At 32.7% G+C, this 72,089-nt stretch overlaps 1 protein-coding gene and 2 pseudogenes across 1 annotated transcript; 2 read left to right on the top strand and 1 right to left on the bottom strand.

The window, feature by feature from the left end:
* Positions 1-4,776, top strand: part of LOC133178612 (uncharacterized) — a 5,760-nt pseudogene extending 984 nt beyond the window's left edge.
* Positions 4,777-6,489: 1,713 nt separating this feature from the next.
* LOC133178611 (G2/M phase-specific E3 ubiquitin-protein ligase-like) lies at positions 6,490-23,100 on the bottom strand (annotated as a pseudogene).
* A 35,445-nt stretch (positions 23,101-58,545) lies between these two features.
* LOC133178716 (uncharacterized) lies at positions 58,546-59,820 on the top strand. The gene is made up of 2 exons (XM_061313428.1): positions 58,546-58,863; positions 59,101-59,820. Exons 1-2 carry the CDS (start codon positions 58,546-58,548, stop codon positions 59,752-59,754), a joined length of 972 nt encoding a protein of 323 aa, XP_061169412.1. The 3' UTR covers positions 59,755-59,820.
* The last annotated feature ends 12,269 nt before the right edge of the window (positions 59,821-72,089 follow it).

The following is a 72,089-nucleotide window of genomic DNA, read 5'->3' as shown; positions in this document are numbered from 1 at the left end:
AATATTTCATTACCTAATTTTTGAAAGAATAAATCTGATGATTTTTTAAATGAAAAATTCAATTTCCAGAGTAAATATAATGTACATGTAGTAAAAAGTGTAATTTAAAGTAATCCTATGGTAGTAATTGTAAAATGTTTTGAAATGTAATTGTGATATGCATGCATATATACATAGTAATATCCACACAAGTGACATTACTACTTCTCTCTAAGTATAATTATGATGAAATGAAAAAGAAGTATTCAAAAATAGAATTCTTTTAGGAAGAACTGCAGGGAAGTGGTTCTTCTCTTGGATGTCGTGCATTACAGCGTCGTCTTTTATCACATCATGGACTTGTGGTTTCAAGGTTACTTTTTGTACGCCATGCTAAATAATAAGGGTGGAGGGCAAAGAAGAAAATGATGAAACACTGTAAGTAAGTTATGCAACTTATAAGCATTCACGAATACATTGATTAATTTGCTTAGTGTGAACTCAGAATTTTTTGTTTTTGTTTAATTGTGCCCATCATTATTTTGAATAAAGAGAACAAGTTTTAGCCATTCAAAAGGAATTGGACCCTATTGGTGTTTTGGAAAGAAAACAGAGGCGCCTAAAGAGAAGAGTATATCGTAACAAAGGACCTAATTATCTGTTAGATGTAGATGGGTATGATAAGCTTAAGAGGTTTGGATTTGCTATTCATGGATGTGTTTGTGGGTATGTGTTATAAATTTCTGTGTCATGTATCACATGTTTCAATATTACCAGTATTAAAATATATGTAATAAAAGAAATAGTTTCATGCCCAGAATGCTTTCGCCACAACTGAAAAACTTGCTGTCAATGCATTAATACAATTCCTAGGTTGATATGTAAAAGTGCTCATTGTCAAGACCAAAGAGCACGTTTGCAATCATATACATGTATTAGTTTGATGATATATGATATTGTATGTTTCATAAAGAAAAATTTACACTGTTCTGTTCTATTAAATATTTCCTCACATGCCTTTTTCAAAGATTTTCAAGGCGTGTGCTGTGGCTAAAAATAGGCAGATCAAACAATGATCCCAGGGTGATCGCTTCATATTTTTGGGATTTTTTAAAAGAAATTAAAGGTAAGATCTTTCATAATTTTATGACCAGTTTGAAATACTTGAAACATTTTCTAAAGAAAAAAACATTAATGTAGATGTTAATTGTGTTTGAAAAATCTGTTATCTTTCAATTAAGTAAAAACTTAATCCACAAGAAATAATGGATCAGCTTTAATTGAATTTAGTGCATTAAGCAAAGTAACTATAGGTGAACATAAATATGATTTTTATGATCTCATGGAGTATGTACACTTTATAATGTTGGGTCCATTAAACAATTATTATGATGAAGTTTCAATGAATCTTCTTCACTTCCTCAAAGCATCTAGTATGAGATTCTTATCATAGAGAACAATGTGTATAACAGTAAATAAACTTTATATACAGCAAGTTTAATTGATTATAATATATGATTTAAAATATATGCCTTAACTGCAACAATTTTAATCATATATTAATAATTGCTGTGAAATTTAGAGGTTATAAACTTGGATACAGTAATATGAATTTTTGCATATATAGAATTGATTTAGACCCATGCACTTAGCTCTTATCATGTGAACATGCATATATTTATTCTCGTGTTAAAGTGGGATTCTAAAATAATAAACATATTACCAGTTACCGGTATATCAGTGCTTTTATGGTCAATTTAATATGACTGATTGTTTTAACCACCCTCCTCTCTATCAATATGTATTGAATTAAAGGAGTTCCTAGGTGTATCAGATCAGATGAAGGAACAGAAAACTGAATCATAGCTGATATTCAGCGGGCCTTTCGGTGGTACCATGATGATGATATGGCTGGGGAGAGAAGTTTTCTAACAGGATCATCACCTTCAAATCAAGTATTATAAACATTGATATGTCTAAATTAATTTTACATAATTTGTAATTAAACAGTATAATATGAATTAAAAATGAAACAACTAATCCCAGTAAATGTTCTTGTTTGCTCCGCTTCAGAGAATAGAACGATGGTGGTTGTCAAACAAACAAGGTGGTGGACAATTCTGGATTGAGTTTTATTTTAGCAATTTAGAGCACATAGGAAAGTTTTCCACCTCAAACCATGTTCAACTGTAAGTTCTTTCACCAAAAAAAAAAAAAAAAAAAAAAAAATGGATACAGTACACTTTTATACTAGGATCTACAGATCTCATTAATTGCATTTTAAATACTAGACATAAAATTTCAATTTTGGATTAATCCAGACTGATTATGTGGACTCCTATTAAATTCTTTGTGATGAAGAGGTATAGTGATGGAGGCCATGTAAATTTCATGTCTCTCTATATATATGCATGCTTGCATTGCTTTTGTCCAAAAGATTGCATGGAATAAGAATTTAGATTGATTTGGGTTTACAGATTTCCTCCAAGATAGGTTAATTTAATTGTCAACAGTGTGGCCTATATTTACATGTAACACTCTTTGCTTTTCATTTAGACCCTTTCTTTTACAGAAGTCATAATTTGGTACAGCAAAATCAAAAGAATGCACATTTTCTTCCTATGATATTAAAACTGAGTCAATATGCTCCTTGAAATATTGAATATCGGTAAAAAACCTTCATTGGAAACCTAAAATCACCAATAAAAAATCCAAAGATGAAGGATTTTTATATAAATGAATAAGTACAGAAATTATTTTTTTACTTTTACGATTTAATAAAAAATTGTCATAAAAGATGTAAGACTAATTGTTATGCTTAAATTAAAATTTAAAAAAATGACGCCTCTAGAGGACTAAATCAGTTCTTATATGATTATCCAGAAATTCAAAATATATACGAGTTCATTATAACTCTAAATTTTACAGGAATTATGAAGAATTTTCCCAGGGAAGCCACAAAGTTTCCTGATTTCACTATATACATGTGCATTTGTATTAAACAAGTTGTATTTATTTTGTTTCCAATTATAGCCTTTTCATGTCTAAATATAGGTCTTATCTTGAGTACTCTACAAGCCCTAGGGTCTGATCCACAGGCGTTTGACGTTTTTAACCTTTCTTTCCATAAATAAAAAATCCCCCATACTATAATAATAGTATGGGGGATTTTTTATTTATGGAAAGAAAGGTTAAAAACGTCAAGCGCCTGTGGTCTGATCAGTTAATGAATCATTTTTAGCTCACCTGAGCTGAAAGCTCAAGTGAGCTTTTCTGATCACCTTTTGTCCGGCGTCCATCTGTCCGTACGTTTGTTTGTAAACTTTTCACATTTTTTACTTCTTCTCCAGAACCTAAATAACAGGCCAATTTTTAGAAAACTTGGCACAGAGCATCCTTAGATAAAGGGATTCAAGTTTGTTAAAATGAATAGCCACACCCTCTTTCAAGTAATTGAAAATCTGTAGGCCTTTTAAAAAAATCTTATCCAAATTAAAGCATTTGGCCAGAAAAGCTTTAACTTGTTGTAATAATGTAATGACAATGGTGTCAGGACTTTCAATATTGAACCTATTACTGTGTGGACGCATCCTTAGGTAGTGTAGATTCAAGCTTGCTCAAATCGTTCCCCAGGGTAATGTTGGGCCACAATGGAGGGGAGGAGGATTGAATTTTCACATAGAAATGAATAGAGAAAAATCTCCTTTTAAGGTGGTTTGGGACACCTGCTGATATTAATGTGGATAATAGTACATTATAATCAAAATACTCTCACCGTTTTAAAATTTTACAATATTTTATGAAAAAAATTTTTTTGGAAAGGTAAAAATTACACAAGGCCCAACTGGATTCAAACTCATGACTTACAAATTGACAGTTAACGCTTTAACCCGTTGCGCTACGTTGTTAGATAACAATTTTGGGAAAGACAATTTGTATATAATTATACTCGATTTTATTGTTTAATTTGATAGGAAGTACAGTACGTCACAATATGGAGGTGTCCATACCATCTTTAAAAAACTGAAATGACAAAAGAGCTCAATGTTTATGTGGAGAAAAAATTGAAGATCTTTTTAAACAAGATCTACTTGCAGAGGACTAAATTGGCAAGATATTTTGTAATCGATACCATAAAGCTGAATCGATCAGAGTTATAATATGGCTTTACATGGTGGTTCAGATGAGCAATGTGGCCGCTCAGGGCCTCTTGTTATTAATTGGTTGACTGTGTGGTTTGAGCTGTGATCTTATAGTACATTACTGTAGCCTCAATTTAGAGATCTTGGGTGGAAGGCCTGGCATGTACTACGTCTGAAAGTACCATGTATAGGTCATGACGTTTGACTTTGGGAGTTATTCATATATAATAGGGAATCTATTCCTGAGTTATTATATCTTTCATAATTGTGACACGATCACCAATTATTAGCTTATAGATACATACATGCATTGCATCAATTGCATCATATGCAACATTCAGTTTCAACTGTGTTATGCATGCAAGAGTCTGCATGTATATATATACATCTAAACTGAGGGGGTAGGGGTCTCTTTTATTTTGAGCATCCCAAACAGAGAAACAATTGCATAAAATTAGTTTTCTGCTGAAAAAGAACACTGCATCTTAATTACAGGGAATGTCTGCGATTCTGTTTCACAAAACTTGTTCAAGATGATCTAAATAAATGTGCTCAAGATTGGAATCAACACAGAATTCGACACACAAAGTCTGCAGGACTGCCTGGTGGAAAACCAGATTTGATGTATTATCTTCCAGAGTTATATGGTAAGTAAAGAAATTTATGTCTTATTTCTCCTAATTTTAATTTGCATGCATCAAGATCAAAGCAAATGTAACTCAGATCTCAAATGGGCTTGATCGAGTGTGAAGTTTAAAGGTAAATTGTATATAGCTATATAATGTTAGCTTAGTCAAAGTTGGTTGGCATCGATAATTACAGTTAGTAAGTCTGGTGTTTTTATTTTTTTCTGATATCGATAATTGCATGTACCAGTACTTCACAAATGGAGTATTTTGAGCAAATTAACTACCGGTAAGCTAGGTCCAATATGTCAAAGAATTACAAATTAAGGTATAAAATTTAAAAATTCCACGTCTCCTGGAGTATGCCTTTAATTTTCGATCGATCTCTATTGGTCCAATGTAACTTAGTGCATTAGAGAATAAAGATTAAATGCTTTGAGTTTCAAGGTCAAATAAATAGATTATTGATAATCTTTGTAAATAATTTTTCTCCTCTTAACCCAAGGTCCATTTCTCAGGAATTACACTAAAATGTTCTTCGAAGTAAAACACTTGACCCCATTTCATTACAAGGCTCACACCTTTCATATTAACATTATGTCTAGCATAAAGTATATGTATCATATGTATCTGGTTCATGGATTTGTCAAGGTGGGGATCCCAAAATGTGCCAGACATTATAACTTAGTATAATAGAAATAATGCTTGAAACATTTTACAACCAACTAAATATAAGCATATAAACATTCAGTGCATACAGCCCTTGCCGCCTTGGATATTTACTGCACCCAAAGGTGAGAATTTAGGGTGTGAAATCTACATGTTCTGAGGATTCAAGTTTGCTCAAAGAGGGACACTAGGGTTAGGTTGGGGTTAAAACTGGGGATTAATTTTACATAATAATAGTAATATATATAATAATATAATATTAATGCATGTATTATAATACTTATTATTTATATAATAATAATAATATAATAATAAAATCGTTGAACATTTTCCTTAAGAATAGCAAGGCCACGTTAGTCATACTGATATTCAGAATCTTCATGTAATGATCGAAGACTAAAGTTTGATTATGTCATGAGACTTGGACCCACAATCTTTCACGGAAATGTAGAAGGAAGATTTTTCAAAAACAACCTTTTGAAGTGCAGCAATAGCAAAATGACGCAGTCGAGCATTGTGACCTTTATGCTTCTTGTCATAATTTTAAGAAGAAAATATAAAATATTTTTCCTACCTACCTACCCATCATTAAAAATCTGGGTCAGAAAAGGGCAAACAAACATTTTTTTTTTTTTTATTTTGACCTCAACTGACCCATCTTATTATCTTTTGGGTCCCTGTATTGGTTTGGAGGTCATGGTTTTAACAAATAAGAATCTTCACTATATAAACATGTACAAGCTTTGGTATAAATTACTGGCATTTCTGGTGCAGTGGTTCTCGCGAAAAAGTTTTTTAAAGACACACACATTCTTTTCACTGTTTTGTGATTATATATCTTCATTTTGAAACGGTTTCACTCTTTATTTTAACAATTTAGAATTCCCGTCCCATAAGCATGCTTTGTACCAAGTTTGGTTATATACATTTAGCCCAGTGGTTCTTGTAAGAGAAGAAGTCAAAAATGTGAAAAGTTTACAGACAGACGGACGGACAGATGGACAACAGGTGATCAGAAAAGCTACCTTGAACCTTCAGTTTAGGTGAGCTAAAAAGTCTGGATCCTATTCCTATCATTTACAATAAATACCTTCTATTTCAACTAAATAATCTCTCCAGTAAGTCTGTATTCTTAATTCATTTATATATTTGTTACTGACTTCTTCAGAGAACTCAACAAGGAACATGTTGTCCATTTCCACTGCATCAAGAAGAAGGTCGCTTTTATGGACAAAGAGTCCTCTCATGGCATCAGGATAATTTCTAATCCTGTCAAGTACACCAAGGCATTGTAGACCTATGGTGAATTGCAAAACAAGATAATTAGGATTTTGAGATAAAAATTCTTAATTCATCCTGTAACAAGTCAATTAACCCCTATTTTATCTCGCTGACTTTACCCCAGGAAAAAGCAATTACCATACACAATAAACTATAACTTTTTTTTTTAATTATAATCAATTAATTTGCCAAACCTTTTAATAAAATCATATATTCCAAACCATATATTTTAAGTCATTTAAATAACCATCAATAAAGGTTCATTACTTAATGAGAGAATCCTTGCATGCAAGTCTATTTCTGACATTTTATATACAGGTGAGGTAAAAAGCACACACAGTTACGTAAACTCACTGTTTAAGTGACTTCTCAATCCTTGTGACAGCTATATGCCTACATAAAGCATGGACAAGCTCATTTTTTGGCACAGCTAATGGAAGAGCACCAATATAATCCAAAAGTGGCCTCATTGGATCAACAGCATCAAAAAAAGATGAAATATCTGTTGACATTTCAATCTGAAACAAAGATTTTTCTTTTGGAAACATATCTGCAACCAATTTAGCAATACAGGAACTGAGCAGACAGGTAATGGGTAATATAGATAACAATCATTCAGTGTAATATCAACAAACGGTTTCAAAGAATTGTGGTCCCCCGCTTTTGGTGTCTTTGTGGGTGAGATGTCATTATTTATGGCATATTGTGTCAAATATGAATGCCCTATCATATGTCATTCAAAAGTTATCACCAAAGTTGAATTTCTTGAAAATTAGGTCAAACATGATGGTCAAGGTCAAGGAGTCAGAAATCATAGCATGCTTGGAAATATCTTGTCACAGGTAATACACATGTTTAATATGAAACCCCTATCAAAAGTTATGGCCAATTTAAAGTGATATGTAATTTTTTTAAAAGTAGGTCAAACTTCAAGGTCATGGGGTCAAAAATCATAGTGTATTTAGAAAGGTCTTGTCACAGGTGATACACATGTGTAATATGAAAGTCCTATCTCTTCTCATTCAAAAGATATGACCAAGGTTAAAGTTTTTGTGACAGACGGACAGACTTACAGACTGACGGATGGACAGACGAATGAGATTTAATGTCCCCTCGCTTTCGTGAAAACGGGGGACAAAAATTTAAAACATGGGAGATATCCTTGATTAATGAGGGTAAATATCTGATAGATATGAATATGCAGGATTTAGTTCAGGTCATTCATTAATATAGTTTGTGCAATTAATTTGATAGAAATTGAAAGTGTTACTGCATTTAAAAACCAGAAGTCTCTGATGACACTTTAGCTCTACTGGTCTGTACGTATAAAAAAGGAAAAGTAGCACTTGGATTTGAAACTTTGCAACATGCAACAATAAATAGAATTATGTATCTTAATGTAGTCTACTTCAGTGCCATGATATATTGAAATCAAACGAAAACTATAGGAGGAGTAGCGTTTTGAAAAATTGTTTACAGACAGACGGACAGACAGACAGACAGAAGGACGGACGATGGACACCCTACTATCGCACAAGCTCTTCTGGTCTTTGACCAGTAGAGCTAAAAACAATTATAATTATATACAGAAAATTTACTCATTATAGCTATAGATGCTTACACAAAACTTAAAGTAATATTTTGATTAAAAATAATTGTCATGCAAAAAAGGATTAATTTAATTTATAAATCAAAAATACCAGTTGAACTTGTTTCTTGTATTCATCACCAACAATGTCATCTGTGGTTGGTCTGCTGAATCCGGCCCATAGGCCAAAAGCCCAAACATGAACTCTGACATAAATCTTGGTGCTGGTCCACCATGCACCAAGCTATAAGCTATTATCATCCCTTAGGTCTCATAATCACCCTTATCTTCAGCTAAAATAAGAAGTATTAAGGAAAAAAGTGAACTAGCTCACAATTTCAACACTCCAGCATAGAAAGACAATGTTGCACATAACTTAATTAAACTAGAAGAGCTTCATGGGTCTAATTTTATGTAAATTAATATAAATTGAATAGGATTATATATATATATATATATATATATATATATATATATATATATATATATATATATATATATATATATATAGATATGTTTGTGTATTTAAAAAAAAAATCATGAAACAGAGAGTTCTGGAGGGGGTGTTATGATGCTGCCAAGCAAGGAGGCATCTAAATGTCTAAGGCATAGTTATAAATAGCCGGGTAGTCATAATGTGATGGAAATACTGTATAATAAATACCTAGAAGTGGACCGAGAAACGGATTTTTAAAGAATGAATGTAAATTTACTATATGATTAATGGTCTGAGTCCACCACAACACCAGAATTACATGTATAACCCCTAATTTTTGGATCACAAATTCCACAAATTTAGAGATCGTGGCTGCCTTTCCTGAACACCGTAACGAAGCACTTACTTTTCTGATGCCAAGGAATATAGAGAGCAAAAAAGACAAAGCATCTCATTTTTTTAACAGTTTACCGGTAGCCCCAAATTTATGGGCCCTGGGGATGAGGATAATAAATCTTACAATTTTTTTTTTATCCATTACCCTATACTGTTATTAGAATTAATTAATATCAAAACTATAGATACCTAACAGGTTTTGCAACAGCATCTTCCTTCTGGACTCCCTTTCAAATATTGCAGACTCTGACATTGCTTTTATAATCATTCTCATGAATTCCCTTGATGGACCACCCTCATCAATTCCTTTTTCTCCCGAAAATCTTACAAATAATGGCTGGTCAGCCATGAATTTTTCTCTTCTGAATGAATCTTTAGTGGCCAACACATTGTTCCTGTCCACATTAATAATATTTTTTTACCATCAACTTTTATATTATTTCTTAGTTGTTTAAGAATTTCTTCAGCTGTCATATTCCTGCAGGAGAAACCAGGAAAAGATATTAATTTTTCAATGGCACACATACTTTTGCAAATGTGAATATGTACATATCGGTTTATACATTACATGTATCCATAAAGATGCTGATTAAAAATGTAGAAGTGAATAGCTATAGATAATGAAAGAATTTTTAAAATCTTATTCATGGAATATTAAGACTTTCTCAGTTCTTTCTGCAATTCTGCATATCTTTATATGCTTCCTAAAATTGAACTAAAAATGCAAATTTTTTTGATTTTATCTATAGATTTGGTCGTCACATATTTCTGCTGACCTCAGAATGACATGAAATACGTTATTCATGACATGAAGGTTCGAGACCATTACACATGTAAAAATTCTGACCATGTTATTTTCACCTAATGGGTGAATTAAAAAAAATGACCACCAAACTGAATTTTTTTGGAAAAATTCAACTACTTAAAACATATTTTTCACTTATGTCATCGTATTGCACATACATTCTAGCTTAAAATCCTGAAGTGGCAATAGAATAGACAATCAGATTAAAAAGTTTCAGAATTTTTATTAGTAAAATTTCTTTTGAAAAAAGAAAATATTATTACACCTTAAAAGACTTTCTAAAATACATAATCACAAGAAATTATAGTTTTTTAGGCTTCAGAATGGTAAAAGGGGTATAAATGATTAAATCTAGACCTTGATTGAGTCTCTTGTATATATGACAAAAAACTGGCTTTTTGATTGTTATTTTACATTTTTTTTTCAATTCTGGTTTGAAAAGTTTTAATATGAAAAAAAATTTGAAGAATAAAATTCCCCAAAATTCACTTTTTTGTCCGTTCAAGTCAATTCTTTAAATCTAAGCCAAAAAAGAATTTTTATATATGAGTTCTCTTACAAAAAATACTAGATTTTGAAGTGACCCTCCCTAACAAAAAAATACTATAGTAAACTATAGTTAACTATAGTTTACTATAGTTAACTATAGTAAATCAAAGTTCCAAAGTTTTCACTATAGTAAATCAAAGTTCCAAAGTTTTTCTATAGTAAATCAAAGTTCCAAAGTTTTCACTATAGTAAATCAAAGTTCCAAAGTTTTTACTATAGATAATTAAAGTTTCAAAGTTTTCCCTATGCTTAATCAAAGTTTCAAAGTTTTTTCATTAGTTTAAGAACTTATGTATTTTTATTATTTTTTTTTTATTATCTAGCCGTTTTAGGGGAGGGGTGGATATGAGGTTGGTTGGGGATGGTTTTTGTTGTACATCTTTATATAAATATACAAAGTAGTTAATTCAAATGCAATATTTACATTTATAAATTTAAAAAAAAATACATGTTGACTGAAGTTGATGAAGCAGATATTTTGATTCTAAATGACACAATAATATATTATTTTTTCTCCATAAATAAGACTTACGTTACATCTGCATAACATTAAAATTAAATGCATTGAAATAAATATTGCTTATTTATCGGCGCAAGCGACAACCTTTACATTAAAATTCATATCTTGTACATTATTCTTTTAGGGGAGGGGTCGGGTTTTAAAAATGTTCTCTAAAGCGTTTATGAATCTTAAACTTGAAATATCATAAAATGTAAAGAATGGGAATCAAAAACACAATTCCACAGGATTTAACGTACTTAATCAAAGTTTCAAAGTTTTTACTATAGTAAATCAAAGTTCCTAAGTTTTTACTATAGTAAATCAAAGTTCCAAAGTTTTCACTGAAGTGAATCAAAGTTCCAAAGTTTTCACTACAGTAGATCAAAGTTCCAAAGTTTTCACTATAGTAAATCAAAGTTCCAAAGTTTTTACTATAGTAAATCAAAGTTCCAAAGTTTTCACTATAGTAAATCAAAGTTCCAAAGTTTTCACTATAGTAAATCAAAGTTCCAAAGTTTTTACTATAGTAAATCAAAGTTCCAAAGTTTTTACTTTGGTACTATAGTTAACTATAGTTTACTATAGTATTTTTTTGTTAGGGCTATGTTACATTATTGTGTTGCACTCCTGACATCTGATATGTATTTTATTTAACATTGTTTTAAAAACTATAACACACGATAACCCATTCTTACTTTGTAAATCAATTTGTCTTTTTGATATTTTTCATCGTTTACGGCAGGTTTTTCATACTTTGAAGAACTTAAAACATGATTATTTGCGAAGTGTAATATGTGTAAATTGTATTAAAAAATACATGTGAAATGATGAAAACTATTCCCTGAATTGACTGTAAAATTTCTGTGATTTGTTGATAGATATAGTGTTTTGAACATCAAATAGTATCAAACATTTTTTTCAACTTATTTTTTTTACTAAAGATAGTTAAAAAGCATTGGTAATTATAAAGCAGTTTTGTTGCACTCCTGACTGCAGTAAAATTTAAAATTAAAACCATAGAACACAAAAATTAAAAAAGTGTTGGCAACTTCAAGTGGTAATGAAATTGTGCAATATTTATAGTCCAATACTTCATAATTAAAACAGATGAAAGTATTATAAATTCGCATTTTATCTGGAATTATTTCCTATATATGCCCAAAAAACTAGCTAAAATATATATTTAGAGGATAAAATATATTTTATAGCATATTTTCCTTTAAAGGACAAACACAGTAATCCATCAGAAAAATTCTACTCATCATGTTTTCTTTATTTTTATTCTTGTTGGATGATTTATAATTTTAACATATTTGTTGCACTCCTGACCAAAAGCACTGGGGCCTTAAAAGTAGAATTGTGAAGTGAAAATTACATAGGAAATTGTTCTGTTGTTTCAGTGAAGTTGAGGAGGAATTACTTGAATTTTATGACATTTTTTAGTGTGTTTATTTTTAATGTTCATTAAAAAAAATCACAAAAAAGATGAAAACAGATCTGAACTGATAAAATTGAAAAAGAAAGGATTTTAATAATAAAACCGTCAATAATTTAGTATTAAATTATACGAAAAAGATCATTATTAATTAATGAATACTTCTAAGCATGAATAGAAGTGTTTTCCTCACACAACTTGAATCTTCAAAAAAAATGTGTTGCACTCCTGACCATAGAAATATAGATCTGAAGCACAGACAGATCCTGTAATTGATAAATCTATATGGTAAAAATGTTCTTTGTGTCTTTATTATCCAAAATAAAAATCAGAAAATCATATAATGATAATAGTTTTTTCATGCTTGCGGGCAAAACATCAAATGTTGCACTCCTGACATTATTGGGTATGCACCTATACTTGACTCTCATTAATGTTGTTTGTCATTTATCTAACATTTTTAAGTTTTAAAATGTATATCAGTTATTGTTTTACGCTTTGAAAATTCTTTTTTGTCTAAATTTTCTTTCAGAATTTTACAATTGATGTTTTTTGGCAACACTGCATTTTTTCTGTTGCACTCCTGACATGGTATAACATTTTTTTAAACATCAGCCATGACAACAAACTGATTAAACAAAAGTTACTACAGTTCACATTTAAAGCTCAATACTTTGAATATTATCAGGAAAGTCTTTATTTTCAACAGAAAGCATTATTATTTATTTCACAGATCTCCAAAAAATATTGAAATTTCAAAATGTCACAAAAAGGTGTTGCACTCCTGACAATTTTAGCATCATTTTTGGGCATAACTTTTTTGTTAATTGAGATATCAATAAGATATTTGGCAGGTATTTAGACATTATCAAAAGACATATGCTGAGACATAGAAATCTATTTTCATTGCCTGTATTTTTAGTGTGGATTGATAAATATGCGTTTGGTCATTTTTTTTTTTTTGAATTCACCCTAATCAGAGTTAAAAAAAAAAAAAGATTTTACACAAATCTAAATCCAAATAACACCTTTGCAACCTTAAAGAACAGAAATTAGTGTCTATTAAAGGATGAGATCTTATAATATATGTCAGCAGCCCATTTTTAGTAATAATCAATCGTGATTTTTATAATTGATCCAATTAAGAGTGCATATAATTGACATATCCTGATTAGTATCTATAGATCAGATATTTTCTTATTGTAATGACTGATGCATTTAGTAATCAATATTATTTTTAGACCCAGTAAAAGTGAATTCCATTCTGTTTTGTGACCCCGTCTTTTTAATCAATAAAAATGAAAAAAATGGGCGGGCCCTTGTACAATACAGGATAATTATGTATATGAAGAAATTAAGCAGATTGGACAAGACTCGCTTACATACCATGTGACATTGTTATTGCCAAAATTTCAAAAGATGTGAAAACTTAGCTTTGAAAATTAACATCCGTTGAAATTACAACTAGCAAAATTAATGATATATAATTACATTAATGTGCAACAAAGGCAAATACAGTCATGTCAAACATGCATATCCAATTTTACATGTATGTCCAATCAGGTAGACGAGTAGCATTATAAAAGGTTCAGAGTTTTCACATCTGATTCAGAAAATTTATAATGGGGAAGGCCATTCAACTTGACTTTTACATCTTATAAAAAGTTATACATGAGCGCAGTTAGATACATTTTTCTCCTATGTCAGCAAACCCGCAAGCTACCTTAAGATGACAGATTTACTTACCTGATACTCAGGGGTCTTGAAACACTGTCAGCATTTTTGTTGAAAACAACCTAAGAAAATAGATTTTGTTATTATAGAAAATATCATTTTTTTTTTTTTTTTTTTTTTTTATGAAATGCCAATTCCTAGTTTTTTTAAAAATAAATTTCATTTAATCAAACTACCGTTGGGGTTCCTGAATCAGATGGAATGTGTATTCCTGAATCAGCAGAGCTTTTGGTCTCCTGTTTTTCTGTCTGTAAAATTTGACACATAAAATATTATGATATATTGACTTATGAATCCTACCAGTAGATTGTCCAATATTTATTCATATGACAGCTGGTTCAAATATTAAATGTAATCCAACATTGATAAGCTACATTTGTTTTAACCTTACGCAGGTATGTTAAGGCAGTACCCAGATCATATTTCAGCGAATTTAGACTTTTTTCGTAAAATGTAACATTGATAAATCGGAAAAACCATAGATAAAACATTTACTATTATTATCCATTGTATAGACGTCATTGAGTCTTAGGCTAAAAGAAGCACTCCACTACGACGTCATCACGTGACGTCTATAAATAGAAAAATTGCCTTAATGAAAAAGTGAAAAGTTCAACACTACCCCGGAGATAATTCATTTCTTTTAGTGAAAATAATTATGTAAAAACATCACTGGGCCATGAAAAGTGCTGCTAGAATCCTACTCTCCTGACACAGAAAAAAATATTCCAAAGTTTTGCATGAAACCGTACCAAAATTTTTACATTTTATACATACATTCAAGGAATTTTTATCAATTCATGTTAACCACACGATTCTAGCAGCACTTTCCAAGTACTATAGAATACAAGCTTTCGATACAAACAAAAATTATATTTCAAAGAATGTTGCGTAGTGTTGAAATTTTGCATCTTTGTTGTTATAGAACGACAGAGGAACGGCTGATCGGGATTTCAAAGCACTGACTATGTTCATTATAAGAAAACATGATAAGAATATATCAGCGTACCTGATTCTTAATCTTTAATTCCTTATGAATCACACATAACATTCATGGTATATGCCTTAAAACTCCCATTTCATATATTTGTTTACATGAATTTTCATTTCACTCGGCAAATATTTGATATTTGATTTATGACGTCATGGGTTTGGTATTTAACCCCCGTGCTAAATAATTAGCTATTTATACCACCCAAAAACGACAAGATTTAGTTTATGTTTTGAATGATTCCATTCTTTTCTTGGACCTGAAATTAAACTTTAAAGATAGATATTGAGAAATCATTATTTCTATAGTTCACGTCATACAGCTTACTATGACGTCATATTGTGAAGGCAAGTAGGATATCTCTGGGTGTAGCCTTAACATACCCGCGTAATTCACTTCAGGAAATTTTACTTATTATAATAAATGAATCATTTGATAAAATGTAATTGTCCCAGGTTACTGTTTCCATCACATTTTGACGGATTTTAACAAAAACACACATACCTGCTAAAGAAGTACAATTGAAAACAATATAAGGGGAAAATTCCAAGATTTCATCATTGTCACTTCGTCTATTTTTACCTGGAGAAATTAACATGAACAAAAACAAATTTCTTATGGAGATTTATAAGGGCCGGGAAATGTTGACATCTTTTCTTCATTCGGAAGTACTCGGGACACCTCACACAATTTTTCAACGTTACCGTCCGGGTACTTTTCATGTCATTTGTAATGTAAAATCCCCATAGTCTTCTTATTTTTGGTTGTGTATTTAAACCTGAAGAGTACACAAGGGGGCATTTCAAAACAGAAAATCTGGACTTTTTCATTCCAGTGGATGAAAGAAGTTTAGGCACAAATGTATTAATCATCATCGAAATATAAAGCAAACAGTGGTGGAAGCAGAAACTTGGGACAGAGTATAACTGGATTTTTTGCATGTTTATGTTGCTTCAGTAAATTGATTCTATTAATTAATGTTGTTTACTGTTGGTGCTTTTGATTCTGAGAGATCAGATTCCAATTCTTCGACCTGTAAAATCAATACCCAAATCATTATAAATCAAGTTTATGAGTAACAATTATAATAAACATGTTAGAAAGAATGATCATGCAGACTTAAATTATAATGACTCTGCATGATTAGTTGATACTTCTTTGTAACATACTGTACATATAAACATGTATTTTGTGTCATCTGCATTGACATCTCAACATTGCTAATAAAATAAGTTTTGAAGTATTATATACAGCACTCATGCAATCAACATAATGAATATAAATAAATCTTTTGATTTTCTATTAAATGTTACATTCAGGACATATCATTTTCCTTTTTTTTTCTTAAAGAAAGATTAAATTGGACATGAACTTAACCTTCAAGATCAGTTTTCCAAACTCAAGAGGAAACAAACAATTCTTTGATGCTTTAATAGCGCAATATACCAATTAGATATCTTTTAACCTCTTGACCCCAACTCCTTCATTGCATGATCCATACAGGAGAGCATACAAAAGAAGCCCATGGTCCACATCACTCACCTGAGCAACAATAATCATAACAAAATCAGCTTTATGGAGTCATATACAAAATATCTGGACAATGTAGTATCAACAATATGTCAAGATGCTTGCACATAAATATTACCATATATTATATTAGAGATTTAAGAATGCATGATTTCAAATTTTTTCCTATGTACAATAATAAAATAACATGGACCCCCCCCCCCATTAATGTGGCCCAACCTTACCCCCAAAGATCATGATTTTGAAAAACTATTTGAAAACGCTTTCACTGAAGCTTTTCAAGGCTAATGGTTTTAGAAGAAGATTTAAAAAAAATTTAATCTCTATATTCCTATGTAAAAATTTGAACCAACTTCACCATTGTGGCCCCACCCTACCAGTGGGGACCATGGTTGAATAAACTTGAATCTATACTGCCTGAGGATGTTTTCCAACTAGTTACAGCTTTTCTGGCCAATGTTTTTGAGAAAAAGATTCTTCAAAAATGTCAACAATTTTTCAATAATTCTAAATTATCTCCCCTTGAAAGAGGACATGACCCTTCATTTTAACAAACTTGAATCCCTTTCAACAAGGGAGGCTTTGTGCCAACCTTGGTTAAAATTGACCCAGTGGTTCTGGAGAAGTCAAAAATGTGAAAAGTTTACAGATGGTTGTCAGACAAAAAAGTAATCAGAAAAGCTTACTTGAGCTTTCAGCTCAATTGAGCTAAAAATCAAATAAATATAATTAAGTTGATAAAATCAATTACTGATGGACTTGTTTCTGGATTTGAAGGTATTTCAGCTATGGTTGCAGTTTTGGGCTCCGATTCCTTCACCTGAAAGATTTGATACAAAGAACTCTGTTCAAATGGAAATCCTTGCAGTTTTAAATGCTCAAATGAATCAAGTTCATCAAAAGTATAAAACACTGTTTTTGATATATAAGAGAGGTGCAAAATTAAAAGTATTAAGACATATGATAAAAGACCAAAGATATGTGGTAAAAAATCATATTTCATAAATTATTTTCTTTTCCTTCCCTTGCATTTACAAAATAAAACCTAAATTTTTCTATAAAAATCCTATGTATATATATATATATATATATATATATATATATATATATATATATATATATATATATATATATATATATATATATACACTCACACATATATATGAGCCTTGTTTATATACATTACAAAAGAAATTGAAATTGTTTTAGCTTAATTAACTTGTGACCTCAGACATGCCTAAATTTTTCACAAAAGCTTTTCTTTTCCAGGAAATTAGAATATATATATCGAAATGCCAAAGACAACCATACCCTTTCAAAATGATAATGTTTACTGCAATGCTTTATCACAATGTCAACTGATCAGTAATTAAAACATACCTTTTTATCTTCTTTCCTTCTCTTTGATTTTTTCAAAACTAGTTTAGGCAGACTTTCGAATTCATCATCACTCTCATCCTGAAATATTTTTTTTTACTTTTCATCACATATTCAATGAAATAATAAATAAAAGGTCAAAACAATGCAAAATGAGGCAAATAGATGGGGCAGTCTGTAACCATACAAAGGGCTTTCTTCTGCAAACATCCTACATAAACTTTGGATTAACATTGAGGTCTACTTGTAGTCTAACTAATGGTTTGGAGGATTTCCGGGGGTGGGGTGGGGGTTGGGGGGGGGGGCTGCAATATTTATTTCTCATAAGCTTTGTTACTACATATATTTTATAACTTGTCCAGAACATGTACACCTCTTGATCAGTGCATATGAGTATTATGACAAATACTTACTCCTTGTAGTATATAATATACCTATGAGTAGTGTATCAGCCTTAACTGATTCACATTAGATAGTTAAAATGAAGCAGTTAAAAGGATGGACAAGCTAGAAAGTATGACATTCTGTATTTTTTTTTACTTGCTCATTATCAATTTAAATGCAGTGATCTAGGGAAAATTAAACTTACAAATTTACAGAAGAAACTTCACACATTACAAGCTACTTAATAAGTTTCTTTCTTGATAATTTTGAATTCTATATGCATCCAGACAACGTTCTTTTTGTTTAACATGTACATTAAATGATGACAGTTTGACACCCAAGTCCGACAACTCTGTGAGTGCCTAACATGATAAAAATAGAAATGAATGAGTTTTGAAAAGCCGGAAAAACAAGTGTAAGGCTTCTTTAACAAAATATATTCTTCTTTTAAAGAAATCTTAATTATAATGGTATTAAAATAATTGATGATATTACCTGACATCACACCGTTGTTTAGATTTGGTCTGTAACTGGTACCAGTCCAAGCAGGCCAATATTAAAACAACAGTGTGATGTTCTTTGTGTGTATGTCTTGATAGGATTTGAACAAAACTCTCGAAGGATTTTAAAATCCAGTGGAAAAGCTTAATTTACTATAATATATATGAAAACTACCTGCCTAAATTACTAGAAAATTCCTGCTGCAGGATCGTAATACTCCCATCCTAATAATTGGCCAGCATTTTTTTTTTAAGGTTTACAAACACCAGAATGAAAAAGTTCCGTAGGAGGAGGAAATAAAACTTTTTTCTATGGATAAATTATCTATTTTTGTACATTCATTTTTGCTTCTTTTTTGATGCTCTTCTAACAGGCCCCTTGCCACTGGCCACACAATGGTTACAAATAGGAAGGTAGGACCTTTAATTGTTTATTTCATTGTCTGCCAGTTGGGGACAGTGATATAAATTTTGAGATGTTTGTCAAAATACTAATTTTTTAACTCTTTCAAGATATCTTCATTTTTTTAAAAATATGTGACAAGTGATTGTGTAGAAATTGTTCTAAAAATATACTCGCGACCTTATGTAGATATTCCTATCATATAACAGAAAGGGAAGGGGTGGGTGGGTGAGGGAAAAAAAATTTCAATTAAGAGTAAAATAATTTTTCTGGCTGCCACATTCAAAAACGATACTACATGCATGTATATATTTGTATATACTTGTTTTCTTTAATAGTTGAAATATTTCATTTCTTTAGGTTATTGTTTATTTCACCCTCAAATGATCAACTTCACTTCTCTCATAGTTTTATTCATTACATCTGATGCATAAGTGATCCTATTCTGAAGAATGTTGCTTAGACTGTAACCTATAGCAGAGACCTAAACAAAGTCTCTGGCTATAGCTACCTTGGGCAGTTTTTAACCTGTGGGAGAAAATTAACTTACATGCAGATACTTTTGAATACATATACATAATTATCTCACCAACATGTGATTGTGCAACAAAGTTGTCAGCATTTTATTTGTCCTCTGAACGGGTGAAACATTTTGAATGGCACTCCTATTGATAAATTTTACACTAAACCAAGCTATGATGCTGCTATGGACTATGCAGATCTACCTTTACCTATTTACCCGCTTAATTCCATTTTTCTCCAATTCTTTTTTTTTTTCTGAAAATTCAAAATTTTGAGCGGTAAACTTAAAAATAAAAAAAAATGCTGGCCTATAGGAAAATAAATTCCTGCAAATATGGGATTGAAAATAAGGCAGAGATAGAAAAGGGAAATAACTGCACCATACATTAATTGAAATGCTTGAAAGTAATTTTGCATTTCAATTGGCTAGACAAATCAAAATTACCTGCATAACTTTTTCATTTGTTAATCTGATTTTTTTCTGTGGTTCTCCCTGAATAAGAAATAATTTAAAAGTATAAAAAAAAAAAAAAACTTGCATGATATCATCATAAGGAAATTGACCATAAGAATTTTCATAAGGACAAATTTATCAATTTTAATGATAATCATAAATACCGGTAGATATATTAATTAACTTACTGACTGTTTTTTAATAATGACAGAATCTTCATCCACCCCTGGTGATATGATTGCAGATGTAAATAGGTACAATCTGATTGGGTAAGTTCTTATTTCATTGTAATAACCTTCCAAGCTGAAGGGGTCTCCATTACTTAATGTGTCCTGAATTGGATCTCCAGCATAGTTTCCAATATAATAATTGAAGTCCTTCAATTGAAGACCCTGTATCTTATTTTCACCGTTTGGAAAATAAATTTCTAGAAATTTCTCCTTCATTTCGGCTAAAGTGGTACTTTTATGTATACCTATGACCTCCTTACCAACAGTGACTCTCGAGTACACAGAATTTTTTCTTCTTTTTTTTTTTTTTTTTCTTTTTTTGATCATCCAACCAACATGAACTCTTCTGGTATATTCTAGTGTGGGTGTCAATAATGTACTTTATGTACAATAACTAAAGGGGATGTGTGTTTTTCCATATACTTTTTATTTGACCTGCTGAATTGCTTCCTTTGTATATTCCGGTGAGAGCTTAGTTCTCTTAACTTTTTAAGTGTAGGAGAGTCTGGCACTGCAATATCAAAAAAGTTTCAAATTCAACAGCATGCATCTAATCAATGCAAATATTAAGGCATAATTTTCATTTTCATGTGTAATTATTAATACTGATGTATCATATTTTTCTTATTATCAAACAAAAATGAGTTATAGATCTGCAAATATTCTAACATTTATATAATTACACACATTGCACAATGGTTCTGCAGCCAACTGTCAATACTCCAAGTTTTTCAAACTCGGCATCGGTCAAGGTTAGTACTTCTTTAGGTTCAACCTACAATAATTGAAGAACAATTTTCAAGAAATCGATCTGTTCATTTTTTTTCAATATGAGCATTAACATATTAAGAACATTAATCTCCTCATCAATTTACTTCTCTTAAAAGAGCTATTTAATGCAATACTGCGTAAATCATGATCACACAAGATCAGTTTTGCATGAAAATGGAACAACAAAACTCAATTCCATCTCAATGAGAAAATATATATTATAAATTACAAAACATAGGGTACCTGTAGTTTACAATATAACAATATATTTCTGGTCACTTTTCTGAAAAAGAAATAGAACTTTAGAATAGTCTGTCTCAGCTGGACTATTTAGCTCACCTAGCCAAAATTGTGACTGAGTATAATTTTCTTTATAGACTCACCTATAACCTTTAATTGTCACCCAAGGAGTTCAATTTCATATATTAACAAAATGGAATATGAATAAATAAGTAAAATGAATGATAATTTTTTTTTTCAAGAACATGTAATGCAATAATGTTTCTCTTATGTCTGGGTTCTATGTTTAAATCTAAGAGCTGGCAATCAAACATTTGATTTAATTCTTTTGAAGAAAAATTAGGCTTAAATATTGATAAAATAAATTGTAAACAATTTACAAATGAATTAAAAAGTATATGGAAAAACAAACATCCCCTTTAGTTATTGTACATAAAGTACATTATTGACACCCACAATAGAATATACACTAGATTTTTTTGGATAGATGTCCATCATCTGACAATGTAAACCTCAAAAATATTCAGCGAAATGCTTTTGGCTAAGACAGTAATGGTCATTTAATATTATTCAGTTTCATCAGAGTATATATACATCTTTCTTCATGGCACTTTACAAGTGGTAATTCTTTCTTTTAAATTCTTCTCTCCCTGCAAGATCCCCTAATTTTTCTCACCTAGCCAAAATCCATTCGACTGTGTAAATTACAGAACTTTGGCAATGCAAGTGGAAAGACGTCATTTTAAAAGTCAGGCTAAACAGTGTCTGTTGGATAATATCTGTTTGATGATAACATGTTCTATCTATAAACTTAATGAACACCCCAAAAGTATTCTATAGCACAATTTCCAAATCCTATTGGAGTTGACATAATTATATATAATTATACATACAACTCCTATTGTTTCCTTTTTTGTAGATCAATAGATAAGTGATATTAAGTTAAAACACATCTGCAAAAAGGAGAAAATTCAAATTAAAAGTTGTTATGTTGAACAACGTATATAAACATTATTTTTATTAACAAACCTTTATTAATTAGTTGATAAGAAAATATTTACGGACAAAAGAGCTATTTTGCTTCTTAAAAAGAATTAAATAGGTACTGTTCAGTATAATATGTATAATAATGGGAAAAAAACATTAGAACTTGAACCATGCTTTTTTGAAATAGGATCCGACGGGGCCAATTTTTGGCCCCTGAGAAAGTACTGAAAAATTCTAACCGATCCCCAAGTGCGTATGACAAATATGACAAACTGTCTCATATCGACTTAAAAAGCCATAACATTATATGAAGTGATTATGAAAGTTACCTTCTCTAAAGGATAAAAAATACGCGTCCATATAAAAAAATTTGCATGGTGCACCCCTTTTCAGAAGAAGTTATGGACCCGCGTATATTTGTTACTTGATTTTTATAAACTTTTAAAAAAAATTAAAGCAGTATAGTTCCCTCCTTTTCAATGTACAAATTATTACAATTAATCTACCTTATGTTCCTCAAACAACTCTTTACAATGTAAAAGAGCAACCTCTTCTAAGATTTCTTCCATTTTTTTAGATCATGCGCAGACCATTATTTCCGTGAAGATTATTTCCGACGGCGAGTTATGTGTTAGCGCGACGGCGTGTTGCTTGAAAGCGTGTTAGCGCGACGGCGTGTTGTGCGAACTTGTGTTAGCGTGACAGCGTGTTGTGTGTTAGCGCGACGGCGTGTTGTGCGAACTTGTGTTATCTTGACAGCGCGTTGTGTGTTAGCGCGACATCGTGTTGTGCGAAATTGTGTTAGCGTGACAGCGTGTTGTGTGTTAGCGCGACGGCGTGTTGTGCGAACTTGTGTTAGCGTGACAGCGTGTTGTGTGTTAGCGCGACGGCGTGTTTTTCTGAACGCGCTGTTGAGCTTTTGCAAATGGCCCTATCCGGACACCATAGTGTAAAGATACAAATTAAAACAAATCCACCAGCTATGCTGCAAAGTGTAAGACGCTGTAGTTGCATCATACATACTGTTTGTACTGCTGTCCCGTCATAATATGACACATAAAATACATGCACTCCAATCATAAATTGTTTCTTGTTTTGGCGGTTGCAATTATCAGTATGAATTGTAAGTTCTGTAATGAGAAAACGACTAGTTCGAAGAATTGAATCTGGCCCACGAGTATTTGTATCTTTACACACTATAGTTTCATGTTAAGATTTATTTTTTTTTAAACTGCTTTAGGATATCGTCTACTCGAAACCCAAAGATCTGGATTTTGCAAAGAGTCACGAAATGGAGTGACCCCATTTTGAGAACATAACGAGGTTTTACTCATTGGTATCGGAAAATCAGTTTTTGTGATGTAACTGGATTATTATATGGTGTACAGGAGAAGTGTTGACCACTGAAACTGCCAAGCTCCTGTAAATAAACCAGAACTCTAAGACTATTTAAATGATGTTTGAAGAGTTATTAAATAACTAACACGCATAAATTTAACTTGCTACATATACTAGTAGTTTTAAAAATGATATTAAGTGTAAAGAAATAACATTAAAGTAGACTTAACTTAATATGCACAGGCTGTAGGAGCTAATTTTAGTTGAAAGGGGGGGGGGGGTTCAGCCTAAAAGAAAATGTTAACAAACAAAACCAAAAAAGTCAATTTACTTTTGAAAAGGGAACAACCGTAACTTAGCTTTACATGTATATGCTTTTGTAAAGTATTTTGTTGAGGGGTAAAACTTTTAATAAGCTTTGTTTTCTATTGTTAAGTATACAATTGTAAAATATTCCCCGGTTCTTATAAATGAATATTATATATAGTACAGCATGAAGGATGATTCTTTTTCTTACTATGCAATTTTAGGTCATATCTCTCCATGAGCACTGGAAGTGTGTGTAAAATTCAATAAAATATATTTAATATATGCAGGTATATAAGAATTACGTATTTTCAATACAAACCACAAACTAAGTAATGTACTTCCCAAAGGCACCTGAGTAGCGGATAAAGGACATGAACTTATCGTCAACCCCCTCCCCCCCCCCCCCCTGCCCACCCCCTCCCCCCCACCCCCCACCCCCATTCGGACGGAGTTTATGTTGAGTTGCTTTTGATGATATGCTCTATTAAAATCAACCATCTTGGAGACATATTTTAGGTGAACATCTTTGCTTTTAATTTGTCTTGTTAGTATCTCCCCTTCTGCCAGCTTTTCCTGATTTTGTATATCTTAAAACGACATGCATTTTTCGATCTTCAGAAATTCATAAAGCGAAACTAGGAAAAACAGATGGCTGTTTAGATGTCAAAATTTAATTTAATATTAAACTAATGTTTAATTTGATGTTATATCTATCCCAAATGTTAGTACACTGTAAAAACTTTTTTTTTTATTTATTTTTTTTTTTTTTGGATTTAATCGTATTTGTTTACACACTTGTTAGTGTTAGTTTCTACTTACTGATGATAGTTATATAATAAAGGTACAAAATAATAAGAATGACAGATTTGACGGAGAATGTTTTAAAAATTTATTTGGTTATGAGGGAAGGGGTTGGTCCATCTTTGCTAGCAATGGTTTGGGAATCACAATCTCTTGGCTAGCGACACTCCAGCCAAGTTCAGGTGGCATATAAGTATCCCACTCTCTCTGTATCCCTCCATTATGTATCGGAATCAAGCAAGAATCTAAAATTTTGGGTTCAGGGGGGAGGGGTTCCACCCCAGTAAAAAATAATTAATTTGATGACGAGTAATTAAAAAAAAACATGAACAAAAAACGTACACTACTTTCAAACGTGAAAACCTTATTTCGTAAAGGAGTTGGTCGGGGATGGGGTGTGGACTTCACTTCTTAAGCTTCAAAAGAATTACTCCCCCTACTATCTTAATAGGTGTCCTTGTTTTTTAGGAGAGGAAGAGGGTCCAAGGTCGTTTTAAGTTAGTTTACTATCTATATTTGATTACTCCACAAATTTCGGGGGAGGGGGAGGAGGTCCGGACCCTCTCTAGATCCGCGCATTGGAATAACATTAAAATATGTTAAGTGTTTAGATACTGATTTGATTTAATTATTCTTTTAGAGAAATATTCAGGAATATATATATATATATATTTATGTATAACGTAAAATCCAGATGCAACGCCGGCGTTAAAACACACACAGAGAAAAAAAAACCAGCAGTGCAAACGTGGAAGTATTTGCTGATTAGTGAATATATAAAATGCCTACATGAAGAACTGAAATCTACGGAAGCCCGTTGAGGCCAGTTCAGAGAAAGAAATATTTTTTATTGCGTTTAAACGCAATAATTATTGCGCTTAAACACAAAACATTGCGTTTAATCGCAATAATCATTGCGTTTAAACGCAAAAGATTGCGATTAGTCGCAATGTATATTGCGTTTAAACGTAAAACACTTTTGCGATTAAACGCAATAGTATTGCGATTAAACGCAATAATTTTGCGATTAAACGCAATAATCTTTGCGTTTAAACGCAATAATCCTTCCTTAAAAGGATCTGTTTTGCATTTAAACACAATGATACTGTAGTTTCAAAATCAAACATGAATTAGTCAAAGCTCATAATTGCATGTACATGTACTAGGATTCGACACTTTAACTTTAAGAAGATCCTATTTGTTCTGTGTCTTTTTGAAAATTTTTTCCAGTTTTTGAAAATTGTAGTAAAAACAATGGCATCCTAACAACCTGAATGTCTTAAATGTATTAGAACCCAAAACTCTTAATGAAGTCTCTGATCAATTGCTTACGTGTATCACAACTTATAGAGAATGTTTCAGTGGTATAAATAGCACTTGTCAATTTGATACATGTAGTACACATCGATCATTATGTTTTCATTTGATTTTGATTTTTATCTCATATAAATTCATCACATATGTGTGTTTACTGTATGCAACCATGGGAAGGGTTATGAATGTACATTTAAGTCTAAATAATTCATCATGTTGTATTCCAACATTTCCTCAGTCCTTTCCAAAAATCCCTTTATACATGGGTTAAGCTTGTGACCGCAACGTAAGGGACAGTTTTTTAACAGAGCAACTGACCAAAACTTCATTTAGAATGTAGAGAATAATAAGCTTAAGACATGTCTTTTTCTTAGGTTGCCTTTGTTTTTACCGATATTTTTTTTCTCCTCTATAAATTCTTATCAGTGATTTATCCTTTTAGAGAGCGTTTGCTCGGAGAAATTTGATTCTATAAAGCTAAACAATACGCAATTTCCTCATAAGTAAAAAGAGAAAGAAATAAAAGATATAAGTATTCGTGGGTCCATTGTACTCTGCAAGGTTTGATACAAATGACTGCCTTTAAACACAGAGATAATTGCCTTTGAACTCAAAAATTGTTGCCTTTAAACGCAAAACTATTTCGTTTAAACGCAAAAATTATTGCATTTAATCGCAATAATCATTGCGTTTAAACGCAAAAGTATTGCGTTTAATCGCAAAAGTATTGCGGTTAATCGCAATATTATTGCGTTTAAACGCAAAAACTATTACGTTTAATCGCAAATTTATTGCGTTTAAATGCAAAAGATTGCATTTAATCGCCATCTTTTGCGATAAAACGCAAAGTGTTGTGCGTTTAAACGCAATATACATTGCGATTAAATACAATCTTTTGCGTTTAAACGCAATGATTATTGCGATTAAACGCAATGTTTTGCGTTTAAAATATATAAATATTTCTTTCTCTGAACTGGCCGCAACGGGCTTCCGTAGAAATTAATACAGTGAGAAAAAAAATATTAACACGAACTGCAGTTTCATACATGAAAATTTCAGAAAAAAAATTAAATTCGCCAATCGCTAATCTGCCAACCTACAAATGCTGCAGAGAACAGGTGCTGTATGTTACAAGAACGCATGAAGATTATAAAATAGTCAAACTCATTTAATATTGTCAATTTTTATGTATGCAAACTTTCATTGTATAAACATTTCATACTTATATTACTTACTGATAATTCATAGTCCATTCTTCTTTCTGTGCTTATCCCTTCTCTCGGTTTTGTCAGAGAGCGGTCCATATATATATATATATATATATATATATATATATATATATATATATATATATATATATATATATATATATATATATATATATACGAGGGCTGTTCAAAAATTACGCGGACTTGTTGCACAGAAAATATATTTGACGATATACAGTCCCTGAAACGTTCTACTTTCCCCTTTTTCCGTTCGCTCACCGTTCGTTCACCGTTCGTTCAGCGTGCGTTCACCGTTCGTTCACCGTGCGTTCACCGTTCGCTCTCCGTTCACAGTTTTGCGTTCAGCGTTCACCGTGCGCTCGCGTTCACCGTTCACAAAGCGTTCAGCGTTCGCTCTCTGTTCGTTTATTTTGCGTTCACCATACGTTCAGCGTTCACTTATCGTTCAGTCTTCAGTGTCATTCGGAACTCCGAAGTGAAAGGACTTATCTTTTTCTTAGTAAGGATTTACAGCTTTTTAAATTTAATAATAAACATATCGTGTTTTCCCTTAGTATTTGATACTGTATAGTTTGGGTTACCTTATCCACTCAGAATAAACATCCATATACCATTTCCGATTCAGCTTAAAAACTATAAAACTATAATTGTGTGTTTTAGTTTGTGTTAAACCCCAAAACTGCAGATATTTCTGAGGTAAGTTTGACGTCAGTCGATCTCAATCACATTCTTAACAGCCCAGATCAATGTTTTGTCGATGAACTTCATCCATCCCTCCCGGATTGCCTTTTAACTAAGGTCTAACAATCTAAAATTCTTTTTTACATTTTGTAGAGATGTGTCGGTTATTCCGCTGGTTTACTGCATGTTTAATTAGAATGATTTTGGGTCTGTATTGGCGTTTTCCCAGCGTGATTCATTGATTCATTATCAAAAATTGATAAAAGTGCGCTGCTCCGTCAAATCACGAGACGTCATTTTTGCAATAGATTTCGTAGGGGTTACATCGGAGAAAAATTACAATATTTCTGTTAGTACTTCATATATTACGCCAGAAATCTAAATACTTAATATTAAAAACATAAAAAGAAATTTTAGAGAAAATTGATAAATAATATCGTGAAATATGGAAAATAAATGAATAAAATTTTGGATACCACATCTTTGTTTTTCAACATTTTTGCCGAGATCCGTATGTCACCATCAGCAGCATCAAAACGGCAATAATTTTATGAGACATTAAATAAAATCAAAAAAATTTACCAAGAATTTATTGGAATTTTTAAGAAATATGTTCCTTTGAAATTTCAATTCTATATGGCGTCTGTAAGAGTAAATAATAGAAGAGTCCGCGTAATTTTTGAACGGCCCTCGTGTATATATATATATATATATATATATATATATATATATATATATATATATATATATATATATATATATATACACACAATATATATATATATATATATATATATATATATATATATATATATATATATGGGGGGGGGGGAGGGGGGGGGAGGGTGTGGGTGTGTAAAAGGTCGGGTTTGTTCTTCACATTCCGTTCTGCTGAACCTTTCAAAGGTATAAAGACGCATAGGAAGTGCAAGATTTTATTGCTGTCGATGTCTGTTAAATAAGGCGGATGATGTTGGATTCAAAATTTTTACGAAGCAGACAACGCTCACGCGGTTATGACAAAAAAATATAATTACTTTACCTTTGTATTGTTATTAAATGATCAAAATATTGGTTATCGACATCAATTTTTGTCTTTTTGTTTCAAACTGCGTCGAAATCGGAGAATGCAAACCAAGAATAGGCCTAGCGGAAAAACAATATGGAAACTCGGTCAGCCCTTTTCGTGGACACAGTGAGGATGGGCCCAAATATGTCAAAGAAAGGAATAGCAAATAATCTGTGAACCAGTTGGAAAACCAGACATTGAATATATGTATCACCACAGTCCAATATATCAGGTACATCCACCACCATTGAAATACACATATCAGTTAAATGTGTATACTTGATTAATCTTTTCCATTGTATAATGAGACCAAAATATATGCAATAGGGCCTAGTCTGCTTATACAGTGTATAGATACTGCTTCCAAAATATCCTTGCTTAAAGTGTTACCCTTCTTGCTTAGAGTGGAGAATTTATTTCTATTTCTTTTTAAAAGAAGGGGGGGGGGCTTTCTACAAAAAACAAACAAAGGTACCAGAAAGTCAAGCTGAAAACAGAATATATTTAAATATAACTACCTACAATCCTTCAAATATCCTACAAAATTATGTCACAATAAAATAATGTTTCAAAATACATTCAAATCATATTATAATTTTACCCTAGAATTTTCTCAAAATATTGCAGTTGTCTTGAATTGTTCAAAACGAAGTTCAAAATAATTTAATAGATTGTGAATGGATGTTTTTGTTATGTGCACATTGTACAGCATTTCAAACTTTTCCATATGTTATATTAGTAGAATGCACTGGACCTATTATGCACTTACATAAGCAGGGTTATCCCTAAGACCCGGGGGCCGGGGAATTTCCCCGCCTATAATGATGTAATCCCCCTTACTTTGGTATTCCTCCTAATTCTCCTGTTAGGGGAGGAACCCTAAACCCCCTTCTACTGGACATTGTAATGTCCCCTGCTTTTTCAATTTTTAGGGAACTGTTCACGGTAGCTCAGTCGGTAGAGCGCTCGCTCCGTGATCGGGAGGTAGTGCGTTCGAATCTCGGCCTCGACTGAACTAAGTCGATAAAAAATGGGTAGCAACTATTCCTTGGCCATGCGCTCGGCACTTTGAAGAGAAAGTTGCAGGTCCTTCGGATGAGACCTCAAAAACCGAGGCCCCGTGTCCCGGCAGGCGTTGGCACGATAAAGATCTCTCACTGCTCAAGGCCCTGAGTGCCGAGTAAAGGTCAAAATTTGAAGCCCTTCACCGGTATATGGTGACGTCTCTATATGAGTGAAAAATTATCGAATGGGACGTTTAACAACATGCAATCATTCAATCAATTCTAAGGGACAACCCTGCATTGGGTTTCTATTTGTGAGAAGATTAAAGAAGTTGGTTCAGTTGATGTAACATGACGCCCTCAAATTTACCCCAAAATAAATTGCACTTTTGAAATATATTTTGTATCAGAAAAAAATGTTAAAGGTCAAATTCATAGGAAATAGAAACACTTGTAAATGATATATGTTGTAAATAATTGTTAAAAAGAGGGAATTACAATATTTCGTAAAATTTAAACCTCGTTGTTTTCTTTATTTACCTGTTTAAAAATCGCTAAAAATAACGTTTATCATTAGAATTACTTCCCCTTTTTGTGACGTCATAAGAGACAATCAACATCAGAAACCTGATAGTAAAAATAATATAAATATAGTCTAAGTAGTATAAATATAATGTAGTGCTCTCGATTATCATAAAAAATGGCAAATTTTAGGCAACGGAGATGTTAATATACCAGAGGTACATGTAAATTTTCATTTAAGAATAGGCTCTACATGTTTGAGCCAATCAAGGAAAGAACATGAAAATGATTATTCTTCTTCGACCGATTCTGTTTCGGCCGAAGGCTCCAGGTGCGTAGCTACCTACATATGCAAAAACGCAAGTGTGTACACATCCTCCCCCCGCTATATAATAAAATTTGAAACCCTTTATTAAACCATTGAAAAGTCATTCATTGATTTGTAATTGTTACATGTAATACATTGATTTTTTTTTTAAAAGATCTTCGAGAAATTGAAATTCAAGCGCATCGTTGAATGATATGATCTATTAGTATATGATTTAATAGCCATTCTCTGTAACCACTTAAACTTTTGTGGCACGCATAGTCACAGATTTTTTTCAAATTTGACTAGAATTTACCACCTCATAAACTACTCCAAAAAATTTTGTTAGATCATATGAATGTTGAGTAGTTACCATGGAAACGGTGTCTAAAGTTGATTTTTTCTGAAAAAAATGCAATTTTTGGGAATGCTATTCAATGAAATGCGGCTACTTCAATTCACGTTACTCACAGAAATAAAAAGTATGACATCTGATTTTAATAGTCATTTAAAAACATTGTTGGTATTCAGTCTATAAATATGAGAAATCTATAATGATTAAAATAGCAGACATTCATTTAAAAATTAAATTATCTCCATTTGATAATTGTGAGCTCGTTAGTGTGAGAGATAAAAAAAATCATTGGACAAAACTGACTGGAAGTTGTTTACATTGTCAACGTATATCCTGGATTTCAAGTAAAATCAAGTGTTTTTTTTCTGTTTATTTAATGTGCATACGAATTTTAACCTCTTTGTTTATTTTCTGGATGCAAAAGAGTAATTTTCATGTGTGAACAATGGGGAAATGTACAAGTCCTAGACCACATGGTACAAGAAATCAGCTCTGTGCACATTCATGATATTGAAGCCTACGCCTCAAGGTCTTAGGAGTTTCAAAATGGGGATGAAAAGATAAACTTAAAATATCAGAATTATATTGAATTGGTTGTAAGAAGAGGTACAGTGTCTCAGTCAGAGTACATGATATAATACAGTGAATAACAACCAGGAAAGCCGGTGCTTCTTTTTAAAAACGAATGTGGAAAAAAACAAAACTGAATTATAATGTTAGAAAAGTAGGCTTTTGATTTTACCTAAATAATTAAAGTCTAGCTATATTTACATGATCGTACAAAACTGGAAGTTGAAGGTCAGATATAAAATAGGCTTGGCAACAACAAAGTACAGGTGTATCAAGTTTATATTGAATGATGTGATGTAAGTTGATAATGTTGCTGAAGCAAGAAATTTCTTTAAGGGAAAGGTCTTTACCCAATAAAAAGAATGTTAAGGCCAATAATAAAAATGTTTTGTTTGATTCCTATCGACCAGTCAAAATTATACTTGTGTGTGTGTGGGGGGGGGGGGGGGTGCATAGAAATACAAATTGTCTGAATCATATTTAAAGTTATCGGTGTATCATATTTCTAGTCTAAGATACATTTAGATTGAACCTTATAGCAGTAAAATTAATATTAAATCAGTTTAGCTGTATTTTATTAACAATGAAAACATAAATAAATTTCTGACAACTTCCCCCCTTTCTACCGAAAGAAAAAATCTAAAATTAAACAAAAAAAAAAAAAAATAAATCTATACCTAGGAAATAGGGGCGGGAAGGGGTTAATCACTTATTAATGAATAACTTCCTTTAATATTTATAAATAACGCTTCTTAACGTTTGACAAGGTATCCATGTTTTCGTTTTGTTTTTTTTTTTTGTTTTTTTGTGTTTTTTTTTTTTGTTTGTTTATTTTTTTTTTTTTTACAAATGCCTCTTACCAATTGATGTGAGTAAGTGTTTTTACATGGTTCCTGGAAGGGGTGGAATAAGTCCTGGTCATTGGTTACTTTACTATATTCATTTAAAAAAAATAATAAAAACTGTAGGAAGAAAGCAGTGACAGATTATCTATTTTAAACATTTTCAAGGACTAAACTTTAGAAATTATGTTAACATTACACACCATAAGGTGTACCATTCCATCAAGCTTACCAACCAACTCAATTTTAGCAACCAACATAAATTCAAAAAAGCACAAAAACAGATTATCCGAACAGGTCCAGCAGGTTTTATTGATTAAATTTTGGGAAATAGCAGATCTATTATGTGTAAACCAATGAATATTTGGGTTGAAATATTTATCATCAATGTCTCTAAATTTTTTCACGTTTTTAAGAATAATATTGCAAAGTAAAATGGATTTAGGCTTTTTCTGTCAACTTCTCTGAAAAAAGTCAAAGGAAAACATAATTTGACTGTCACTGGAAAAGTGCGGGCTGTTGAATAGAGTCAAAAATGTACATTTTAGAACAAGGACTTAGTCTACAAAAACAACAAAAGAGTGTTTTTACTTGCATGTAGCACAATTCTCTACATACAAGTCACTCAATATGGTAAGTGTATAGGCTTTCAATATTTTGACTTGGCTACATTTTTATTAATAATTGACCTTAAAAAAACATTCTCATAGCATTTTCACATTATGCATCAAGCTAAAGATGAGAATGTAATTTATTTACCATGAAGTTTCAGTAAAATAAATTGTATATAAAACAGGATACGCTTTCACAATATCCAAGTATAAATGCTTAATTAACAAGCTAATTCAGGGAATCTGTGTCCCATGCTTAAAGAAAAAAGAAGAGCATGTACGGATCTAGAGGGGTGGTGGTCGGAGGGTTATGGAGGTGCGGGTATGTGGGTGCGGGGAGGGACACTTTAAGAGGAGCGGGCGGGACCATAGGGAGTTATGATATATAATTTCATTGCAAAAGATTAAAATCTTTTTGAGATATCACTCGGAAATGAAAGTTTTACACACAAACAGAATGTATAAATTTTTGACATTGACCTTTGACCTTTTGACCTCGAAATCAATAGGGGTCTTTTTTAGGTCATAGGAAGTTGTGCTTTAAAATTTCGATGAAAAAGCTTGAAGGCTTCTCGAGATATCGCACAGAAATAAAGTGTTTAAACAGAATTTATGTATTCATGACCTTGACCTTGAGTCTTCCCTAGGCCACAGGGATTTTTTATGCAAAATTTCATTGCAAAAGCTTCTCGAGACATCGGGCCGAAACAAAAGTGATACAGAAAGACAGTTTGATGGACGGTCAGACAGACCCAAATCAATATCCCCCATTTTCAGTGAAAGCTGGGCACAAAAGGCAATTTTCATATACCATTGTGACCTTGAACTTTGACCTTCTGTCCGTATTTACCAATTCATGTGATGCCATATGTAGTTATTGTCCACAAGAAATGTAATTTTGTTTATTCATGCTGTTAAAAACAAAAGTATTAGTTAGGACACAGAAAAAAAAATGTGCTTAGTTTCCTTAAATTTCCATCTAAATCGAGCAATTTTGACCTTGACCTTTGACCTTTTGTCATGAAAATTGATTTTTCTCTTTGTTTTTGCTATTGTGTACCACATAACTAAATTTGGTTTTAATCCATTTTAAAAAACTCAGGTATTTGTATGGAAACTGATTGTAGGTGACTATTGCCCTTGTCTGGAATTCTTTAAAAAAGCTTAAGTTTGTAACCATGGTAACATGAAAACAAAATATGAATACCAAGTGTTTCTCTGCAGTTTATATTATTTAGAACAATATATGGACTTTCAAACCAATGTATTTATTTTTTCCCAAATGTCCGCAAAATTTTATACCAGGCTTTTCAAAAGAGCCTAAAATCTACAAATTTTTCTCAGAAAAATCCTGCCTAAACGGGCGATATTTTTTCTATGAGGTAAAGTTACTCAAATACTAGAAATTATCTAAAGAACTACAAAAATGATGTATTTTGGCAAAAAGATGAAGTCATATAAATATCTTGTTGTATTAAAGACTTTTAATTTGTCAAAAACGGTCATTTTTCATCAAAATTTAGCATTTTTTAGGCCATGAAAAATGTATGTTGGTTGCCATGGTAACCATTGACGATAGCAACCATTTTAGTATGAATTTTAGTTTCATACATCAATATAGGAATGTGTGCCAAGTTTCATAAAAATCTAAGACATAGCGTGCCACACTCCCTATATAAGAGTTTAAATGCTTACAGAGAATGGCTATTAAAAGTTAACATTTAGTATATATACGTGCTTTTGATACTACATGTCCAATAAGTTTCCATGAAAGTATTAACTTTGGGTTAAAATAACAAATATTACTACGTCTTTTATTTTGTAAACAAAAACTACATGGCATAATTTTTATTTTGCCAGAAAATGAATGAAATAACTGTTTAAAGGCAGAACCTTCTGTGGCTTCACCGGGGGGGGGGGGGGGGGGCTAACACCCTCACCTCCCGACCCCCTGCCGCTCTCTGCGTACACTTCACTTCCATTCTGGCTACGCCATAAAACGGTTTCATTAATAAATATTTCAAAATCAATTATATCACCCTAATTTAGTTTTTAGATTAAAGAAAAAAATAATATTCAACTATCTATTCTGATTTCATGTGGTAACTATGCTACGATGCCGACAGCAAGAGAAAATAAATGCTGCAGAAAAACAAATATTGTGTACAGTAAAATTGAGGCACAATCACTTTAAATTGTATAATATTCGAGGAAAATGCCTTACGTACAGACAGGAAGTATCGTGGGAGGGGGTGCTCCCGGTAAAATTCTGCGCACCATCTTAATTTTATACAAATATAAGTTCAAATTTGGGAGTTGCTTCCCTTTCGTTGTCAACAAAATCAAATATGACGTCACCACAATGACATGCAGACAAGATAGTCAACGAACATCTGAAATGTAGAGAGAGATCCAGAACTGTCACTGTCGTTTAGGTAAGTTTAAATCCCTAGAATTGCAGTTTCATGAAAACAAATTACATTTGTAACCCCCTCCTCCTGACTTTTCTTCGCATGCAGAGACGCGATTATGGTGATCACAAAGTCGTGTCTGCACAAACCATGCAGGTATATTATGAATTCATTAATTAACGCCTTTTCGACACTTCCAAGGGTATAGTATCCATAAATGTTATGATGATTTCAAAAGTTATGATACACTGTCTTCTAGGCCTATAACGTGCATACGTCGTGATGAAGTGCATAATTTTTCAGATCAATCGTTGATCATTCACGTAAATGTTCTGTGAAAACGGAGTGATGAGATATAGTTACATGACAATATCACAGGGGCTTGCTCCCGGCGTGTAATAATTATCTATTTAAAAAAATCATATACGGAAATACTAAAACAATACAAGGGAGGACGCCATTTTGGACCCCTTCCTCGCTTCAACCTCTGTTTTCGTTATATTTTCCCGTATTTTACTGACTCACCGCCTCGGATCTGTCAAGTAATGATTTTTCTAGAACATATTGCTTAAATTTTCCCCTTGGAGCCTCTACAATACACATTTCAGACTAATAATAATCCGAACTCGCTCTTTAGGACAGTTGATAGGGACAGAAAACGAAAACACATTCGAAAATCTCGGGGTTTTTCCACTAGTTAACACAGCTGCTAATTATAAATTTGAAAAAAAAAAACCGCGTTTTAATTCCATATTCGAATGTAAAACGCCGAGGTTACTTTCGTTTTCTGTCCCTATATTGGACAAACACCACCAAATGTTTTCCAATAGACTTCCATACAAAGTTGAGCCCCTGTCCCTGATTCATATATTCAATTGTGGGCAAATGACTTTCTTGCCGGGAAAGTTCAAGATCATGCAAAACAAAACATGCCAGAAAATATATACCGTGCCGTTGCACTTTTACTTTCAAATTCCATTTGTTTACAACTAGGTGTGTTCAGCACCAAATGAAAATCTCTAACCAAAGTGCACCCCTCCCTTCAAATTTTTACCTGTAACTCCTATATATCTCAAAGAAGCCTTAGTCTTGATATGAGATTTTTATCACCTTTATTTCACTTGTCAAATACATAACAAGTCTTTTCTCTTAATGACCAATCATGTGCCGTGTAGCATTTTCTTCTCCGCACAACTTTGGGTGTCCAAAATGTCTGCGCCCATGAATGAGGTTATGAAGTTGTTTTTCCATCAACGGTCCTAAAGAGCGAGTTCGGATTATTATTAGTCTGAAATGTGTATTGTAGAGGCTCCAAGGGGAAAATTTAAGCATTATGTTCTAGAAAAATCATGACTTGACAGATCCGAGGCGGTGAGTCAGTAAAATACGGGAAAATATAACGAAAACAGAGGTTGAAGCGAGGAAGGGGTCCAAAATGGCGTCCTCCCTTGTGTTGTTTTTAGTATTACCGTATATGATTTTTTGTAATAAGCCCCTGTGACAATATTTAATCAAAGAAATGTCGAAAATTATCCAGCATTACAACGTGTCACGTTTCAAGGGACGTTTGTGACATAATTCTCACCGTATCAGAATTTATTTTTTCAGAATCAATCGTTTTTTCCGAGTAAGGGCGGGGGGGGGGGGGGGGTAGAGGGTGCCTCCATTGACAAGCAAAAAAATAAATGATAGACTTAACAAAATGCTATTTCGTGGGGAATGGGGGGGGGGGGGAGGGTGTCAAATAGTCTTTTCGTAAAAATTGTTCAGTATAAGGGTTTGCCAGAGTTCAACCTTAATGCAACAAAAACCACCCCCATCCGATAGCTTTTATGTGCTACTATAACAAACTTATTAGTGTTATTTGCATACTTATAAAACTCATCAAGTCTGACTTTTAGACCGTGCAGTCTACCACGGTATATTATTAGCTTCAACTAGCAAAGGCTAACAATGTGATATAAAGTATACCGCGGTCCATTATTATCTTTAAAAAGAACCTTGTAAATAGCAGCAAATCAACTCTTGAATGCCAGGGGTCATCGCTTCGAAAAAATAAAATAGATATCATTTTATTTATAGATTTTCAGATTATTTAATTTCTCGTTATATCTAAAATGATCAATGTGAAATCGGAAAAAAAAAAAATTAAAAAATCTCGTTACGTCACATCGCCGAGTAAAGTTCGCGGGAACATTCCACGAGATCTGGCTGACTGGAAATGTCACATGTATCCTAATGATCATGATTTGGTAAGTATATTAGATCTATAGCAAAATGAAGTGCAGTCGAAAGAAGATGCATGTGCATAAATATATGTAGTAAATTGTAGAAGTACTTGAAAGGTGTTAAAGGTCAATGGTACTATCAGGACCTGCATGCCATGTAGTTATGTTTGGCTTTGTTCGAATTTCCTCTAATCAACAAAACTTTTACATTCATGAGCAATTATAGCCGACATCAGTATTTTATATGAGTTAATATATATATACATATAAGGATAGGTTTCAAAGGTTTTCTTTAGACAACGAAAAACAAAGAATGAATAAAGTTCTTCGGACTTTTTTTTCATAAAGGGGACCACAACTTGGCACAAGCCTATATTAGATATGTTCTTAATAATATTTTTATTCTATAGTATATAACGTTACCATGTTTTACTGACAAAATCAACAAATAATACAGTGTGCATTTGTCTCTATTGAAAGAGAGATTTTTTTTAATTTCCAAATCAGGGATCTAAATTTCACTGTGTTTCAGGCATCACAAATAACAAGCATGATTGATACAATTACAAACATGCACATACATAATTATGTATATTATCAAATCCATGGCCCCAGGGTCAGGGGGTCTGGTGCTAGGGTGGGGCTATATAGATTATATAGTGAAAGTGCATTAATACTTTGAAAATCTTCTTCTCTGCTCCTAGGTATTAAATAAACTATAAACTAAGTACATAGTTATGTTGAATAAGGCTGCCTCTTTCAAAATTGTGAATTTCATGGCCCCTGGGTCAGGGGTTCTGATCTTAGGGTGGGGCTCTATTGATTATATAGTGAAAAGATATTGATTCTTTAAAAATCTTCTTTACTCATGAACATCCAGAAGTCAAACTATTGGCCTGAATGTAATAATTAGCATTGAGCCCTCTTCCAAAATTGTGAAATTCATGACCCCAGGGTCAGGGATTCTGGTGCTAGGGTGGGGCTATATAGAATATATGGTGATAGTGCATTATTACTTTGAAAATCTTCTTCTCTGCTCCTAGGTATTAAATAAACTAAGTACATAGTTATGTTGAACAAGACTGCTTCTTCCAAAATTGTGATTTTCATGGCCCCTGGGTCAGGGGTTCTGGTGTTAGGACGGGGCTCTGTTGATTATATAGTGAAAATATATTAATTCTTTAAAAATCTTCTTCTTTACTCATGAAAATCAAGAAGTCAAGAAGGCATGAATGTAATAAGCATTGAGCTCTCTACCAAAATTGTGAAATTCATGGCCCCAGGGTCAGGGGTTCTGGTGCTAGGGTGGGGCTCACAGGAACTTGTTTCTGTAATAAATTTTTGACGCATAGTATAATTATAACACAAGGTATCCAACTCCGTATTACACAGAGTACACCCCCCCCCCTCCCTCAGAATCGCACTCATTTACAATTTCAGAGGACATGCACTGGCAAACTGTTTATACTTATGTCTTCTACGATAATTTATCTACACAACCATATATGGCATGCATGTCTTTATTTTCTTTTTTCCCCGTAAACAGCGTCAAAACTCTGCTTACCGAGCGGAAAAGTCGAACTCAACCATGAAATGGTATGTGCTAATCCCGGGCAGAGAGCAAAATTAAAAAATGAGTGGGTTTAAAAATTCAATTCCAGTGTTTAAATATTGCAGTGAATAAATAACATTTGATTATCTCTCATTTTCCATTAAAGCAGTATGATATTTTTCCGATATAATTTTAAAAACAGATTTTTAGCCAATCAAAATCTCTTCTTGGGATTAGCACATACCATTTCATGGTTGAGTTCGACATCCTCTTTCAAGGGGAGATAATTAAACTACCGAGGGTATTAGTGAAAATTTAATGTCATCTCTTTTATATTTTTTACAGGCCTTTAGTTGTTTAAATTGACTGACAAAATTGGGGGTATAAAAAAATAAAGGTTTGGAACTTCTCAGATAGAATACCCAATTTTGCAATGAAATGTTAATAAATTAAATTATTCAAAATTACACTTTCTATTCAATCTCTTTACATATAAACAAACAACATTACTTCAAAGTTCATTCCAAAAATATTCATATCATTCATATTTCACATGTGTATTCCTTTTGACAAGACCTTTCTTTGGATACCAACATATTTGACTTCTTGTCCTTGAACTTGGAGTTTGACCCACTTTTGCAAAATTTTACCAAACTTTAACCTTGGCTATAACTTTTGAAATGTTGGTGCTAGGGCTCCATACTTCACGTATATTCCTTGTGATAAAACCTTTCCTTTGGTATAAATATATTTTGACATTTGACCTTGACATTGGAGTTTGACCCCTTTTGAAAACCTTAAACTTTGAGTGGTTAGTATTAGGGCTTTCATATTTTCCATGATTGTGCATTTTTGATAAGACCTTTCCTTGGATATCTGAATAATTTGACCCTTAAACCTTGACCTTGGAGTTTGACCTTATTTGAGCCATAACATTTGAATAGTTGGTGCAGGGGCTTTCAAATTTCACGTGTGTATTTCTTGTGAAAAGACCTCTTAGATACCAACAATTTTGACCATATGACCTAGACCTTGGAGTTTGACCTACTTTTGAAAAAACTTCACACCTGTTCTTAACTTTTGAATGGTTTGTGCTAGGGCTTTCATGTTTCACTTGTGTTGTTCTTGTAATAAGAGCTTTCCTTGGACACCATTAATTTTGACCATTTGACCTTGACTTACGTGCATATTTCACAGGTATATTCTTTGAGACAAGAGTTTTCTTTAGGTATAAACAATTTTTATCTTTTGACTTTGATCTTGGAGCTTGATTTGCATTTTAAAAATCTTTCACTTTAGCCATAAGCTGCCATATGGGGACATCATTGTTTCACAAACACATCTTGTCAAAAATTATTTCCCATGGCTGCCATCTTTTGGGGGGGGGGGGAGGGGGGCATCGTCGGATACCCACGGGTGATTTGGTCTTTTACTCATCACCCGTGGGCAAACTCACCGAAATATTGTCATAAAATAAGCTAATTTGTTGATTATAGACAACTAATCAGAAAATTGGAACTCTTAAATTTTGAAAATACATTTATTTACAGACCTATGTAAAACTTTGATCACGTTTTGTGGCCCCACCCAATACAGGGGGCCCCAATAACACTACCAGAAGATTTTTTCCTATATAAATTTGAGAAGTCGAAAATATGAAAAGTTTACAGACGGACGAACAGCTAGCCAGACAGACAGATAGATGGATGCTGGATAAAGAGTGATAAGAAAATTTTACTTGAGCTTTAAGCTTAGGTGAGCTAAAAAAGTAAACAAGGCCAATGGACCAAAACGCTCACCTGAAATACTTTGTTCTTCAACAAATCCCCCCCCTTTTGTAATACTTATTGTGGCCCCAGCCTACCCCCGGGGGCCATGATTTCAACAATCTACACTGCTTCCACATAAGTTTCAGCTTTTCTGACCCAGTGGTTCTTGAGAAGAAGATTTTCAAAGATTTTTCCTATATATATCAATGTAAAAACTTTGATTCCCTATTGCGGCCCCACCCTACCCCTGGGGGCCAAGATTTCAACAATTTAAAATTTACACAACCCCAGGATGTCTCGACATAAGTTTCAGCTTTTCTGGCCCATTGGTAAGGGTGAAACGTTTACTGAATTTTGTAAATGTTTAAACGAACAGCAATAAACGAAACGGTACCGTTTAAACGGGAGAATATTTTATGTTGAATTTTTTTTAGCTACTTACTCATGAAACACTAATTTAATTAACCATTCTTTCACTATAATGTAAGTATGAGACTATGAGTTGTTATTGCTTTTTATTTGTTGGTTTTTATGACTAAAGAACATGAAGCGCATTAAACTCATTCACTTTCTACACCGTCAACCAATATTGCATTAAGGCCTAAAAAAAATTATGTTTGTTTCCTGTATCCCGACCGACCCATTCAATTTAACCCCGGGTGGATTTTTTTTCCTGCCAATTCTGTGTTTGCTCTTTGGTTTGATCAATCAGCTGATTCTTTTTATTCAAAAAAAATATTAATTGTATCTTTTATTTGAGATATAAAATATGCAACTTAGTCAACATTTACCTTAAATATAAAGAGTAATCAATTCCCCCACAACTTTTTGAAGTTCGTTTTCTGCCGCTAGGCAGCCATGTTGGGTATCCACTGTAAATATAACACCTGGATAATTCAGTCCAGGGATGTTTGACCCCTTTATTCATAAGCAAAAAAAAAAAAAAAAAAAAAAAAAAAAAAATTCCCGACCTACGGACCCTTGATTTTTTGGGAATGTTACAGGAAACAGACATATTTTTTTTTAGGCCTAATGGTTTGTTTGGCTACATACGGGACGTAGAAAAAGCATCGTACTGTTATAACTTATAAGTATGATAATTTGTACTTTCTTAGCAATAAAAAGCAACAGCAAAAGTTATTTATTTTAGAACATATACTTGGAAAAATAAATTAAAATCATAATACATCACTATTCACTCCTCGGAAATTGGAATTAAGTATGTTAGACCTCTTGGATTTTAGATAGTTTTGTTTAATATCATGTTTCCAGTTAGATTAAAAGAGAAAACAATATTGTTAACAGTTTGTAAAAGACTGCTTTCTTAGGTAAATATGAAATAAAACAACTTGTTTGTATTAAACTTTATTTCTGATAGACATTGATAATGACATTCCTGTAAACGTTTACTCAATTTGTAAACGTTTAGAGCATTTAATCGAAACGTCGCCGTTTACATGTGTAATTTTTCGTTTCGCCCTTACCCAGTGGTTCTTGAAGAAGAAGAGTTTGCCTATATATTTCAATGTAAAATTTTGATACCCCGTTTTGGCCCCACCCTACCCCCGGGAGCGGGGGCCATGATTTGAACAACTTAGAATCAAAACTACCCCAGGATGTCTCGAAATCAGTTTCAGCTTAACTGGCCCAGTGGTTCTTGAGAAGAAGATGTTCAAAGATTTTGCCTATATATTTCAATGTAAAACTTTGATTCCCTACTGTGGAACCGCCCTACCCCGGGGGCCATGATTTGAAAAATTTAAAATCTACACTACCCTAGGATGCTTCCACATAAGTTTCAGCTTTTCTGGCCCAGTGATTCTTGAGAAGATTTTTTAATGACCCAACCCTATTTTTGTCTTTTCTTGATTATCTCCCCTTGTAAGGGGGTTGGCCCTTCATTTTCACAATTTAAACTCTCCTTCATCCGAGGATGTTCTGTACCAATTTTGGTTAAAATATGCTCAGTGGTTCTTGAAAAGAAGTTTAAAATGTAAAAAGTGAAAAGTTTACAGATGGATGGACAGCTAGACTGCTAGACAGATGGACTAGGGACAACAGTTGATCAGAAAAGCTCACTTGAGCTTTCAGCTTAGGTGAGCTAAAATGTTCAAAGTTTTCATACATAGGTTGGATGACTGCAGATAGATGGATGCCATACAAAATGTGATCAGAATAAGCTCATTTTGAGCTTTCAGTTGAGGTAACCTAAAAATATGATTTTACAATATATATACCATAGTTATTTAGAATTATTCGAATAATATTTAGGTAACTAAAAAGTCCATAAAATAGAAATATTGACCGATTACTTTTCTGACCAGAAATTCCAGAAGATATACATCCCATTCTTTCATCACATGGTATAAACCAAAATCAATAGCTGGCAATTCTCAATATAATATTTAAGCAATTAACTGGGTCTATTATCAGGGGCCACAATGGGGGATCAAATTTTTTACATAAGAAAATATATGAAAATTCTTTAAAAATCTTCTCAAGAACAACAAAGCCACAATTAGTCATATTGATATGGAATCATCCTCAGGTAGTGTAGATTCAATGATTATATTCCTAAGTATAACGGGCAACACCAGGATATAGCCGTATTATGATACTATAATATATCATGAGCAGAGTGGCTTTTATAAAACTGTGTTGCTTATTCGGTATACCTCCACAGTAATAGAAAATATATAATATGAAAATATTATCACTGTTTCACAAAGTTTTTTATTAGTTGATTAACAGATTCAGGATGGGATTCATTTTGACCTACATGTACCTTAATTGTTTTCCACCCTTTTTGATATTTACATTTGTAAGGTTGTATGTTAATTAAGTAAGATTTTTTGACAGGACTAAGTGAGCTTCAAATAGGGATATATATTACTAAAAACAGCTATTTAAATGTGTTCGATTTTTGTGTGTATAAAATTAACCCACATACACAGACAAACAAATCATATAAGTATTTCCTTCAACGGAAGTTCATACTAAGGACATGAAGTAGAAGAGACAAGAGATTGCTCTACTTTTCCAGGCAAAAGTCACCTTTATGGATCACTGTATAAACTATTAAATTAAATTCATTAACAATGCCCCCACCCCCCTTTCACTCACTTAGGGTGCTTACTGAAAATTTGATTAAAACTGTAAACCTATCGTAAAATTCATATCAATGAGACAAAATCATTAAAACCTATGCTTATACATATATTAAATCATAACACTGATGCCATCTACAGTGTTATTCACAAATGGCGAAATGTGGTGATCGAGGAAATTCGAGTAATGTTATCATTGATCTCTTTACAAGTGCATAGATCTACAAATATCCCTACTACATATATATATTTATGCACATGTATGCATCTTCATTCGACTGCACTTCATTTTGCTATAGATCTAATTACTTACCAAATCATGATCATTAGGATACATGTGATATTTCCAGGCAGTCAGATCTCGTGGAATGTTCCCGCGAACTTTACTCGGCGATGTGACGTAACGAGATTTTTTTATTTCATTTTTTTTTTCCGATTTCATATTGATCATTTTAGATATAACAAGAAATTAAATAATTTGAAAATCGATAAATAAAATAAAAAAAAAATTATTTTATTTTTTTCGAAGCGATGACCCCCTGGCATTCAAGAGTTGATTCGCTGCTATTTACAAGGTTCTTTTTAAAGATAATAATAGACCGCGGTATACTTTATATCATATTGTTAGCCTTTGCTAGTTGAAGCTAATAATATACCGTGGTAGACAGCACGGTCTAAAAGTCAGACTTGATGAGTCTTATAAGCATGCAAATAACACTAATAAGTTTGTTATAGTAACAGCTAATAAGTATTGGATCGGGTGCAAAAACATGTTTATATATACGTATATATATAGAGAGAGAATTGGGCGAGAAGTATTCACAGGGCAGGTCCAATTTGTGTGTTGGAGAAGGGGTAGGGGCTAATGGCATAGATTTTGGAGAAATTGATAAAGCTTTCATAGTCATTGAACGAGACAGATTAACTTTTTTTTTTATTTATGAACATTTTTATCAATAATTTGAGTATAAAGGCTGTTAATATGAGACCTATATTATAACAACAAATACATATTTCTATCATTTTAACAGACACTCAACATAGGAAACAGTAGACAATAAATCACTTGAAATAACACAAGATAATTTGTCTTTTAAAAAATGATATAAAAAAAGCATATAAATGCACAGACTTTCACATCATTTTTCATTCAAAGCTGTAAAATCTGGCGGAAAATAAGGTTATAAAAGGCGGATGAACCATCACCACCCTTCCACGCCCGCTCCGTGGAATTTTTTTTTCTTGTGGTTTTTGTAAATATCTCAATTTAGTCTACATAATATCTGGACTGTTTCCAAAAAAAAAATCTTGCAGAGAAAGTCAGAACCCCCACCATACCCCCACCCCATGAAATATGATTAGACGATCACCCACCCACCAACTTATTTTTACTTGTCATAAAATTAAAAATCCACCCTTTCTGAAAATTCTAGATCCGCCACTGCTTTTAGTCCTATTCAGACAGATATTTTTATGGGATTTTAAGTTTATATTTCACAGCTTTAATATAATATGATTGTCAGCATTTGCTTGTATTTTGAATACAAATGTGTAGAACATTTTATTCACACTTTTGATGAGTCGTGATTTCATGTTTTCATTTTTTTTTCAGAGCGAGATGGGTTGCCCCATGTGGCATATATCAATTCAATGCGGGGGAACACTTTGGGAAAGGATGTTATATGGACTTATTTGTTTTTGGACTCATTGAACTCAATGAATCTTGATCAGAGTCATGATCAGAAGTAGGCATATCTCCTCAAAGTTTCACCTTTGGATGCAAGTGATCGGCTGATATATTGTAAATGTCGTGCAAGAGTATAGTAGGAATGTGTGCCCACATAGCTGCTTCAATACAGTTTTTTGGTCTTGGACACCAAATGGGACAAGTTCATTGACAATACAGCATTTATTCAAGATGCATTTGACAAGTATGAATCATATACTGTTTAGAAGAAAAGCAAGGACCTGCTCTTATACACTACAAATATATACAACCTACATTATGTAAATAAGCTATTGACATTTCTGAAACTATTTTATTTATAAAAAAAAAATTCTGCTGTGTTATTTGTAAAAACATGTAAATTTAAAAAACTCGAATCGGGTTCATTTTTTTTTAAATCCAGGTTTATATTAAATCCCTCCTGTGAGTGTAATGTCGGGTGCTGTAATAGCCCCCCCCCCCCCATGTATTTTATATCTTAATCTAAAGATTAAAATAAATACAGTGAAATGTTTTGTCAAATGTTTTTACTTTTTGAAAGAATAAATCGTAATTTTGATCATGAATTCATTATCATTATTTGTTTCTAAGCTGTTGAATTAAAACCCGGTTTAATGATCATCGGGCTAGTAGGGGCTGAATTTCGTGCGTTGGTCTTAATATTCAAGTTTGAAATATGACCCCCCCCCACCCCCACCCCCCAACTCCCGGTCAATTTTCCACCCAGGATCGAGAAATTCGACTTCAGCGTCTGAAAAAAAAATTTACTGCAAGCTTACGCTAAGATAAAGATACACATACACTCAATCGTAGAGTCCGAGCTGCATCTTGCTATTATTCAATTTCGGAATGGGCCAAGGGGTGGGTACTTTTTGAATGCTTACCTGTTACTTTTATATTTAAAAGATAACACTCAACGTTACAATAAAATCTCCGATGTATTTTAAATCAAATTTCCTCTTTCTGTTAAAATCTGTGTTGAATTGTGAAATCATTGGATTAAATACTAGTTATTAGATATTTGTAGTTAACTTTGCCTGTCAGTATGTATTGCAGGTCCAAAAGTATGTAGTCTTGTTTTTTAGTGTTTTTTTTTAAGATCTTAAACTCACAATATAGAATATGTTTTAGCTTCAAAAATAACAACAACAACAATTAAATGAATTGCTTATTATCACTTGTTTACTCCTTTTTTCAGTGAGTATCACACATTGTGCATGTTTATTTTCTAAAATCCCACAATAACTATTTTGACGTGTAAATGGGTTCTGAATAAAATTAATGAGGACACATAATTTGAATTCAATGTAAAAATAAAAGTGTAAAACTTGGGGGGGGGGGTTTATTACGTTTGAATATGTATATATGTGTGACACGAGTTATGTAGCTTTTTTTTAAATCCCATTACCCAAGATTTAAAAGAAAATTTGTTTGATGAAAATCATATTAGATAAAAATGATTCCATCCTTCAGTTATGAAGAATATATAGTTGCTGTTGGAAAAGTCTTGACTACTTTAACCTTTATTATTTGACAGCAAATACTATCGCACAGTAATTCCATCTAAAGTGCTCAGTTGCAACTTGTAACACCGACATCTTTAAGAACTCATTCACGCCAGCTACTATAAGACTGGAATAATTTACTAACACATATTATCAACTGTAAAATTATAGAAAAGTTGCAGTTGCGACCAAAGGTGACTAGAACCGGGGGGGGGGGGGGGCACTTTTTCTGTGTAAAGTATTTTGCTTTAGTAAATATTTTGCTTTAGATGCTGATCCCCCCCACCTTTTTGTTTCTGTAAGGTCGCGCACAGGCAAATTCCAGGTCTTGGACGGTTTTTTTTTTTTTTTTTTTTTGCTTGTCAGATTTCTCTGGGAAGTGCTCCCCCCCCCCCCCCCTCACTTTTAAAACCGTTTCTACGGGCCTGATTCTGGATAAATATTGCTCATTGGTGAGCTAATTCCCAGTATTTATTCAGATATATATATATCCCATGATTTAGAACTTCTTGAAAAACTGCTGATAAAATTTTTGAACTAAATGCCTAAATAAATCTAACAGTGGTCAATTATTTATTTGCTACTAGCATTGGAGTTCGTGCATTTGCCTGCAAGGACACAAAACATCCGCAGATGGTTTAAGACTGCGTTAGAATTTGACAATCACAGAAAATATGCTTCCTCAACCCCCAAACGAACAATTAAATTGAAATTATAAAAAATAATAATTTATTATTTTATTAATGCATGTTTCGAACAATCCTTCAAAAGACATTTCTGTCTGTGACCACCTACTGGAAATATCGAAATACGCTATCACTGCAGAACGTCCGGAAAACATTGCCTGTCACTTTAATGTAGTCAAGTACTATTCATATCTTACTAAAACAAATCATGTGTGTACGAGATGGATCCCTGATCTGTATATGGAAAAATAAAAGGGAATTCGAATGTGCTCAGAATGAATTGAAATTCCCGAATTTAAATGGGGGTTCTCGAAGGGGATGAAATGTGACGTTGCTTTAGACACTGATGTTATCATCCGAACACAACATAAACCCCCGTATTTCGTTTATTTGAGCTTATTTATCCATTTGAAATTTCTTATAGATATTGACACAAAATGAAGGAAAGTGTAGTGAACATTTTAGACCGTGGTATTGATTATTTTTCAATTTAGACAACTTTTCCACGAATTTTACCTGAGAAACTTCATATATGTAGACTGCATAGCGCTCGCTCGTATTAATAAATAGAGAAATGAAAACATTTATTTCACAATATAAAGCTCAACTACAAAGTCTTCTACATGCTACATGTACAAAAATACATGTATACAAGAGAGTTTGAAGTGATAGAACATACTTTTTTTTTCTTTAAGATGGCTTAAAATTTAGTAACACTGTTTTCAGTTGCATTTCTTCATGATAACGTTATCAGCGTCATGACGTCGTAAATAGGCGATGTCGATAAGAAAACTATGCTACATTCAACAATATGGTTTAGAGTGAATATATATCCGACAAAGATAATTTTAGTAAATTTTCATTCTACACATTCCTAAGTTAAAAATATACAATAATTAGCTTATTTGAAAGAGGGCCGATTTTAAAAGGAACTGAACCTTGTTGTCTAGTTTTTTATATAAATTCAGGCAATATGTAATATAACAGATACAATGTTCTGTTAAATTGTAAAAGTATACATGTAACTTGGTGAATCTTTCAAATCCATCTATTATGCATTACTTACAACAGGGCTCAGACAATGATTAGTTTGGAGAAACAGTTCATGAAAGCATCAGAACCAAGGAAGCTCTAAAATTCTTGTTTAATGAAAGAATTTGTAATTAATGTTAGAGCACTAGATTATTGAAAAAAAAAAAATCTATAAGCAAACCTCTTATCATATCTCTAGTACAGTACAGCTCACGAGTTTCTTCCACCCCACCGTGGAAAACACACGGTGGAAAATACCCCGTGTTACACCGTGTACACGGAGTTCCACCGTGTGCGTATATTGCGATTACACCAAAGACGCACCGTGTCACACCGTGGACATTACCGTTTCATCGGGTGACCCTCCGTGTTCCACCGTGCAAAAAAATTACGGAAGAAAACGGTTTGTTTATAAAAATAATTTTAGAATTGAAACCATAGTTATGTTGGTTTAATTGCTAGAAAGAAATAGTAAATGAAAAATTATTTAATTCAAACAGCTCACTATCACACATGTAAGGTCATAACATAACAGCGGCGTTCAGTGTAGACTTTGGTTCACCGTTGACGGTATACATGTATATATCAATTGAATAAATTTGTTTTGATTTCTGTTGAATTCATATTTCATATTCATTTGAAAACAAAAACAACTACATGTCGATTGTGCAAATTAATATATTTCTGACGTATGCTATAAGTGCGCAGGTACAAATCCAAGTACAAATACATTGTCTTTGAACTTAATAATTATTCAATGCCAAACATAGATACGGATCGATAATTTTAGTTGTTATTTTCTATGTGAAATAATATGGTATTAAAGGTATTGACAGTAAAGGCATTTACAAATAATACCTATGATATCAGATAACTAATTTAGCATCATCTGATCACTACATCGTAAATAATAATAGTGAAAAAAAATGTCGAGTCAGTATATTATGATATTCATACGGTATATGAATAAAGTCTTATTTTGCAGAAATAAAATAAAAAGTGTAGACCACTTACATGTATCAATGAAGATACTAAGTTGCTACATGTGAGGAAGAAAAAGCACATGTACATGCAAAAAAAAAAAAAAAACAAACAAAACAAAAAAACACGTACGAAAAGTAAAAAAAAAAATCGCTTGAACTGCCAATGCAGCATTTTAAAAATTCTATTACAAATCATATACTATTCACTTTTTTTCGTAATAATTAAAAATTATTTTGAATTCCATATTTTATAATGTTAAGATACGAGAGAGAGAGAGAGAGAGAGAGAGAGAGAGAGAGAGAGATTTTACTTTCAGGTTCATCCTTCTGTTCTTTTTTTTCTCATATACATATAATGTATCTCTCTTATTTTTTTAAAGAAATCATAGTTCACCTCCAGTTTTTATTAATCGAAACGAAATAGAATCGGTGCAATTTAGGTACAAGTTCAACGCATCACACACGGAATCCACGTGCTCTACCTGTCAATCAAATACCGGATATCGATGAATTGCAGAAACTTCTCGTGTATGTATGGAGTCACTCCTTGGCTAATATATTTCACACCTGTTCAGAAGAAAAATATATTGGGACATTCAGTTGCTGTGGCCCTTGGGACATTATTCACATGTTGAAACTCTAGACGATTGTATACTATACACCTCAACTGGCTTCGAAACTTACATGTACACGTGTCGGGAAGTTAATTGGAACTTGAAAAATAAACAACTATTTATTTAATTGTTTATAGAATTTTTAGTACAGCAACATATTTTTTAAAAAGAAGTTACAGTTACAAACGAATATTATTCGAATATTATTCAACTGTATCTAGATTATATAAAGTCGTTATATACTGTAACATAACTTACATGTACTGGTAAAATGAAGAAAAAAGAAATCATAACTCTCCATGTCGTAAAATTGTCTCTCTTTCGTTGATTTTATAATTCATCAGTAAAATGCTATTTTTGAAAAGGATTAGAATAAATCCTTAAAAAGGACAGGTAATACAATAAATAGGCATATGTAAATATTGATCTTTTTTTAACATGTCTGTGTAGAAATTATCCATAAAACTCATTAGGAAAAGGGGGGGGGGGGCTGTTATTAAACGTAGGAAGTGCACATATACAGTTATGCTTGCTTTTATTTAATGGTTTGAAAAATCTCCGCTAGGTACTAGTAAAATATAAAATCTTCAATCTAGTTTTTCAAATCTCCTATGCATATGCTTAGTTAGGCAGTGAACCTATTAACAATTATAGCAGACTTTTTTTTCTTACACGTTATGGAAGAAAACTGTTTGGCTTTTTACATCATTGTTTAACATAGAACATATTGCAGAAATATCATTTTCATTGAATAGTATCATTGGAATTTTTTTCCATTATCGACGTCATTGACAATTGTTGAGCATAATTATAACGTTTTACATCTCATCGTTTACATATTGTGATTATTCTTGGCGACAAGTTTTGTGAAAAAAATTGTGCCCATAATGCTTCGATCTGTACACAAAATGCAAGTTAAATATTAAGGTTTATATTTTACACATAATTCTGAACAATTACAAACAGACACAGATGAAAAAGTGGGGCATCTTCAATACCTGAATATCAACATTTCATATTTTTTGATGGGCTGGGCAGAGATTTACTCATTACATAGAGACTACATCGGGTCTCATCTCAATATGAGTTCCATTACGGGACGGAAATTTAAGTCAATCTTTTCATAACTTTTTTTTTTCATCCGATTAAAATCAAATTAAACAATATATTTTCTGTGTCGTATTTTGATGTAGTAATTATTAACATATACAACAGTTTCTACAGTAATTTATAATTTAAAAAATAAGTACGTCGGATAAGATAATCAATTGACAATTCCACATGGATTTCCTGAGCATAGTGCAAATGCAGAATATTCCTTTCTAATTTTTTTTTTTTAATTTAGGTTTAGCTTTTGTTTTACAAACAAAATAATCTTTAAGAAGATATCTTCCAAATAACACAAGATGGCTGACTGCATGGTAAAATTCTGTCTTTGTTAAATTCATTGACACGTCAGTACAATATCGAAAGTAGGAAAATGCACGCTGCGGATGATATGCATTTCAATGATTTTTATTCTAAAATCTTCAATGAATTATTTTAAAGTCATTTCAAACCACTTAACGTTGATTAACCAGCACGGAGTTCCACGGAGCAAACGCACCGTGTCCCACCGTGTTCACACCGTGTCGCACCGTGTGCCAGCTTAGCGCTGAAAACGAAACATCAAAGACACCGACATTTTTCAAAGTCCACGCAAAAGCGTGGACCAAGGGTCCACCGTGGCCGGTGTTTTCCGGAAGATACTCGTGAGCTGTACTGTATGTGATGAATTTTATAATTAATACAAGAGAGTCAGAATGAAATCACCTATCTTGCCCAGAGAAGAGTATTGTTATATTTATTTAAATGCTCAGAGCTTTCCTGCAGTTCAGTACTTTGTATTCATGAAATTTTAGACTAATGTTTTGAAAGGGAGGTTCTGATATATATATATATATATATATATATATATATATATATATATATATATATATATATATATATATTAGAAAAAGTATAGGGAAGAACACTCAGATATTGCCATAGTTTATGAAAAGCATGCGGAATGTTCATGGAGTACCACTTGACAGATTGCCTCACTGAATCTGTAAAACATGGCTTAGAAAGTTTTGTGTAACTTATGATTTTCACAAGATTGAAAATATGCATACCTGCAAGAAAACATGAATGTCTGCTGCATTAAGGTAAGGTTTGCGACCCCCTCCAAATTTTATTTTTTTGAAATTGTACATATGTCATACATCAATTTGTTTGGGAAGAATAGCTTCATCATTTAACACCATCTTAAAAGATATTGCCCGTCCCGTTTTTTGAGTAAAAGACGCCAAATTTGAGGTATTTGACGCTTTACATGTTCAATTATTTTCAATGAAAAAAATTGATTAATTTTATATATTATCATATTAAACTAATTAAAATGGCATGAATTATTTTATTTTATGCTTAATTTATCTTATTTTTTTTTATTTCTGTTACTGAAAATGTAAAAATTTGGGTTAAAAAAGGTTTTTTCAACTTTCCATAATAAAGTGAAACCGTTGCCATGGCAACAAACAAGTAAAAAATCACCATTTTCTATATCTACCGATTCCACAAAAATCCAAGAAATTGTTCAATGGATAATTTTCATTACAATGGACTAAAAAAATATATATGTCCCCAACACCGTTTCCATGGAAACAGAGGCTATATAATGGGTTTTGTACTTGAAAATCAGACCTTTTTTTCATTTTAATTAAACATTGATACAATTTTCAGAAAGTGTACTCATCAAACTAAATTTTATATGAAATTGTTTTTTTGGGCAGAAAATTGACCACAATAACACTCCTTCTATGCTATAAATAGTAAATAATCAGTTCATGTGGAAAGACTCTTGGTATACATGTCCTACATAACGCACCTTTACAATATTATTGATGAAAAAGTCAATGGAATTATGTTTCAACACCTTTTAGAAATACCTGTATCTATAAACATGCTTGAGGTGTATACATGTACATGTAATTGTTCATCATGGTTTCTTAGCATGCTGCTGTTGGAAAACAAGTTTAAGTAAAACTTTTTGACCTTATGTTGATTTAATCATTTCAAAAGATTTCAACTACATGTATTAATTTCTAGGCATCCTTAGCTAATGTCTTTACTCATCTATGACTGGTGAGGCTTTACATGCTATCACTTGAGTGAAATGTTGCAGGCATTTTATCCAGGTAGCTGCTATCTGGACAAGAACAGGAAAAATATAACAATGCCATAATGACACGGATACATATTCTGTCCATTATCTATGGATATTTTGCTATAACAATTTACATGAAATTTTACAAACACTTTTTGAATGCTACATAGAAACTTGTTAAGCAGACATATGCCACCCCCAATTAATACATCTGATGCATAAATTTATTTTACTGAATGCAAGTTCAAAGATGGAGAAGCAATGTACTATAATCATCTCAGACTCTTATTTTTTCTAAATATAAAGAAAACAGCTTATAGATAGAATGTTGTTGTGGAATCATTGTTTCCATGGATAACATTTATTGGGTAACCAGTCTCCTCCAAATCCTGGGCCACTGGTATTGGCATATCTGGTTCCACACCTTTGCTCGATCTTTCAACTTTCTTGAACATTCATGAGCTGGAATACGATGGTCTTTACTATAATAGATGGCACTGATCTTCTAAGCAAGAACTGAAGTACTTTTTCTGATTTATTTCCAATTAATGATCCATAATCTGAAATTGTGTGTTCATTTTCATATAATGAAAGGAATGAAAAAAAAATGAAATGAATGAATTTCAAACATACTCACTTTATAACTAATAATGGTACAACTATTATCAAAAATAAATGTATACATTAATTTATGAAGATTGAATTAGATGAATGCAATTATATAACCTAAGCAATGCTAAGATTAAATAGTCATGCATAATCTGAATGAGATACTAATAAAAATAGAACATCATTCACAGAAAGTATTTCCAGGCCCTCATTAAAACCATTCAATCTAAATTAAAACTATCCACATGGTCTTAGGAACTGGGGGGGGGGGGGGGGGGGGCTAATTTTGCTGATATATAGAACACTATACACTATAGAAAACATAGCTAAATATATGCTTGTGCCACCTAAATAATAACGTCTGATGACCTTTCATTTTTGCTTGCCAAGTAATTTTAATATTATTGGTAGTGCCCCCACAAACTGAAAATGGGTTTCGTTGTGCCACCCCCCCCCCCCCCCCCCCCAATGGGTTTCGTTGTGCCACCCACGTCTGATGACCTTTCATTTTTGCTTGCCAAGGAATTTTAATATTATTGGTAGTGCCCCCACAAACTGAAAATGGGTTTCGTTGTGCCACCCCCCCCCCCCCAATGGGTTTCGTTGTGCCACCCCCCCCCCCCTCCCGCTGAAATTGCTTCTTACGGGCCTGATCCAGACTATACTAATGTACGTATCACTTGGTGAGGAAAAAATAAATACAAACTGTACTTTAGAAAAGCTCACCTGTATTATGTCATAATTCCAACCTGTGCCAGCTGTCTCTATCAGACCCCATCAAAGGTTACTTCAAACTTAAAAAAAAATATATAATGAAAATAATAAAACAAAAAAAAAAATAAAATAAATAAATGAAATACTTATATTTACATGTACCAACTGACCATGTATCTATTTTGAGAGAACCAAAATTTACCATGTCAGAGTAGGACAATCAACTGAGCTTAGCAATCAGTAAATCATAATCAATACTGGAACATATATAGCCAGTGCATATAAGTAAAAATAGGAAAAGTATTGAAAATGTCTTGATACTGAGTCCCAGACTGTATAGCTTTATATTTACATTCCACATGTATTTTGCTTTTAAGTGTAAGGAAAGCTATATGGCATTCAACACACCATAACACGGACAGGGGGTCAAAAGGTTAAAGTATGCGTTTTATTTTTACGTCACAAACGTTAAGCGCCATGGAAATGCAACGTCATAAGCGAAAATCAAAATTCACGCTCACATTGAACAAAAGGCTGTTGCAACGGCTCTTTCATTCATTGGTGTGTGCCAACATATTTTCATAACGCGCTACCGCGTTACTCAATTACTTTGCACACACCGTTGCAGTTATGAGACTATATCTTTCAAAAAATAATGATTCAATGCTTAAAAATCCCCCTCTTTTGAACCTACTTTCAAATCCTCTTTGAGATAATTAAATTAAAGTTTATGATAAAATTCATATTAAAATCTATCTAGGGAGAAAATCCATGTGCAACATATAAACTAGTATGTTTTGACTAAGAGTTAGAACATTTATTTGTTCACTGCATTCAAGATTGATACTTTTTAAATGGATTTGGGCTTCAGATCTTTTTCAGTGAGAACTAATTTGCATTGAAAAATAATGTGTCAATCAATAATTCAAACAATTTCATAAAAAATAACTGATGAAAATGCTTTCCTGATTGTATTAAAAAAATAGAGAGATGGAGAGAAAGAAAGAGAGAGATTTTAAAAAGTTGGATGAAAACTTTTTCTGCATTGCTGGATTAAAATCACATGCACCTTATCTGATATTCGCTGACCATGTCACAATATAAACAGATAAAAGCAGGGTTTACAGTCAGAGGAAACTCGGATTAACATGTACCCTGATCTGTTCATTCATTCCTGTTTATGTCCGTTTAGGTCATTGACAAAGTTCTGTAATCCGTAGTTGTAATACGCGATTATGAACTACAAGTACTTAAAATTAACAGTTAGATAATTACCTGTCTGATGCAACTATATCAAGCTGTCCTCCAAATACTCCATGACTTCTCTTCCCTGTTCGGAGTGCATACTGCATACACCACTCAGAGTGTAACAGGATGCTGGATGTTTCTTTCTTTCGTTCGTGTTGTCATTTTAACATGATTAAGTGACGCGGTGAAGTGCATGATTTATAATACATCTGATTCTTTGCCCCTGCTGACTTGAATAACCGTGCAACTTGCGCAGTTCCGTATTGAAAATAAACTAGTGCTCTTTTATTGCGTCATCAATCGTGCATCACGCTAAGCATTTGTCCGCTAAATTCTTCTGAGATTCCTTTACTTTAAATTGTTAGGCCTATACGATTTTCTACTGGAAATGTCCTTTGTTTGTGTTCATCATTTCATCAATTCATGTCATGGTGTTTCACAGCCGAAATTCATTAGCGATTGAATGCTTCTTATCGCTGGTTTAAATTTCGCCGGTTTCAAACGCTTAAGTGATTCATAAGAGTTATCTCCCTTTAATCGCAAACCTTACCTTAAGTGACGCGGTGAAGTGCATGATTTACAATACATCTGATTCTTTGCTCCTGCTGACTTGAATAACCGTGCAACTTGCGCAGTTCCGTATTGAAAATAAACTAGTGCTCTTTTATTGCGTCATCAATCGTGCATCACGCTAAGCATTTTCCGCTAAATTCTTCTGAGATTCCTTTACTTTAAATTGTTAGGCCTATACGATTTTCTACTGGAAATGTCCTTTGTTTGTGTTCATCATTTCATCAATTCATGTCATGGTGTGATCCCCACTGAGAACTGCTGATAACGAGTAGCATCATCACTTGCCGATTTGCGGAGCGAGCAATCAGACGTGATTTTCACCAGAGTTGGTTCACCCCTATTGATTCTTCATTAAGGTATGTAAATGTATTTAAAGTGATTGGAATATATCTACGTGGAGGTAGATATATATTTTGTTGAAGCGCTATATTAATATTTAAATCCACGTTGAGGTGGAGGTGAATACGTGAAAGTAAATATATTTTTGTTGAAGCGCTATGTTATTGTTTAAATCCACGTTGAGGTGGATAATTGGAGGTAGATGGAAGTAGATGAGTTTTGTTTTGAAGCGTTAAGCTAATATTTAAATCCACATTGAGGTGGAATTTTGATCTAATAGGTTAAATAACTGTATACCCACGTCGAGGTGGTGGTAAAAGGTGACGTAAGAATATTATGAATAATTAATGTGATTTTTAATTAAACAATTTTATCAACGTTGTTGTGGAATTGAAGACATATAGACTGGGGGGATCATGTTGAGGTGATTTGCTACTAAAAAAATATTGAGGCGAAAGTACGAAATGAAATTAGAGAGAAGGAAGCTAAAAAGAGATCTCGATAGAGAGAGAAAAGTTGAATCAGCATTTTCAGTGAAATGATAATTAAATTATTGTTGGGATGGAATTAAAAAAAAAAAAAGTTGATATGGAAGTAAAGAAGAAAGAGAGAAGAGACGAATAGAATTGGAATGGTTACATAACAATGAAAAGAAAACTGAGCTCATACTAAGATGAAAATATCTATGTTATTAATGCAAATGTTGAAATGGATGTTGAGAATGTACTGTTTTAAATGTGCAGATCACTTTGTAAAAGTATTCTGTTTTCTTTGTATAGATGCCGCCACCTGCGGTACTGCGAAAGAGACACTCATTAAGGGGGAAAGACATTTTCCCTCTAATTAAACGTGTCAGGGCAGCTGAGGAACCAGATGGAACGCTGGCGAGAGTCAAAATGAACACCCCTGTGGAGAGCATGGGGCGAGAAGAGATGAACGCCGCCTTTGAAGGTCTTACCGGCGAATCAGCAGAGGAATGTCTCCAGATGGTTGGAGGGAGACAAGAAGATGATCTCAGAAAGCTCTTGCATTATACGATCTTATATGCAAATGAGGTCGGCCAACCAGATGGCCAGGATTTAGAGACTGATGAATCGGTAAATGGAAATGACAATTTAAGAAAAAAAAAATTAAAATTATATATACATGTATATATATTAAGTTTCAATTTAAAGCTTGAATACTGTCTATCAGTTGAAGTGAATAAGTCTAGTAGATTCGTGTCAAAATGATTTCACGATTAATTGTTAATGATCGATTAATTATATTGAAAACTTGACTCTAGATGATGTTATATTTTATATATGTTGTTCTAACATTTTGTAATTACTTAGGCAAGAACTGAGCCTTTGGCCAAGAAACAAAAGAAATCGGAAGAGGGATTAGAAAAGAGAATCCAGGACCTAGAAAAGTCAAAAAAGAATGAAGAAGAGGAAGAAATCGGGAATTTAAAAGCTAAGGTGAGGGGTTTGTGCATGCAGACAGAACCAAGCCTCCCACTGATTTTGGTCTGTATAGAGGAGCTAGCAAGAACTGCACGGAAATCTAATTATGAGGAGGCGGCTGTGTTTGAAGAGCTGTCAAGACAGGCTAATTGTAATAAGGATAAATTAGATATTCCATCCTTTTGCATGACTGTGCTTGGGGGGAAGGCGACTGATGTCGTGAGTAAAGCCTTGGCAAAAGCTTTGAAAGTAAAGTCGGAGTCGGGGGAAGGTGGTTGCCAGGAAAAAGTTTCGGAGACACAACATCAGTCCCCTTTGATGAATTTATCCCCCCACCCACATCATGCTTACTGGGGATTTGGACAGGGAAATTTTGCTCCTCCAATGTACCCATACGGGGGTGTAGCGGGATATTCTGGGTATAGAAAGTACCAAAGAGGTTCAGGCCGGGGTCAATCTTCCAAAGGAAATTGTCTGTTTTGTGGCGCGTCTGGCCATTACGTTCGTGATTGCCTAAAAATGAAAGCGGCGAGGGGAAAGTAATGAAATATTTGAGAATGTGACAATTGTGCAACCTTTTTTGTAACATAGGCTTAAAAAAAAAAAAAAAAAAAAAAAAAAAAAAAAAAAAAAAAAAAAAGGGTAATAGTGTCCATTGGAATGGTATAATCTATGTAACTATGTGTGATTTTATTGTACATTTTAATCTGTTTTGAAATGATATAAAATAAAACCCGATTTTAAATTTTATTTTACATTAGTTTGTATCCTTTAACTTGACATCCGGGGACTCTAAAGCCCTAGTGAGCTCGCTCACGTGGATGGCAGGTTTGGGATCCAATCTTCAGTGTTATTTAGTAGAGATGCTTGAGTTAAAATAAGTTTCTTTATTCCTAACAGGAATTTGAGATTGAAGTCCCGGAATGGGAAAGATGTGAGTCATTTGATCCGGAGAAAATTGTATTGGAAAAGAGAGGGCATCCTACGTGGATAACACTGAAAGAAAGCGATTCCAAGCCTACATTCCACGTAAATGAACAATTTAAGTTGTATGATGATAAAATTGAAAGATTGGGTGATATGATTGTAAGAAATCCAGATACTTTTGTGTCCGGTGAAATTCATAATTGTTCAAATGAATGGTTGAATATTACTGGAAAAATATCTGATAACTTGTCTGAGACGGTCCAGAATTGGGTGGACTCGGGGATTGACGCACAATCGTTTATGCGCTCATTTAAAGGAAATATAAAAGGAGATCTTTTGATTCAGATATTCCACCAAAACAGTATTTCCCCAATTCGTTGTCCTGTAAAGCGTACACCTCTTTTATATAAAAACAAATAACTGAAAGGTTGAAAAATGGATCATTTAGATTATGGGGTAGAGTAGGTGAATGCGCTCTCCCTAGGGTTATTATGCCTTTGACTGTTGAACCTAGTAAACCTAGACTCTGTCATGATGCACGTTATATAAATCTGTGGACTAGAGATTTGCCTTTCAGTCTCGACACTCTGAAAGATGTTCATAGATTAGTAGAAAAGGACTCGTACATGATATGTTGTGATGAGAAATCGGGGTATGATCACATAAAACTTAAAAAGGAATCAGAAGAGTATTTTGGAGTTCAGTTTGGGGGCTGGATATTTACATACACAACACTGCCTTTTGGGTGGAAAGCCTCCCCGTATATAAATCAAACGCTAGGCATGCAAGTTACGTCGATGTTCAGAGATCTAGGGTTGAATACAGTTCAATATATAGATGACAGGTTTATGGTTTTTAATTCAGACACTCGAAGTTGTACAGCATTTCAGCATACTACCATTGACAGTTCCTTGGAAATGGTTGCTATGGTTGTAACTCGTTTGACAACTCTGGGTTACACGCTGGCATTGAAGAAATGTCAGTTAATTCCGTCGACTTTGGTGAAGTACTTGGGGTTTTATGTTGATTCCATGAAACAAGCATATCTATTACCAAAAGATAAGAAGGAAAAAATTATTGCGCTTAGAGAGACAATTTTGAGTCATGATGATGTTGAAGTTAGAACTCTTCAAAGATTTGCAGGGAAATGTGTATCAATGTCGTTAGTCATACCTGGTGCTAAACTTTATACTCGTGAGATAAATGCAGCTATTTCGGTAGGTTTAAGAAACAGTAGAAAAATTAAAATGACTGGAGCTTTATATGAGGAGGTTAAGTACTGGCGTTTCGTCGATAGTTGGAAAGGGTGTGCACCATGGAGGTCAGAGAGGCACTTGCAAGTCTCGATCTCAACGGATGCATCTTTATTTCGTTATGGGGTAGCAGTTATGTCTGGGAAAGATAAAGGTGATGTATTTGGTGATTTTTGGTCTGAAGGGGATGTTAGGCCTATTCATCAGAAGGAGGCGTCAGCTGTTCTTAAGGCCTTACAGTCTTTGAAATCGGATGTTAAAGATCATATTTGTTTGTTGATAACATGGCGGTTGTATTTGCTTGGGAGAATCAGGGATCCAGGGATGTCCAGTTGTCAGCTATAATGAAAGAAATTTTTCAGATGGTCTGTGCTCTGAATATAAATTTAAAGTTGCACTATGTTGAATCAAAATCAAATATGGCGGATTACCCATCAAGAAAAATTTCTTATGTTGGTTTGAACATATTTTATTGTAATTAATAAATACAATGGGATTGGGCACAAGTTCTGAAAACTTATTACGCCCTCTCCCTGTTAATACCATGTTGACTGTTGAGACCTGGGGTTTAGTGGAAAGCGTATTCGGACCACATTCTGTGGATCTAATGGCAACTGATTCCAATGCAATGAGGGATTCAGATGGGAATCAGTTACGTCATTTCACGCAATACCTATCCCCTCAGTCCGCTGGTGTTAATGTCTTTGCACAAGAGATTTCAAAAGAAACAAATCCATATGTGTTTCCTCCTTTTAGCCTTATATTACCTGTATTGTGTTTATTAAGGTAGCATAAGCTCAAACAATGTACCGTGGTAGTACCAACCATGATACCGAAACCGGTATGGTGGCTTCTATTAATGTCATTTTGTGTCGCATCCATAACACTGGGAAAGAAAGGGGACAAAAACATACTTAAGCATCCCTCAAAATTTGGTTTTATAAATGATGGGATGGGTCTAAAATGGGATTTGAAAGCCTATAAAATGGATTTCAGTACTTAAAAATTGAACATATGGTTTACAGTTTCAGGTTTCCTCGGGAGAATCCATTGATTTGTTTGATATAGACGAAAGGCTAAATATCTTGAAGTCTCAAGGAGAGGAGTCGACACATGCAAAGAAACGCAAACGTTTAGAAGTTCGATGTAAAAAATTTTTGTCAGCTTTACCACATGCACCAACTGTTTTGTCAGTTACATCTAAAGATATTTGTAGGTTTTTAGTATGGAATGATAAATTTGGTAAAACTCAAATTCATGGAATGTCATGTCCACATATTGGGGATTATGGTATATATAAATGCGGTTGTGCAATAAGATTAGCGGCAGGAACAGTGCATGGAATGATTCAAAATTTTGTGTATGCATGGTAGGGGTCGTTCATAGGATATAGGCACAGGCATGGGGAATCCATGCCTATCTCCAGAAGTTCAATGTTATGAGAAATCCTGTAAAGATGAGCGAGCAAAATCTCGCATTTTACCAAAGCAAGCAAAACCAATATTCTTGGGAAAACTACAAAAGATATCCTTATATATTGACAGAGAACTGTCTCGTCATGATTTATCATTGAGAGAAAAATATGTACTTGTGCGAGACCAGGCAGTATTTAAATTGCAATTTTTCGCAGGCGATAGGGCAAGTGACGTGTCTCTGTCACAAGAAGTTAGAACATTGCCAGATTTGTCAGGGTTCGTGTTTAATCACACGTACGGGAAAACATTTCGATGAGATGGACGGTGTAATATTTTTGTTATTAAAAGATCTAAAGATAAAATAATATGTCCTGTTTTGGGACTTGAACGTTATTATAAATGGACAAGTGATAATGGGATAAACATAAAATTAGGTCATTTGTTCAGACCAGTTACTGAGAAGGGTAGAGTTTTGAATGAAAAGTTAGGATATTCAGCCATATATGAAAGACTGAAATGCTATTTAGTTACATTAGGAATACATGAGGGAGAGACGCCACATAGTTTAAGAGGTGGTTTTGCTATCACAATGGCCATTTCGGGTGCGGTCAAGGGTCCTGGGGAACTCATGCACCATGTGGGATGGTCAACGGAAGGTTAGGCACACTATTATAGTAGGTCAAAATCGTTGCCAGATGCAAGTAGAGTAGCTGGAAATATTGCCAAGATTACAAGTGATAGGGAGGATATAGAATTGTTCTATTAAACACACGGGGATATGTCTGCACTGTCGCCTGCCTTCAAATGATGTAAATGCATGTTACAACATGTTACTAAAATTATGTTATCACAGTCATAATTTAATGTATAGTTATTAAATTGTAGTAAATTTGTATTGTATTTGAATGCTGAAACCTTATTGAATGTTAACCAAAGGGAAATAAATAAATAAATAAGTACATAAAAGTTAATTATTTTGGAGGATTGAGTATTGGGAGAGGTTGGTTATTGATGTGGTACAATAACAAATACATGTAGAAGGAATAATACGGACCAGGAAGATTTTTCTAATTCTGATTTCAACCCAGTACTTAATACAGAAGTGCGTATGAGGTTCAGATAGTTCTCAGTGGGGATATATTAATTCACAGCCGAAATTCATTAGCGATTGAATGCTTCTTATCGCTGGTTTAAATTTCGCCGGTTCCAAACGCTTAAGTGATTCATAAGAGTTATCTCCCTGTAATCGCAAACCTTACCTTAAATCTTCATAATGTAATGTATATCTAATTATATATAAATTCTATATATTTTCTTTGTTTGTGTAAAATTGTCGTGGACTAGACAATAAATTGTACAAGAGAGAATCCAAAGCTTTATTTTTTTTTTTTTTTATAATTTGATAAAATGAAGTTAATAATTATTGTACCTTATAATTGTAATATTATATGGGGTACACGTATTTTTAGCAAAATTATTTAGTCTGATGCTCATTTCTATGTTTTAGGGAGAAGAGTTTCTTTAAATCCTGCCAATCAGTATATTGTTGTGTGTCTTTCATCTGTTATCAGACTTCCTGTAGCTTTGGGTGTTACTTGCTGTGCACTCTTTGACCGTGTCTACATAGATATGATTTTGGCTTATCATAGTAAAAATGCAGTGAAATATGCAAATAAAATTGCAAAATAGTTGGATGGTATATTTTTTGCTCAATACTCTCAGGTGGTCTCAGTATCTCAATTACATCGAACAGCTGTTTCTTATGTTGCTGATGTTCCCCCCCCCCCCCCCTAAAATGCTTTAAACCGAAATTTTTTTTTTTTCAAAATATTAATTATACTTTCACTGTGCATGTGTATGAGATTTGTAATTTCTAAAACTGCATATTGTTACATGATATTAAAGCCACAATGAGGGTTATTGAGTGTGTGGCAGTTAGGCAGTTTCTGTCATTGGTGGCCAGATTGCTCAGTTGGTAAAGCACCTAGCTAATGATGCAAGTGCCTGGGTTTTGAATCCTGGTCTGGTCCGTCACAATTTTTGTTCTTTCCTGTTATGTGGATGCTTACATATTACACATTTGATTTTCGGTGCACTATCTTGAACACCACTGAGACAATGAACTCAATTTTAGTTTGAATTCCAGTGTCAAGTTAGAAACATTTAATACAAGGAACAAGTATATCATTGGAGATCTTAGACAAATTTAGTGTCAAACAGAAGCAAGATTTCTTTTTTCAAATTGATCTATTGAATTAAAGGATTTTATATGTTTATATTGATGCAGTTTAAGAAACTGAACAAGTCTTTAGTTTTAATTCTAACATTAGAATTCTTATTTTAAGCATGGCATTTGGAATATGAACAATTCATGAGATAATGATTTTTTAGATAATGTACCAAATTATCAGGCTTTTTACAATTAATTTTCTTTTTGTAACATATTGGAATAATGTTTAATATGTGTAGTAATCATATATATGTTTAGAACTTTTTGTGTGTTGAATGAGGAATATATTGTAAAATCTCTTGTTTTCACCCATTCCCTCCTTTTTTACATCTGCTGCAATTCCACCTAATTGATAATTCACGACAACGCACGGTGATACCACGCGTTCTAGAAAGAAATACATGTGCAACTTATAGAGTAAAATAAAACAAAGTAGCCATTAAACAGTGTTTAATTTACTATGTATTATTTCCTAAACTGATACTGTTGTTGCGGGATAAGAGCTGGCTTTAACTCTGAGAGGAGAACCCGACATTTAGAAAAAAACGTACTTTTAGGTATATCTCTACCTTCATGGTAGACACATTATATTACGCACATAAATAGACGATTTTAGGCTTACATAATTTCAATTTCATGCGTACTTGTAACTAAATTGGAATGTAAACCGGAAGTAAACCTGTGGAACATGTTCCTAAAATCACATGATCGGCGTGTCTAAACGGAGAATAAAATCGATCATCCGGAATAACTTGAAACGCTGCTATTGTTAAACGTTTGCATCAGAATTGATCGTGAGTCTCAGTCCGATTGCCGATCCCATTGCTGCGTCTGCAACAATATTTTCCCCCGATATGTGAACAGCAGAAAGAATAATATTTCTCCCATCACACAATAACCATATATTTTTTACTCCTCAGATAAAGAAATTACTGATCCTCTTTTGTCATTGATGTACGAAACAGCAACACCATTATCTGAACTTATACATATAAATATTTTTCTGGTTATAACAAAAACTCTGAAGGTCAAATTTTACAGCTTCAAGCTCCAAAATTTTTATATGCAAAGATGTCACCTCAGTAGTCCATCTACCCCCTGTAAATATTCCATTTAAATTTGCTCCCCATCCATTCTTTGTGGCATCATTTTCAAAATAAAGCTAAATTATCTATTTCTCATTTTTTTGAATATTTTCCACTAAATTATTTTATTTATAAGAGATTCAGAAAGATGTATGACATAGCCGTAAACATAATCAATTACTACAATATTTACTAGTACTTTATCAAAATATCTAAAACTAAACCTGCTAAACTCATTGCATACATTGATGAAGTAAAAATACCAAATAATTAATTTATTTTTCTGTTTGTATGTATCTCTTCGAAATGCATGTAAAGTTTCACATTGTTACCATATATTTTTTTTAAATTTTTCCTCTGATAAGTAAACTTTAAATTCGACAGAATATATTATTTGATCTAGTTCTTTAATTCTAGTAATTGGAATTAATACAGATTTTTTTTCTAGCCACACAGAAGGCCAAGTTGCTCCAATAATTTAACAAGGTAATTTGCATTTTTCTTGCACAATTTTCAGCCTCTATTTATGAACCGTCTAGGTAAAAGAAAAACAAAATGCCCTGTTGCCGAATAAAAGCCAAAAAAAAGTGGTTTCATTATTTTTGTAAACACTCGAGGAGCTGAAGCCAGACCAAAAGACAGTGCGTTACAGTGACACTACACTCCCTTACATAGTAAATTTAAGTATTTTCTAACTCGTGAAAGTAGGAAGTGATAAATATGCATCTTTTAGATTTATACTAAAAAAAAAGAATTGTTTTTCAATGAAGACAAAATCATTTCTAATGTTTCCATTCTGAAATGATGATACTGAACAAATTCATTTAACTTTTCTAAATTTATCACTGGCCTAAATTTTCCATTCTTCTTTTCTACAATAAATATATTTAAAAAAAATGCTCTGTTTTTAAGAATGCAACTCAGATATTGCCCCTTTAGACAAAAACTCTTCATCAACTATTTCAGTTTAGATTTTGTTAAATTTTATTGGATCTGGAATTTTGTTTTAAAAAGACTTTTATTCAATATTCTATTTTGCATATACCTGAGGTTGTACTTAGAGTCCAATTATCAGAACTGTGTTTTATATCTTCCTCTGGCTCCTCTGAAGCCTTTTTACCGTCTCAATTTCCCCTTCCTATCTGAAATGACTGGGTAATACCAAAAGTCCCTCTGTCTTTGTAGCAAGTCTCTCCCTCTAAAATATTTTGAACCTCCAGACTGATTCTCAGGTTACCCCGTTATTTTTTTTTTATTATTTTTTTTTTTTTTGTACATCATTGATTTTGTTCTTCCTTTTAGTTATGTCACTTGGGAATAACGTCTCTTTCTCAATAGGAGTTGAAGCAGAACACAAAGGTTGGAATCGCTCTTGAACGTAAGGCTTCAAAATGTATCTCATTTTTATGTTCAATTCATACATGTCATTTATGCTAAATAACAGCATCCGAAACTGATTTCAAGTTTATTCTGCAAGTGCGATCATTGGAACTATCGATAGGTCCATGACTTTTTGAACTTATTGAAGAGTTTGTTTTTCTCCTTGCTAACGGTTAGGAAATAAATTATTCCATTTCTCTGAATTAATCATCGACGGAATAAGAAATTTACAATTTTCAGGGATTTTTATTACTTTAGTGTATTTGAAAAAGTCTTTTTTTTTTTGGGTGGAGTTTATTTTTATTAACCTTGACATATTTTCTGAAGTGGGATCAGAGAACTTTGTTTTATCCTCAAAAATGTTTGGCATGCATAATTTAGTTTACTAACCATCAAAATATTATTTCAGGATCATAAGCAGTTGAAAAAATTTCAAACAATTGATTTGCCATGGATTAAAGTAATCTTTTTTGTTGTTTGTTTGTTTGTTTGTTTTGTTTTGTTTTTTTTTTTTTGTTTTTTTTTTGTTTTGTTTTTGTTTTTGTTTTTTTGCTGTAGATTTTCAATCGTTTTGTTGCTTTTTTCACAGGAGCTTTATTTAGTATTTTTTATGTTTCTTTTCCCAGGGCCTTTGCCCGTCAAAATCGAAGCGTTGTTGTTTTCTTGTGTTCGGACGACTGGAATTTTCATTATCAAGCTCCTCCGATTCTTGGTCTGAAGCGATGAGCTCAACAACATCAGCATGGATAGCATCTTAGTCCTCCAAACTTGATACCAATAATTTTGGCATCTTATAAAAGTTGCGCAATGTTAATTTTTTTAGCAATAATTTGCCAGTTGTTTAACTCGTAAGAACAAACTGAAATATACGGTTACCGTACTGTATTGCAGAATATTTTGTCAAACACTACGTGAATGGCCAGATACACATGGAACTTTAACACGAAAGACACGGATAATGGTCCAGTACCTGTATATGTGTATGAGAACACTTTAGTTGTGAAAAACAATTTATATCCACAAATTTTGCTAAATGCAACTCGTGTCAAAACAGGAAATTCGAAGGTTGTTTTTGCTAGATCTAACGCAACATAAAATGAGAGAAACACAGTTATGTGTGTGAAAATTTCATTTAATCAAATAAATGACGTAAAAGGACAAACATACAATATTGATTTGCTGGGATATAAAGACAAGCAAAATAATGATTAAATCTGACCAGATTCAATGAGAGACATGATGATGACTTGAAATATGCGATATTTAAAATTCCAGTCAATATAATTTCAAGAAAACTAACTACATTAACTTAAAAAAAATCTTACAATTCAAAATAATAATTTAAAAAAAAAATATAGCAAAAAAGGCGTGCACAAAAGAGCCACAAGCAAAAATACATGCATGCTGTTAAAAGGATTTGTGTTGCTGTTCCTCACGTCTTTTTAATATATAAGATAATTTATAATTTTCAATACTCATGTGTTTGTTTTCACCTAATGAGTAAAATATATCAGAAATCTGACCGAATGAGCTTCACTATTGAGATAGGACAGATATATTCCAAGGGACACAGTGAAACATTGTGGCCGTAATAACCCTAATTTCAAAATTTAAACGGGAATTTCAAAATTTAAGAAATTTTTTTTCTTTGATATTTTGTATTTTGTTTTTGTTTGTTTGTTTGTTTTTTTATTCAACTACCTAACATATTAAATCATTTGTTAGTTGTCATGAAAAAAATCTAAAAATCGTCATTGTCCTCTTCATAGTTATCATTATTATTTTATTTGATATGCATGAACTCAATTGTAAAAAACATTGTTTTTGAAACATACGGACAAGGGTTTTGAAAGCCAGTAGTGATGTCTTTCAATAAAGGAGCACCGAGAGTTGTCCGGAATTCCAACTGATTTTTTTTTTTTTTTTTTTTTGTTTTTTTTATTGTAATCCTGGTCTCCAAAGACTACAGTGACACAGATATTGACAATTAGGAACTCCAGCTCCAATTAAGTATCAATTCAAAATTTGTTGGCATAATCAAAAATCTTTTTAAGTAACTTTGTACTCCAATCACAAGATACGACAATTTCTCAATTCATTCTTTTTTCTGAAGAAGCAGTTGACTATGAGATAAAAAAGCCAAGTTTTTAATTTAACGGAAATTTAAAAAAAAATGTCGTGTATAGTGTGGATAAGTCATACGTTTTATGTCACTGACTGGGAAAAACTGTGATTATTACTCCATACTTTGTAAAAGGTACAATCTCACCCCGATTTGTTGCGTTTCACCAAAACGTTCAACCCTTAAAATGTTGATTTGATGATACACTTTGAAGTATGTGCATATAACGATATCAATGTAAAACGTAAATATGCATGTCTTATGATACATATAATAACTTATATGCTTCATAAATATTTAGCTTTAAAAATAGTAAATTATGTAAACTTTATAAATGCATTGAGAGTGAAAATGGTGTTTACAAATTAAGACTCATCTCAATATTTAAAAATGCTGCAGAGAAATTGTCAATAAATATTACAAAATTAAAATCCTATCACGTAAATACATGTAAATAACAATCCGAATTGCTTAATACATCCAAGTTGCCATTTTAAGGTTGACTGGGGTGTGCAAGGAACTTTCTACAGGAAGTAGATTTTTGGACACTGCTGACATGATCTTAAAATTTTCTGAGGCGATTTAAGGGGAGACAGGACACATGTCACATGAAGCAATTGATAACCTCATAGTCACCGTTAATGTACGAGCTAAACATTGTTAAAATCATCAGTATTCGTGTACTTCCACAAGCAACTTTTGTTTGTATAGAACGGGTTAATAAGAATATAATTACAATATTTAATAATGATATTTATTTACTAGGGTATGTCATTATGAGACTCAATTTAGTGTATTATGATTTTCATCAAATAGTCAGGTTCTCTTTAACACAAGAGTTAGTCGTGCATGTAAAAAAAAAAATTAGTAGTTTCAGAGTTTCTTATTTAAAAAAAAAGAGTCTTCTGAGTTTTCGCTTGCTAATAATGATAAAGCACTATTGTATAATCTTTTATCTGTCTCGCACTTTTTTAATTTGTCAAAGTAGATTTATAAAACAAATTAGTTTCAAGGCAGTGCATTTTACTGTGCATTAATTTTGTAGATTATATTCCAAATCCTTCTTCTCAGTTTCCCTCTGTTAAAGACGTAAACATGGATTTGTTGCCGATAAAGAATCATATTGGTAAATAATTTCAGTTAAGCATTATATTGGTTAATGACATAATCACCCTGATTACTTTGATTAAAATATTGCTTTAACACTTAGATTTTTCAAAAGAAACATATTTCAAAAGTAAAAAAATAAATTAAAAAAAAAAAAAAAAAAAAATGGATAGCTAAAAGGCATTCGATCATGACAGGTTTATAAGGGAATAATAGGCATTTTCCCCATAAAAAGTGATCTCTTTTTGGAGTATCTTTTAATCTTAATACCATTCAGTTATCGTTCAAACAGAACCCCAGCGTCTTGCTTGCCAGCGGATGCATTCACGGTATAAAACAAGGTATTGAAATCCATTTTAAATCACCACTTTTAGAATTGCAAGTAATTGTAGAGTTTCCTAATACATAAAATAATTTAATTGTCATTTTAGGTCAATGATGTATTGTATTTTAGATTTTCTTCTTTATATGGAAGAAAATGATAAAAATATGAATTAGAACTTTCAAATGGTATTTAAATCAGAAATCATGACTGATAAATTTCATCTGGGCTTTGTTTTTCAAGGTGGCAATTTTTATTCGGTGGCCTCAGTCGGTGTACCTGTTCACAAATGTGATCTTGGCCATAAGTTTCATACAGGTACGAGATGCAGACTCCAGATTTCTTCAACTTTTTTTTTTCACTGGTGAATATGTCCAATATAATTTACCTGAATTTAAATATGTTTTAATACAGATCTGATAAGCTGTTAGGAGGATTCTTAGAATCTAGCTGAGTGAGCATGCGTAGTAGATTCTCAATTAGGGCCCCTTTTAAAGGTAAGTCACTGTAGAATTTCTTTTCGGGTTGGTGAATTAAAAATGAATTTGTTTTTGTTTCAAAAATATCTATAACCTGTACGAACCAGCTGTTACATGGCTCTGTAGTTAGAGGTCTTGTCAGACAGAACACTTTGTAAAGTTATGTGTGATGCCTTAGATCACCGGTTTTCAAACTGCATGTATTAATGTTTTAGGACCAATCTTTCTTTGCTATCACGAATAACTTGAAAAGTATGAAACCGATCAATCTTTTCACAAAAACTATTAATAATAATTGTCACTTATCGTTAATTCTATGCAAAGAATAATGTTTCGAGGCATTCAGGAATATGTAATTTGAACTATGGGGTCGTTAATAACTTTTTTTTCTTGAATGATAATTTTTATGGAGTTGTTGATCATCTGATAAAATTCTCTTGCTCATTATTAATTTGGGGTAATCACATCACCTTGAATGACTTATTTAGTGAAAATAACATAAGAACTTTGGACCTTAATTTGATGATGACTATGAGAATGTTGCTTTATTGTGTTACT

Source organism: Saccostrea echinata, unplaced genomic scaffold (assembly GCF_033153115.1).
Source record: "Saccostrea echinata isolate AGI-Se365-2 ecotype Australia unplaced genomic scaffold, CSIRO_AGI_Sech_v1 ptg000003l, whole genome shotgun sequence".
Lineage (NCBI taxonomy): Eukaryota > Metazoa > Mollusca > Bivalvia > Ostreida > Ostreidae > Saccostrea > Saccostrea echinata.
Note: the sequence above shows the minus strand (reverse complement) of the source record. Positions and strands in the feature narration are given on the sequence as shown.

Excerpts from the sequence above, each read along its gene's own strand:
- LOC133178716 (XM_061313428.1), top strand. The coding sequence starts at position 58,546 with ATGCCGCCACCTGCGGTACTGCGAAAGAGACACTCATTAAGGGGGAAA. Across the intron at positions 58,864-59,100 it reads ATTTAGAGACTGATGAATCG|GCAAGAACTGAGCCTTTGGC; the intron begins GTAAATGGAAAT and ends GTAATTACTTAG.